At 46.6% G+C, this 72089-nt stretch overlaps 4 protein-coding genes across 4 annotated transcripts; 1 reads left to right on the forward strand and 3 right to left on the reverse strand.

Moving 5' to 3' along the window:
- Positions 1 to 2996: 2996 nt before the first annotated feature.
- Positions 2997 to 4996, reverse strand: camk2n1b (calcium/calmodulin-dependent protein kinase II inhibitor 1b). Its single transcript, XM_052039251.1, has 2 exons — positions 4391 to 4996; positions 2997 to 4077 (listed from the first exon to the last, which is right to left on the reverse strand). Exons 1-2 carry the CDS (start codon positions 4557 to 4559, stop codon positions 4007 to 4009), a joined length of 240 nt encoding a protein of 79 aa, XP_051895211.1. The 5' UTR covers positions 4560 to 4996; the 3' UTR covers positions 2997 to 4006.
- An 18577-nt stretch (positions 4997 to 23573) lies between these two features.
- mul1b (mitochondrial E3 ubiquitin protein ligase 1b) lies at positions 23574 to 34880 on the reverse strand. The gene is made up of 4 exons (XM_052039243.1): positions 34766 to 34880; positions 31229 to 31316; positions 26534 to 26654; positions 23574 to 24842 (listed from the first exon to the last, which is right to left on the reverse strand). The coding sequence occupies exons 1-4, from the start codon at positions 34853 to 34855 to the stop codon at positions 24113 to 24115; spliced, it is 1029 nt and encodes a 342-aa protein (XP_051895203.1). The 5' UTR covers positions 34856 to 34880; the 3' UTR covers positions 23574 to 24112.
- A 92-nt stretch (positions 34881 to 34972) lies between these two features.
- Positions 34973 to 35392, reverse strand: LOC127583242 (uncharacterized). The gene has a single exon (XM_052039011.1). It carries the CDS (start codon positions 35390 to 35392, stop codon positions 34973 to 34975), a length of 420 nt encoding a protein of 139 aa, XP_051894971.1.
- A 23775-nt stretch (positions 35393 to 59167) lies between these two features.
- Positions 59168 to 60047, forward strand: fam43b (family with sequence similarity 43 member B). The gene has a single exon (XM_052039012.1). It carries the CDS (start codon positions 59172 to 59174, stop codon positions 60045 to 60047), a length of 876 nt encoding a protein of 291 aa, XP_051894972.1. The 5' UTR covers positions 59168 to 59171.
- Positions 60048 to 72089: the final 12042 nt, after the last annotated feature.

Genomic DNA, 72089 nt, shown 5'->3' on the forward strand with positions numbered 1-72089 from the left:
GCTGTCCTTGAGCCTGGCAGTACGTACTCTCAAGCTTCTGTATCTTCTGCCTGATGGGAGGAGGGAGAAGAGAGAATGACCGGGGTGGGAGGGGTCCTTGATTATGTCGGCTGCTCTCCCGAGGCAGCGGGATGTGTAGACGGAGTGAGTGGAGGGGAGGCTGGTTGTGTGATTTATCTTTATTAAGAGGAGTGTACTTGCTCTAACAACTTACTCCCTGGCCAACAACAGTCTGTGAGCACCTTCACCACATGGGTGTCAGCCAGAAGGTGGCTCCCCCCCACCTTCTCAAGGGCAATTAAGGATGGGCAATAAATGCTGGTCTGGTCAGACACGACTTCTTTAAATGTCGCAAAGGTAGGTTACAGGATGAGAATACAATTAAAGCCCAATATTGGTCACTCTGCAAAGACTAGACTGCATTACACAAAATATTCACTTGGAATCCCTTCTATAAAATATGGACACAGTTGTTATTTGGGCTGGAATATGACATAACAGCCAATGACATCCACCAGGTATACTCATAACTTTTAGTCCCACTTTAAACACATGGAAGTATGATGTATAACCAAGTGAGGCTGAGGTAAGGTTGGAATCTTAGCATAACGTGGAACATTACAACTATCCTAACGCATACCATCCTGAAGAATCCTTCTGGACAACAATAAATTAAGAACTGTGTACAATTTTGGTCACCCTGTTATAGGAAACTGGAAAGAGTGCAGAGGAAATCTACGAGAATGTTACCAAGACTGGAGGGCCTGAGTTACAGGGAGAGGTTGGCCAGGCTGGGACTTTATTCCTTGGAACGTAGGAGACTGAGGGGTGACCTTATGGAGGTGTATAAAATCATGAGGGACACAGATAGGGTGAATGCACACAGTCTTTTTCCCAGGGAAAGGGTACCAAAAACTGGAGGCCACAGGTTTGAAGTGGGAGGGGAAAGACTTAAAAGTGACCTGAGGGGCAACTTCTTCACGCAGAGGGTGGTGGGTACATGGAAGGAGCTGCCAGAGGAAGTGTTTGGGGCAGGTACAATAATGACATTTAAAAGACATTTGGACAGGTACGTGGATCGGAAAGGTTCAGAGGGATATGGGCCAAATGCAGGCAAATGGGACAAGCTTGGGTGGGCACCTTGGTCAGCATGGCTGAGTTGGGCCGAAGGGCCTGTTTCCATGCTGCATTACTCTAAGTTTCCAAAAATCTGGCATCAACTCCTTCTCAGTCTTAGGGGACATCCTGTCTCCTATTCTTCAGCCATGTTACGAACTGTCAGGTTCCTGTGAATGGCAGAGGTTGGACTCTGAGCAGTTGTAAATACAGTTAATAAAATCAGGCTGCATCCCCTCTCCCCTCTCCCATAGATACATGCAGCAGGTATAATTCAGGATTCACTGCCAAAGTTTAGCACTCTGTTCAAAAAGTAACAGCGTTGATGCCTTGCTCCTACAGAGAATGATTCACCTCACAATTTTTGTGCATTTAGCAATTCTTGGCAGTTCTGACCTTCCAGGTCACAGGCAATATGAAACGGACAAAAGAGATTGCGCTGACTTGGTTAGTGACAGAGGTTTAAGGGGGTTCTTTAATTTGTTAATATGCACATTTTTATCTCTAGATGGGAAGACTTTAATTACATTCATTGCTTCCAGTATTCCCGACCTAACTTTGAAAGAAAGTGGGTTTGATCAGACCTTTTATGGAGTGGTTTTCCTTCAAGCTTCAGCGTTAACTGTCCTCAGTAACGCAGAGATGGCAGGAAGGGCCCGAGGGACAGAGACCGGCTCTAGGGGAATGCAGTTGTGAGAAAGTCACTCTTGTCGCTTTGGAAATGCATTCCCTTCCCTCTCTGACACAAATGGGAGGGCGAGGGACACACACACACACACATGCAGAGGCATACAGATGCACACACACACATACACATGCAGAGGCATACAGATGCACACACACACATACAAACACAGACACACAAACAGAAATGCACACATGGACACATGCATACACACATACACACACACACACAGACATAGATATATACAAGCAAAGACACACACTCACAGATACACACACACCCAGATACACACCCAGAGAGATACACATTCACACATACTCACACATCACACCACACACACACAAACACATCTCTCTCTCACACACACGCATCTCTTTCTCTCTCACACACACGCATCTCTCACTCTCTCTCTCTCTCTCACACACACACACACACACAAGTACGCATTGTTAAATCTGAGAATTAACTAAACAGTTTATCAGCCGCCACACACACTCATCAATTCACTGTTCAGGGACCCTCACCATCCAGCTGATGGGGCGGTGGAGAAGGAATTACCGCAGTGTACATCAACTACCCGTCTCAGATCTCGGGACTACCCAACGGATTAATTTATTCCACAAAATCACTCGTTGAGATTATATTTAAATTATGCCACAGAATTTATTTCAAGAAGATATAGAGAAATGAATTACGATTCAATTAACGGTTGCTGGAATGTCCGGGGAATGTCCCTCAGGATTCCTGGACATTGGAAAGCTGTCCTGCTGGTCTGTAAGTAGTTTATTATATTCCACAGTCCAGCTGGTCTGGCGTCAGTATTTCGCATGTTTGATGCTACAATTTCTATATCATCAAACCAAGGTGTACAAATGTGCCGTGGTCGTGTACTCTGCAGTATATGGGTGTCCGGTCATTACAGCCGAATCCGCCTCACACACTCACACTTTGTATAAGTTCACCCGATACTCCACATTACTGGTAGTAAACCAATTGCAAGAAACATTCCAGAGTTTAAAATGGTTAACACCAGCAACGACAATCCTATTCACACACACACTCAGACACACACACACACTCAGACACACACACACACACACACACTCACAGACACACACACACACACACACACTCACAGACACACACACACACACACACACACACACACACACACACATAGGCATAGTTTACATTTTATTGTACTTTGTAGTATAGCCCTGTAGAGAGAGATGCAACATTATATATTTCAAATAAGGAAAAAATAATATTGAGGTCTATCATTCAAAGTTGCAAACAAGATCGACAGTGAAGTACTGAATCCTCGCACGAGGCGTTTTACACAGGTTCATGCAGCGCAATCATTTTACCGATAAGAAAGGAAATTAGTCTTTTAACATAAAAAGTGGCAGCCAGGTAGCATTACTTTGTACATTCACCAAGAGCACAGAGAAACTGGTTGCCAAATGTTGGCATTCTCGAGATATTTGGCACTGTTGTGATGGCGTTTCATACATTCTAGAAAGTAGATGTCTGCACGAGAACAAAGGTACTCTATGATCACACGGTAGGATATCGTTTATAAATCCTAATATATAAAATATGCTTTTTCACTTTAAATTCAGCAGGCTGCATTATAGCAACGGGGCAAAAATCAAGCTACACCGGAGTCTTAAATGAAAAAGAAACAGTGATTCTTTTTCATTCCTATAAAATATTTTTTCAACATTCCTCAACGCTGCAATAAAGGGGAATAAAAGTAAGATTTTACATCCAAGGTGCACGGAATTACAGTATTCGCAAGGTAAAGAATGTAAACACAGTGCTCCATTCATGATACAGCCAGGTAGCAACACAATACAAAGGTTTGATTGATGTACAATACAGTGATGTGCTTGCTACATTCTCCCGTCCCGATGCTTGGCTGTACGCTGGCTTCTGCCAGTCCGCAAGAGACAAGCTTTAACGCGGGGTTAAAACAATGTCCGTGGAGACAAGAGTTGGAGACCAACGGTCCCTGACAATGGAAGCCTCACCTCATACCTGATCCTCTTCCCCCGCCCCTCCTCGTGTCTAAGCGTGAAATACAATAGCTGTTTTAGTAACACGGCTCACAGCTTTTTTTGTTTAAAGTGTCTCAAACTGCTTGCATTAACCAAGGGACTTGCTTAAAGGTTTCATGTCGAGCGCATCGCGGAGTCTTTTTGTTTAAACGCCAGAAGGTGATTTCTCTGCCATATTTTTCAACACGTCGTCAATTCTGTCATCTTCAATGACAACTGCAACGCAGAGAAACGATGAATTAAACGAACCCTCGCCGGGCTATAACGACCGAGGCACGGCGAGTGATTGCGAGCCGGCACAATGGCCCGACCGGGGGTCGGGAGGGCCATCCGGAGTTGGCGGGCCAGCGGGAAGTTTCACGTTGCATTACTAAACCACCCCAGCCGAAATATTCCCCCCCCCCCTTCCCTCCCTCCCGAAACTTACACGACCCCCTGCCCCCCAAACATTACCCCTGGGAAGTGCATGGCGTTAGCGGGAGGGGGACGTTTCCAGCGCGGAGTCCCGCCAGCGGGTCCGGTCACCTACCACGCTTGCTCCTGCCGATCTGGCCCAGTTTGGGCGCCCTCTTGTTCTGAGCGGGTCCGAAGAAATTGCTGGTGTCCTGGAGGCGGCAGGTGAACGGGGGTTGCCCCACCTCCGCCGCGTCGCCATAGTGCGCAATCTTTTCCTCGCTGTAAGGCATAACCTGGGACATGGCGCTGTCTCCGACTGTCGGGGCAGAGGGCAGGCAGTTGGAGAGCGCCGGCGAGGTGTAGACAGCAGCAATGCAGACACGCTCTGCACAGTCATTCAGCGCGCTCCTACCCACTCACATCCTCCAGGACTCCCGACCGCTCGCAGCGTCCCGGTAGCTTCCTGGCGTTTTGTTTTTTTGTTTAATTGGTTTACGGTTTGTTGCCGCCTATCTGTGGTTGGCGGTGACCCGGTGTCGATTGACTGCAGACGGAGCGGGCAGTCGGTGGGCTGATTCCAGAAGCGCGCAGCGCAAGTACATCACTCGCCGCCTCTCGCTGGGCTGGAGGTCCGCTCTTTGCATCTCTCAGCCTCTCTCTCTCTCTCTCTCTCTCTCTCTCTGCCCGGGTCTCCGGGGATGGAGTTACCTCCCCTCCCCTCCCGCACATGCTCACTCGGCGAAACTCAGCCAGGAGCTGGCACTCGCATTGATACCAAGGCTCCACCGTGCCCGGCGAGTTGGCAACTCCCGCAGCCCCAAGCGCGCACAGGGGGAGAGGGGAGGAGAGGGAGGGGGAGAGAGAGGGAGGGGAGAGGGGAGGGAGGGGGAGGGGAGGGGAGAGGGGAGGGAGGGGGAGGAGAGGGGAGGGAGGAGAGGGGAGAGGGAGGGAGGGGGAGTGAGAGGGGAGGGAGAGGGAGGGGAGGGAGAGGGAGGAGAGGGGAGAGGGAGGGAGGGGGAGTGAGAGGGGAGGGAGAGGGAGGGAGGGGGAGGGAGGGAGAGGGGAGGGTTCGACCGACCGCAGAGATTAACCAGAGCGGAGGGGAGCAGGGGGAGACAGGGACCGGGACCCGCAGGGCGAGGCGGCCCCGTCACCCCCAAACACCAAGAGGCGGCGAAGACAGAGCGGGGAGTCCCTCCACTCGCCTGCGGGCGGTCTCCGCAGTCTGTTGCATCGACCTTTCTGCTGACCCAGGGCATTCTGGCGAGAGTTTCTGTGCTGCCAGATGCTGCCCATGGGTTTACACACTGCACGGGGCAGCTAACGCGGATATTGTTAAATCTCGGTGCCAACAATAAAGGACGTTTCTTGTAATTGTCTTTGGGAAATTGTTGGACACGGTTTCTAGGAAGCCAACGGAGAGAAGGGATTCAGATGAGTTTATTGTCAGATACACCAGGGTACAATGGAATTCCCTGCTCGCCCGCAGCTCACAGAGTAAACAGTGGACATAGTGATAACGAATACAATAATCACAGCGACCAGCGCCAAAACAATGTACACTGGTGCACGTTGAAGTGCTGAAGTAACGAAAGTGGATGTCCCGTTCACTGCTGTGGGCAGCGTCCGGGCTCAGAGCAGCTTCACCCCTCCACGGGACACGGGGGCACTTCTCACCCGTCCCTGGTTGGGAAGCTGGTGTGAGTTTTGACGTTAGAGTATTGGTTTATTATTGTCACATGTACCGAAGTCCAGTGAAAAACTTTGTTTTGCATGCCATCCATACAGATCATTTCATTACACAGTGCCGAGGTAGAACAAGGGAAAACAATAACAGAATGTAGAATAAAGTGTTACAGTTACAGAGAAAGTGCAGGCAGACAATAAGGCACAAGGTCATAACGAGGTAGATTGTGAGGTCAGGAGTCCATTTTAGCAATACTAGGGGACCATTCAATAATTTTATAACAGTGGGATAGAAGCTGTCCTTGAGCCTGGGGGTACCTGCTTTCAGGCTTTTGTATCTTCTGCCCGGTGGGAGGGGGGAGAAGAGAGAATGTAAGATATCTTTATTAGTCACATGTACATCGAAACACACAGTAAAATGCATTTTTGCAGAGAGTGTTCTGGGGGTGGGGTCTTTGATTATGTTGGCAGCTTTACCGAGGCAGCGAGAGGTGTAGACAGGGTCCATGGAGGGGAGGCTGGTGTCCGTGATGTGCTGAGCTGCATCCACAACTCTGCAGTTTCTTGTGGTCCCGGGCAGTGGAATGCTCAATGTTAGGAAAGGCAAACTGGATTCAACAGTCGGGATAAGAATTTAAAAATATTGAGTGGTCAGATCCGATGAAACATCATCGATCTGAAACACTAGCTCTGTTTCTCCCTCCACAGGCGCTGCCCGACCTGCCGAGTGTTTCCGATATTTGTTTATTAAGAAAAACTAGTTCAGGAGAAAAGTTTGGGGTTGGAGATGTGTGAGGGAGGTGTGAGGCTGCTCTTCTTCACACAGGATATCAAGTCTAGACACAGGCCATTTGACACTACTAGCCAATGGTAGTTCCCCCTCTGCATTTAAATCTCTCAGTGTGACTTTCTGACCTTTTTCCCTCATATGAACATAGAACAATGCAGCACAGGAACAGGAGCTTTGGCCCACAGTGTCTGTGCTGAGCATGATGCCCATCCAAACTAACCCCACCTACTGCATATGCTCTGTATCCCTCCATTCCCTGCCTGTTCATGTGTCTGTCTAAATGCTTCTTAAACACCACTATCCTATCTACTTCCACACCTCTGCTGGCAGTGCGTTCCAGCACTCACCACGCTCACTTTAAATCTATGCTCTATTATTTGACATTTTCATCCTGGGAAAAAGACTCTGTCCACCCTATCTCTGCCTCTCATAGTTTTATAAACTTCTATCAAGTCTCCCCTCAGCCTCTGCTGCTCCAGAGAAAACAACCCAAGTTTGTCCAACCTCTCCTTACAACTAATACTCTCTAATCCAGGCAGCATCCTGGTGAACTTCTTCTGCACCCTCTCCAAAGCCTCCGCATCCTTCTTGTAACGCGGTGACCAGAAGTGCACACAGTACTCCAAGTGCAGCCTGACCAAAGTTTTATACAGCTGCAACAGGACTTCCCGACTTTTGTACTTGTCCATTTTCCCATTACATGATTCTGGATATCTGTCTCCACCATTCCCTATGGGAGTGAGTTCCACATTCTCACTGCTTTGTGGGAGAGCTGTGTGCTTGTGGGAAGTGAGTGAGTGAGTGAGTGAGTGAGTGAGTGAATGAGTGAGTGTGTGTGTGTGAGAGTGTGCGTGAGAGTGTGCGTGAGAGTGTGCGAGAGAGTGTGCGAGAGTGTGCATGAGAGTGTGCGTGTGTGCATGAGAGTGTGTGTGTGTGCGCGCACACAGAGGGATGGGTGCATGTAGAAGGAATACGTTTGTGTGGAAGGGTGTGTGTGTACATGTGTGTGGGGGTGGAATTCTTTACACGTGGAGGGGTGTGTGTGTGTGTGTGTGTGTGTGTGTGTGTGTGTGTGTGTGTGTGTGTACACACATGTAGAATGGGTATATATAATGGAAAAACACATGGAACAGGAGGACGAGGGCATCTGGCCCTTCGAGCTTGCCCTCCTGTTCATCGAGATCATGGCTAATCAACCTCAGCTCCATTTCCTGGTACTATCCCCACATCCCCTTAATGTCCAGAGGTTGATCAATGTCTGTGTTGAATGAACTCAGTGTTTGAGTCTCCACAGCCCTCTGGGACAGAGAATTCCAATGATTGACCACCCCGAGTGAAGGAATTGCTAAAACTCTGTAAAGGCACTGGCTCCATTACCAAGTCCCAACAGAGCTAATCACTCACTGCAGGTAATAGCAGCGCCAGGCACACCCATTCCCTCTGCTCTTTATAAAGCTGCAAAGGGCAATGACTCCATGCCTCTCTGTCAGACTCAGTGCGGCACTGTTACAAATGCATTGACTTTGCCCAGTAGTGGGGTTGGAAAACACTTATTCACACTCACAACTGTGTGGCCTGATTCTGCTCTAACTCCATCTACAAGTTTGCCAATGATACCACCATAGTGGGCTGCATCTCAAATAACGATGAGTCGGAGTACAGGAGGGATATAGAGAGCTCAGTGATACGGTGTCATGACAACAACCTTTCCCTCAATGTCAACAAAAGAGCTGGTCATCGACTTCAGGAATGGGGGGCAGTGTACAGGCTCCTGTCTACATCAATGGTGCTGAGGTTGAGAGGGTTGAGAGCTTCAAGTTCCTAGGAGTGAAATTCACCAAAAGCCTGTCCTGGTCCAACCATGTAGATGCCACAGCCAACGTGTCTCACCAGTACCTCTACTTCCTCAGGAGGCTAAAGAAATTTGGCAAGTCCCTATTGATCCTCACCAATTTTTATCACTGCACGATAGAAAGCACCTTATCTGGATGCATCATGGTTTGGTACAGCAACTGCTCTTCTGGGACCGCAAGAAACTGCAGAGTTGTGGACACAGCTCAGTAAATCATGGAAACCAGCCTCCCTTCGGTGGACTTTGTCTACACATCTCGCTGCCTTGGTAGAGCAGGCAGCATAATCAAAGACCCCACCCACCCTGGACATTCTCTCTTCTCCCCTCTCCCATCAGGCAGAAGATACAAAAGCCTGAAAGAACGTACCAGGCTCAAAGTTCCCTGGTACAATAAGATAGACTCTTAACCTCACAATCTACCTCGTCATAACCTTGCATCTTATTGTCTGCCTGCACTGCACTTTCTCTGTAACTGTAACACTATATTCTGCATTGTTGTTGTTTTACCTTGTACTACCTCGATCCACTGTGAAATTAATTGCTCTGAACGGTAGGCAAGCTTTTCACTGTACCTCGGTACAGGTGACAATAATAAACCAATTCTAATTCCATCTCACGGCCCTGTCTGAACAGCTGTCTCTGGCTACCCAAGACCCAAGGGATGGGGGTGATGGGGTCGTGAGATGGTGTTGGTCGTTTCTCTCACCTGGAGGTCCCTGACCAGTGGTGTTCCACAGGGATCAGTGCTGAGACCTTTGCTGTTTATAAATGATTTGGATGAAAAGGTTGATGGGTTGATTAGTAAGTTTGCAGATGACACAAAAATTGGTGGGGCTGTGGATAGTCAGTAAGGTTGTCAGAGGATACAGCAGGATATAGATCAGTTGGAGATATGGTCAGAGAAATGGCAGATGGAGTTTAATCCAGACAATTGTGAGTTTGTGGCACTTTGGAAGGTCAAATGTAAACTGAAATTATACAGTAAAAAACCTACCAAATATTGAAAGGCCTGGACAGAGTGGATAAGGAGAGAATGTTTCAGTTAGCAGGAAAGTCGAGGATCCGAGTGCACAGCCTCAGAACAAAGGGATATCCCTTCAGAACTGAGATGAGGAGGAATTTCTTCAGCCAGAGGGTGGTGAATCTGCGGAATTCGTTGCCACAGACGGCTGTGGAGGTCAAGTCACTGGGTGTATTTAAGGCAGAGATTGATAGGTTCTTGATTGGTAAGGGGGTTAAGGGTTACGGGGAGAAGGCGTGAGAATGGGGTTGTGGAAACAAACATCAGCCATGATTGAATGGCAGAGCAGACCTGATGGGCTGAATGGTCTAGTTCTGCTCCTGTATCTTATGGTGTTATGATCCAAATGGCAAGACCCTTAGGAGCACTGATGTAGAGGGATCTTGGGCTGCAAGTCCATAGCTCCCTGAAAATGGCAACACAAGTAGACAGGATGGTAAAGGTGTACGGCACGCTTGCCTTCATCGGTCAGGGTGCTGAGTATAAAAGTCAGGAAGTCACGTTGCAGCTGTATAAAACTTTGGTTAGACCACATTTGGAGTATTGTGTGCAGTTCTGGTCGCCTCATTACAGGAAGGGTGTGGAGGCTTCTGAGAGGGTGCAGAAGAGCTTCACTAGGATGTTGCCTGAACAAGAGAGTATTAGCTAAAAGTACAGGATGGACAAACTTGGAAACACAGGTGCTGAAACATGGAGCAACAAACAATCTGCTGGAGGAACTCAGCGGGTCGAGCAGCATCTGTGGGAGGAAAGGAATTGTCGACGTTTTGGGTCAAAACCCTGCGTCGAGTCCTGATGCAGGCTTTCGATCCAAAGCGTCGACAATTCATGGTTGGCATGGACATCATAGTCCCAAGGACCTGTTCCTCTGCTGTACTGTTCTTTGTCCTATGGCAGCTGGGGAACTTAAATTCAAGCAATTAAATAAATCTAGAGTTTAAAAAAAAATGTTAGTCTCAATTTCAGCGAGCACGAATACTGGCTAGTTGTAAGTATCCGCCTGGATCATTAATATCTTTCACAAAGGGCAGCTGGCCAGCCTTACCCTGTCGGGTCTACAGGTGATTTCAGACCCAGAAACATGGTCGACCTTAAACAGTCTCCTCAGTTCAGGGCTAATTTTGGATGGGTAAAAAATGCTGGCATTGCCAGTGACATCTACACCCCATGAATGAATTTTAAGATACGTGCATTCATATACCTTCTTCAACATAATAAAACATCCCACATGCAATTGCACGAGTCCCCTGCCCGAAGGTGGCCTCAGCTGCCCAACTGAACAGCAATGCTCAAAGTAGTAACAGATGGGACCTGTGCAGAACAGCAGACCACCAACTCCCTCATCGGTGGAGGGAGAAGTGAAAGTTTGCCCTGCGCTCTGCCTCTGTTTTGGGTTGTTTCTCTTCCTCTCTTACCTCACACGTGGTATTGTTTGCGGGGCTGACCACCCTCTTCACCTCTCCAGGACAGCACACTGATTAGGCTACAAAGCCACATGGCACCCGTATGGTCCACTGACCATTGGATTGGCCTTGATGTAGCTCCAACCGAGGGATGTCTCCTGAACTTGGTGTGGGGCAAAACAGGGCAGGAGAGTAGATACTCCACTGCAGCAATGGTGGGTGGTGGTCTTACTGGATATCGCACCTGGAAACCTCTTTTACGCACGAGGTGAAACACTTGCTGCCAGAAAACACTCAGTTCCTCCAGTTTATGAGTAAACCTTTTGGGGACAATGGAGAGTAAAATCAGTTTCCGCTTCTGACTGTGAATGAGTAGCAGAAGTGGACCACTCCACTCCCTATGCCTGCTCCACCATTAGATGACCTTGCCCAATCTGGATTAACTTCAAAGCCACACATTCCCACCTATCACGAGTACTTTTCCAACATCTCTCTCAGCAAGAAGCAATCGACATCTGCCTTAAAGAAGATGAAAGATTCTACATCCATCACCCTTTGAGGAAGAGAGTTCCAAAGAGTGACAACCCTATGGGGAGAAACAAATCACCTCATCTCTGTTGCCAGTTGGATGCAGGTTCGGGTTCCTGCCCCTACCTTTCCCCTATATGAATGACGTGTGGATTTTTACATTACCTTTTCTATGTTTGAAACCTTCATAACATTGGACTAAGAACCACACAACCCAATAGACATCAAGTGTTGCTAAGCAACAGGGAATTCAGATTAAAGTTCTTTAGCAGCAAATGTTTCAATCAGCAACTTATATGATCAGGAAGAAGGTACGGGGGGGGGGGGGGATGTCAGAGGTAAGTTCTTTTGACACAGAGAGTGATGGGTGTGTGGAACGCACTGCCAGCCGAGGTGGTGGAGGCAGATATATTAGGGACATTTAAGAGACTCTTAGATAGGTACATGAATGATAGAGAAATGGAGGGCTATGTGGGAGGGAAGGGTTAGATAGATCTTACAGCAGGATAAAATGTCAGCACAACGTTGTGGGCCAAAGGGCCTGTACTGTGCTGTAGTGTTCTATGCTCAATACCTCTCTCAGTGATACACACAAAATCCTGGAGGAACTCAGCAGGTCAGGCAGCATCTATGGAGGGAAATAAACAGTCAACGTTTTGGGTCAAGACCCTTCATCAGGACTGGAAAGGAAGAGGGCAGAAGTCAAAATAAAAAGGTTGGAGGAGGGGGAGGAGCATGAGCTGGCAGGTGACAGGTGAGTCCAGGTGAGGGGGGGAAGGTAGGTGGGTGGGGGAGGGGGATGAAAGGGAGTGAGGTGAGAAGCTGCGAGGTGATAGGTAGAAGAGGTAAAGGGCTGAGGAGGAAGGAATCTGGTAGGAGTGGACAGTAGACCATGGAATAAAGGGAAGTGGGAAATAGGAGAGGTAGTGGGTAGGACGAGGGCAGAGAAGGGGAAAGAGGAGGTGAGGGAAGCCACAGGAATGAGGGAAAACAAAAGGGGAGGAAGGGGGAAAAAGAGGGGAGGGGTTACCAGAAGTTAGAGAAATTGATGTTGATGCCCTTCTGTCCCGAGTCTCCGGCCTCAATCCCACCTACCAGATTTGAAAGGAGCTGGAGCATCTCCCCCACTGGCAGTCAATTTGAGTATCCACTGGTCGATCACCCAAAACAGGCCCCAGTTTGGCGACGAGAACTGAGGAGAGGTTTGGGTTACATGCAGCCATTCGGGTAGAATGGAGACACAAGAGACTGCACCTGCTGGAATCTGGAGCAAAAAAAACAAACCGTTGGGAATCTAGGTGAAGGATCTCGACCTGCACATCGACTGTCCATTTCCCTCCACCGATGCTGCCTTACTCACTGAGTTCCTCCAGCAGGTTTTTTTTTACATTTGGGTAGGATATTAGATGGGGGCCAGTGCCGGGAGAAATGCTCTTCACATCAGAACTTCAGGTGAATGAATAAATTATTTTGCATTTGACGACTTTTGGCACAATTTTATCTGAAATAGAAAATATTCAAGTTACGATGTGATTCCCAGTCTTCCTGAATATGATGTTGCAGTGTCTTAAGAATATTGAAATAATAGCTGTGTTCACATCTGCACACACCTGTGAAAGGTAACAACTTCATACCCATTAACAAAAAAAGTTAATTCATGCATTAAATAATTATATTGTTGATAAAAGTGGCATGGATCTTTTTTTTTCTTATTCACAACCTGAAGATGTTCAGTATTTGATAACACATTTGCAAACCAACAGTTTTTGATGTTTTACTCTAAGGTTTCCACAAGATGGCAATCAAAGGCTTTGCATGTTGTAACATAAAGTTGTAACCAAGAGTGTGAATTTTGTTCAAGTGCCATTGAAGTGTGTGTTATAGAGTGTGAGATAACTACATGCTCCCAGTGGCACCTGGCCATCACCTCTATGAAGACCCACAAAATACAGTTGAGCCACGAGTTACACATAGATACCTTCCTGAAAAACACTGTTCAAGATGGAATGGTGTAACAAGGCATGAAGTCTGTGGGAAATAGGGGAATCGGGAATTGGTAAATTGGTTTATTATTGTCACATGTACCGAGGTACAGTGAAAAACTTGTGCATGCCATCCATACAGATCATTTCATTACAACAGTGCATTGAGGTAGTACAAGGGAAAACAATAACAATGCAGAATAAAGTGTTACAGTTATAGAGAAATTGCAGGCAGACAATAAGGTGCAAGGCCATAATGAGGTAGATTGTGAGGTCAAGAGTCAAAAGACTATCTCAATATACCAGGGGACAGTTCAAGTCTTACAACAGCAGGATAGAAGCTGTCCTTGAGCCTGGTGGTATGTGCTTTCAGGCTTTTGTATCTTCTGCCTGAGGGAAGGGGGGAGAAGAGAGAATGTACGGGCTGGGTGGGGTCTTTGATTCTGCTGGCTGCTTTACCGAGGCAGTGAGAAGTGTAGACAGAGTCCATGGAGGCTGGTTTCTGTGATGTGCTGAGCTGTGTCCACAACTCTCTGCAGTTTCTTGTGGTCATGGGCAGAGCAGTTGCCACACCAAACTGTGATGCATCCGGATAGGATGCTTTCTGTGGTGCATCGATAAGAATTAGTGAGGGTCAAAGGGGACATGCCAAATTTCTTTAGCCTGCTGAATACATTTAAACAGAAAATAGTGGAATTAAGAGCCTTACTGAAGCTTTTATTTACAAATTACAATTGTAGTTCAACTGAAGAGGTTTTAAAAAGTTGATCTGCTGCTTCACATTTATGGTCAGTTCCTTGAAAACTGAAAGGAGGCGGTCAAGGCTCTTCCTGCCAAGATCCACAATCTCTTCACGCAAGCTGAGCCCGAAACTGAAATCATCAAATGGCTGTAGATGAGAGGGCTGGCTTTGCAGGACTTTACTCTCTCTTCTCTCCACTGTTGCTGCTGGATGCAACAAACTACTCAAGGTCCTCATTGTTTTTGGTTGGTGGGAATCGATCAGCTTGACCACCTCCCCGTCCTCAGTGTCTCCAGCCTCACAATATCAGTGACCTCACCGCTGATGGCGAGGAAGCCTCTAATGTCACTGACAAGTTTGGGCCAATAGGCGTTCAAAGTTGACCTCCTCCCAGACCTCCTGGCTGATGCGCAAACTGTCCAAAAAGTTGTATTACCTCCAAACCTGCATGAGATTTTCCAACCTCCTTTCATCTTTAATAACTCCTAGGTGCATCGTTTGTAAAAATTGATGTTGTTCTGGGAAAGAAAAGTGTAACATGTTATCAAAAGGCACAACGACACCAATGGATGACCTGGTGTATTGCCCAGTGAGAAGCATGCCGAATGCGAGCTTTTGTGCTAGGAATTTCTTGTCTTCTGGGGCAAATGAGTTCAGCAGTCAGTTCTCAGAAACAACATCAGTGTCCCAGGCCTTTTGCTGGAACACCACACTATCAGCAAATTTTTCTTTAAGTCATACAGCATAGAAACGGGCCCTTTGGCCCAACTCATCCACTCTGAGCTAGTCCCATCTACCTGTGTTTGGCCCAGAGCCCTCTAAACCTCTCCTTTCCATGTACTTATCTAGATGGCTTTTAAATGCTGCTAATGTGCCCGCCTTTCTGGCAGCTTGTTCCAAATACACGCCACCCTGTGTGTGAAGAAGCTGCCCCTGATGTCCCTTTTAAATCTCTCACCTCTGATCTTAAACCTATGCCCTCTTGTCTTTAGCACCCCCTCCCTGCCTTCACCCTGTCTTTGCCCCTCATGATCTTGTTTACCTCTTGCTCTCACCTTTTACCACACATGGATTTCTGAGCTGGTACATTAAAAAAAATAGGTTTGCACAAAAGGGTTAATACATCTGGAAATGCCTTAAAAAGACTGGCCACACTTTGTTCCAACACACAAAGCGCTGGAGGAACTCAGCAGGTCGGGCAGCTTTTGTGGAGGGAAATGGACAGTCGACATTTCGGGTCGAGACCCTTCATCTGGACAGAGATGTGTCTTGCTTCAGATTCCAGCATCTGCAGTCTCTTGTGTGGCAACACTTTGTTGTTTTGTTAAGTCCTGTGGCCCATTTTCTTGTAAAAAAAAAGCCCTGCTTCATCACAGTTACAAACTTGAGCTGGTTCATAGCCTTTACCTGCAATAAATTCTATATTGCTCGCACCATCAACAGAGGTCATAGTCATAGAGTTGTACAGCAGAGACAAAGGCCCTTCAGCCCACGTGCCCATGCTGACCAATATGCATATTCAAGCTAATCCCATTTACAAGCACTTCGCCCATATCCCTCTAAACGCTTGTCATCTATTTACCTGTCTACATACTTCTTAAATATATCTAATGTACCTGCCTCAACCACTTCCTCTGGCAGCTGGTTCCAATATATCTACCACACAGTGTTTAAAAAAAAAGTTGCCCCTCAGGTTCTTATTAAACCTTTCACCTCTAACCTTAGTTCTAACCTCTGCTGGCAGTGCGTTCCACGCACCCACCACTCTTTGTGTAAAAAGCTTGCCTCTGACATCCCCCTTGTACCTTCCTCCAATCACCTTAAAATTATGTCCCCTCATGTTAGCCATTTTCGCCCTGGGAAAAAGTCTCTGACTGTCCACTCGACCTGTGCCTCATCATCTTGTACACCTCTACCAGGTCACCTCTCATCCTCCTCCTCTCCAAAGAGAAAAGCCCGAGCTCGCTCAACCTATCCTCATAAGCCATGCTCTCCAATCCAGGCAGCATCCTGGTAAATCTCCTCTGCACCCTCTCTAAAGCTTCCACATCCTTCCTATAATGAGGTGACCAGAACTGAACACAATACTCTGTGCGGTCTAACCAGAGTTGCATCAACAACTGTTTTCTGAACTGAATGTGTTTGTTGTACGATAGGTTGTTTGAGCCTAGAACTGCACAATGCCATCTCCAATTGTTGAAAGCCATTAATGGCTGCATATACTAAAAATGCTATTGCCAAGTAGTGAGCTGATTGGGCAATTCAAAAGCAAAACTGGGTCAATTCCCCATAAATCAAGCTTGCTGACCACCCAAATGTACAAGGTTAATTTTACATCTTAATTTAATTTTAACTACTCACTGCATTTTCTTGAAAAATCGGGCTGCTTCTATTGGGAATTGTTGTAGTTTGCTTCCTTTGGTCTTTAAGTAGATTGTCTTCTGAGTAAATAAGTTTTGCTTGCTGGGCAATACACCTAACTGTGAGTTGTAAGGCCCCTCCCCAGCTCTGCCTCATTGGCTGGTGCAGTCACAGTCATACAGCATAGAAACAGGTCCTTCAATACACCATGCCAAGTATCCACATATACTAATCCCATTTACCAACACTTGGTCCATGCCTTCTATGCCTTGGCAATTCAACTGTGAAAATATTCATGTCCACCACCCACTCAGTTCGTGCATTCCAGTTTCCAATCATCCTCTGGGTGAACAGGTTCTTCCTCAGATCCCTTCTAAACCTCATGCCCTTACTCTACATTATGGTTTTAGACTCCTCTCCTATGGGGAAAATTTTCCTACTATTTACCCTCTATCAACACCCCTCATCGTTTTGTAAACCTCTACCAGGTCCCTCGTCAACCTCGTCCATTCCAGGCAGAACAAACCCAGCTTATCCAATCTTTCCTCATGACTGAGACACTCCACCTCGGGCAACACCCTGATTAATCTCCTACATCCTTTTAAGAAATACTCTCATGCACAGAAAACCAGTGCCAGAAGCTGTAAAGTTACATCTCTTGAAGGATAACAAGGAAATACCAACACATTTATCGGTAAGGTTCTTTACAACTACTTCTATTGTGTCAGGCAATCCTGTGTTCCAATATTTCAGTCTAGCCCAACGTTAAATATTTCATTACATATTTATTTTTTGTTCAAACAGGACTACATATTACTGGATAATTGATGCTACATGTTAACTTAGCTTTTGATCTACTGATATATTCTTTGGGAAGCATGAGAGTGAATGAGAGATAAGGCTGGTGGTCCAGCTTGCTGTTTCACTTTATCCGGAGTCACTATTAATTCTGTTAGTCATGTCTTCCCACTCATTTAATCATATTTTCCTGAGAGCAGCTATGACTTGTTATTATTCTCCAGTTACTCCTCTGACCTTTTGTAGGAGGCAAGAATTTTAACTTTGGTCCAATTTCTTTGATTAACACCACAAGTTCAAAGGGAGGATTTTTGATGTCTGAGAAGACCATCAATGCTTTCCTAAGGGTCCAGTACCATCCAACTGAGGTTTTCTTCAAACAAGATGTGCATGGCATGAAGCACACAGCAGACTTGCACTAATATCGATTGACATGCTTCCCTTACATAAGCAAATTAATTCAAGTCTACATAGATTTAAGCAGGATCTGTGTACGGGAATGAAGTTAACCACAGATCTGAAAAGGTTTTTAAATTCTTTACAAATATAACAATACAGTACAGCAAGTAACAGTATTGAATAACAATATTCCAGTACCATAACTTGATCTACTCCCAAAAACATACCTCTCGTTAATATTACACAATCAAAATCACATGTTTTTAGGTTGAGGTTACTTGCCCCTCAACAACACACAAAGTGCTGGAGGAACTCAGGTCAGGCAGCATCTATGGAGGGAAAAAGACAGTCGATGTTTCGGGTTGAGACCCTTCATCAGGACCCCCGACCTGAACCGTCAACTGTCCGTTCCCCTCCACAGATGCTGCCTGACTCACTGAGTTCCTCCAGCGCTTTGTGTGTAGCTCCAGATTTACAGCACCTGTAGTCTCCCTTGCATCTCCCACCTGCCCCTCACCCTGTTCCACCATTTAACAGGATTAGGGTTGATCTGACTGTAATCTTAAATCAGAATTACTTTCCACCAACGATAACCTCTCATCCCTTCCTTACTGAGTTACCTATTTACCTCTGCCTTAAGAATATTCAAAAAACTTTGCTTCCATCTCCACTTGCAGTAGAGGGTTCCTACGGCAATCAACCTCAGAGATTAAAAAATGTTTCATTTTTGCCTTAACTGGGCAGTTCCTTATTCTTAAACAACATTCCTCTATTCCTAGATTCTCCTGTAGGAGGATTCATCCTCTCCAGATGCACCCTATCGAGACCCCTCAGGATCTCATGTTTCAGTCAAGTCCCCACTAGTTCAATCCATCACAGAAACCAGGCTCCCCCCCCCCCCCCCCCCCCCCCCCGGAGACTGTCTACACTTCTTGTTGCCTCTGAAAAGCAGCCAGCATCATCAAAGACCCCTCCCACCCCAGACATTCCATCCTCCCCCTTCCACCAAGCCGAAGATACAGAAGCATGAAAACATGCACCACCAGGCTCAAGGACAGCTTCTATCTCAGTTATAGGCCTCTTGAACAGACCTCTTATATGTTAAAGATGAAATCTTGACCTCACAATCTACCTCGTCATGACCTTGCACCTTATTGTCTGCATGCACTGCACTTTCTCTGTAACTGTAACACTTTATTCTGCATTCTGTTATTGCTTTTCCCTTGTACTACCTCAATGTACTTGTATTTTAAAATGATCTGTATGGATGGCTTTCAAAACTAAGTTTTTCAGTGCATCTCGGTACATGTGACAATAATAAACCAATCCCAATTCCAAGATCCCAGTAGGGACACTGAGCGACTGTGGTTATGGAACCAGAAACTGGTCTAGTGTTAGGATACTGGGAAGTAACTGGATCAATGGAGGAGAGAGGGAGGAAGGTAACCATGTTGATTGACGAGAAAATAACTGTGAGGACTTGGTAACTAGCACACTGGGGAGAGGATAACCAATTCATCAGGAGGGGGGAAGGCAGAGGAAAACGACTCTCTCAGTAACCAAAGACACAAACTGCCTCAGCTAGGAAGGGTAGAGGTAATAAGTGAGTTTGCTTAGACAGGATAGTTGCTGAGGAACAACCACAGGGAGAACATGGTGCTTGTGGGATGCTTCCAGCCATAGCTGAGGGGCAGATAACCAAGTTCCTCTGTTCCACACAGGCTATCTGAGCAAAGAATGCTGAGAAACAATGTGTGTAGGGAAGGGGTGGGGGGGGGGGGTCAGGAAATAGGCTTAATGGCGCACTGGGAGAACAAGAAAGTTGTGCAATGTGGGTGAAGTCCATGAGTGGAAAAGGATGAGGGAGGTAATCAGTCCACATCAGATTAGCTTAGATGGGAATCTTGGTCGGCATGGATCAGTTGGGCCAAAGGGCCTGTTTCCGTGCTGTATGACTTTATGACTTAATCAGTCCAAGATGCAAAAGCAGGGAATAGGAAAATATTGAAACTTATGGTCCAGACTTGGGGCAGGGGAACTGATGCAGTGATAATGATAGATACAAGGGGGAAGATCTTCTCTGAGGGTGAGGAATTTTGAACTTCTCTACCCCAAAGACTTCTGGAAGCTGTGTCATTGACTATAAACAGGGTTTTGGACTATGAAGGAGCTGAGATGTACAGCAGAGGTGAAGGCCAGATCACTCATGCTCTTTTTGAGTGATGGAGTAGATTCCAATTTAACCCTGCTCCTGTTTCTTAAGGTGACTGGAGAGGGAGGAATGATTTTAAAGGTTTCTTTCACAGTGTACATTTTCTCCAGATGAGAGGATGTCACTTTTTTGTTTATGACTACCTGCACTGGACCCAATCCCAACACAATCTCTTTTGAGATAAGCATGCTGATGTAATGGACAATAGTGTTTGCCAGTTAATAAAATAATAAAAAAAATTACAGATGCTGGAAATCCAAAATTAAAAACAAACAGAAAATGCTCGAAACACTCAGGTCAGGCAGCATCTGTAGAAAGGGAAACAGAGTTAATACTTCAAGTGCAGGTTGGACTCAAAGCATTAAATCTGTTTCTCCTTCCACGTAGTGTTCCAGAAATTGGCAAAGTTTAGCTATCAAAATCCCCAAGCACAGCATCATCCAACAAGCAAAAATATTTCAGGCAAAGTGTAAAGCAAAATAAATACATTCTCGAGGGTAGGAAATCTATTGTCCTTGGGCAATCCAGTTCAGGCAGGATTTCATCAAGGTTGATACTCAACCAACTTCTGACCTGCATTCATGTCAAAGGCAATACGGGATGGGTAATAAATTCCTGCATGCCCACAACCCCGAGAAATAATAAAAAACATGCTCATTAAAGTTCCTGCCTCCATCCACCTGAGGAAAACAACTTTCTAGTAATAATTTCTGAACGATTACTTTGAACATGATGGTTACTTTCATAACCTGTTCTATTTGCACATGAAATTAGAATAAGACAACACCAAGGATGCATCAGTTGCCATTCTTTCCCAGATCTCGCAAGCCGATCGTTATGTGGTTCCCAACCAATGCAATTGGCAGGATATGTTGTGTGGGTTGTTTAATGCAATGCACCTCAAATTAGCAGTATATTTTAAACCCTACAACAACTTGCATTTACAAAGCTCCTTTAACACCGTTAAAACTTACAAGCACTTCAGAGCACCAACGTCAGACAAAATCTGACACCATCCCACACAAGAATTTCAAGGGTGGTGACCAACAAATGGTTAAAGCAAATTCTCAGGAACATCTTAGAGGGGCTGTCAGGTGCAGAAGCATTGTGCTGAGGGAGTGATTAGGGCCTTGGCAGCTGAAAGCACAGCCACCAGTGGTGATTAAATTTGGGATGCTCAGAAACTAGAGAAGTGCAGATATTACAGTGAGTTGCAAGGCTGAAGGGGATTGAATTAGGTGGTTTCAAAGTCAATGTCTTGCACTGTGACATGGACATTTTTCAGTTATTAATCTTTATGTCAATAGTAGTTAAGACCAAAATTAGGATTTCTAATCTGGCAAGTCTCAGATCTAAATATATAGCATACATCAAGACCCCTCAATTCAAAACTCTTAACTAAATATACACTGGGGCCTTCAACTTTTAAACACTTTTCTTGACAGTTTAGGGTGATGCTACATTGACCACATATTGCACCTTTGGTCCAAAAGCTGTATTTAGCCATTGTGCCTTAAAAAAATTATAATTTCTTCATATTTTTAATGTGCACAATGAAGTCTGTATCAATTATCAATTCATTTCTGTACAAGTAATTCGATATTATAAGAAACATAATAAGTTCAATGAAAAGGTTGGAAGGAGAAATACCTACAAGAGCAGAAGGTTAAAAAATACATGAAAGTCACCTTAGACTGGAGAGGGTGCCATTTTGGGGAATGCCTTCAAGTATTGAAGGGTACCAAAAGCTCTCACATGGGGTGAGCCTGCTCTACACCATTACACTGCTTAGAACAAGCAGGAAATTTCACTGCCAGAATCAGTATCAGGTTAGTTGTGCTTTAGGTCAATCGCGGGGCTGAAAATCAGGATCAATAAAGCAACCTTATTTCCACCAATTGTCTTAAAATTGATCCTTAACTTCAGGATTATATTAGAGGAGGGTGAAGGTTAGGACACCATAATAAATGACTGTAAAGTACATAATTTAAAATAGACCCAAGAGAATAAAGGCAACAGTAAAGAGCGATCATGGGTTAATTAACAGGAAGCAGAATCATTCTGGGTAGAGCACTGGTGGAAGCGGTTTGAGAGCTCCCAACAGTCATGATATTGTGAGTGTTAATTGGTCAGGGTGGAGGTAATCATGAAGGTCTTTTATCTTTGTATAGATTGGACAAATTAATTTGGCAAAGCTGATTGGAAAGACACATTGATTCAATGCATCCAAGACAGATTCAGTGTACATGCTCCTGTTTACATCAACAATGCTGAGGTCAAGAGGGTTGACAACTTCAAGTTCCTAGGAGGGAATATCACCAATAGTCTGTCCTGATCCAGCCATGTTGACGCCACAGCCTAGAAAGCTCACCAGTGCCTCTTCTTCCTCAGGAGACTGAAGAAATTTGGCATGTCCCCTTTGACACTCACCAAATTTTATCAATCCACAATAAAAGTATTCTATCCGGATGCATTATGGGTTGGTACAGCAACTGCTCTGCCCATGATTGCAAGAAACCGCAGAGAGTTGTAGACACAGCTCAGCACATCATGGAAACCAGTCTTCCCTCCATGTCTACACTTCTCACTGCCTCAGTACAGCAGCCAATATAATAAAAGACCAAGTAGATAGGGCTGTAAAGAGTGCCAAATCTATCACAGGTAGGTAGGGTCGTAAAGAAAGCTTTCGACACTTTGGCCTTCATAAATCAGGGCATTGAGTATAGGAGTTGGGGTGTTATGTTGAAGTTGTACAAGACGTTGGTGAGGCTGAATTTGGATTATTGTGTGCAGTTCTGGTCACCTACCTACAGGAAAGATATCTATAAGCTTGAAAGAGTGCAGAGAAAATTTACAAGGATGTTGCTGGGACTTGAGGACCTGAGTTATAGGGAAAGGTTGAATAGGTTAGGACTTTATTCCCTGGAGCGCAGGAGAATGAGAGAAGACCTTAGAGGTATACAAAATTATGAGAGGTATACATAGGGTTAATGCATACATGCTTTCCCCCCCAAGATTGAGTGAGACCAGAACTAGCGGATATAGGTTTAGGGTGAAAGGTGAAATATTTAAGGGGAATCTGAGGGGGAACCACTCAGAGGGCGGTGCGAGTGTGGAACGAGCTGCCAACAGAAGTGGTAGATGCGAGTTCAATTGTAACATTTAGGAGAGGTTTGGACAGGTACATAGATGGGAGGGGTTTGTTGGGATATGGTCCAGGTGCAGGTAGATGGGACTAGGCAGGATTAGGTCAGCATGGACTAGATGGGCTGAAGGGCCTGCTTCTGTGCTGTAGTGCTCTGTGACCCCACCTATCCCGGACATTCTCTCTTCTCCCCTCTCCCATCAGGGAGAAGATACAAAAGCCTGAAAGCACATACCACCAGGCTCAAGGACAGCTTCTATCCCACTGTTATAAGACCTTTGAACAGTTCCCTAGTACAATAAGATGGACTCTTGACCCCACGATCTACCTCCTTACGACCTTGTACCTTATTGTCTGCCTGCACTGCACTTTCTGTGTCCTTAACACTTTATTCTGCGTCCTTAACACTTTATTCTGCACTCTTTTGTTTTACCTTGTACTACCTCAATGCTCTGTTGTAATGAACTGATCTGTATGAACAATATGCAAGACAAGTTCTTCACTGTACCTCAGTATGTGTGACAATAATAGACCAATTTACCAATCTCATGGCACCAACTTGGAACCAGGGTATTTTAGAACATCACAGGAACAGGCCCTTCAGCCCACAAATTTTATACAATGTCTTAAGTTCTGAGACAGGTCTGATTAGTAATCTTACACTAAGGGGCTAGGAAAAGTGATCACAGTATTTTAGAATCTGACATTGAGTTCAACCATGACTCACACTGAAAAAATCCCTTTTTTTGATGAAGGGAACCCATTGTACAAGGGGCACAATGGCCAAGGTATGTGGGGAAGTTGGATTAAAAAGGTCTGCGAATGGCAAGAAATATTTCCTTATCCTCAATAAATATATATATTCCTTTGTAAAACAAGCTCCGCAGGAAAAGTGATACATCCACAGCTAGGAACAGAGATCAAGGAGGTGAATATTTAACTATTGTACAACAGGACTATTCTGGAGACAGGATCCCTACAAATGGGGCATGTTTTTGGAATAGGTAAAGCCTCATAACAATGATCGCATGAACAGATGTGTCCGCATTGCAGGAACACACAGTTCCGGTCCCTGATCAGGCAGATGGCACATGCATTTTGAGGGACCTCGTCTTCCATTAAGCCAAGCTCCTGCATACATTGTTTCTTCATTGCCAGCTTCTCTTCTTGCTGCCTTGTCTGTTCCTGTTTCATTTTGCGGTGTTTATATTGCTGCCATAGTATGTAAAATATGGCAGCACAGGTTGCAATTCCAAACGTAACAGTCAGGACTTTCCATTGCTTTACCTTGGACTCGTGCTTTTGAACTAGGGACTTGAAGTTGAGCCTGCAAAAGTAGTACTGCAGCCCTTGTTTTGGAGGCTGAAGTTTTATAAGATTATTGTCCAAAACAAGCTCGCCAACCCCGGTTACCACATCTCCAGCTCTTAGCATTTGTTCCACCTCCGTGATCCCCTTTGGCCGTTCACCACTAATATAATGAACAACGATGTTAGGAAGTGTCTGCACTACAGGGTGGAACTTCTCATACACAGTTTCCAGGTCCAGTTTGGATGACTCCAAGGGTTTCGTCACCCTCACTGTTATGTTAAGGTTGCCATCAGTCAGCAGAAGGTCAAAGGGTACAGAATTAGTCCTCTGATGAATAATCTTTTCACAGTCGTTCCTATCGAAAGCAAACAGTCAAATCGGCAGGTGAAGGAATACAAGCAGCAACTCTTGTTCATGCAAAACCTCTCCTCAGTGAACACAACAGTTTACTTAATTTATTTAATGCATTCCCACTGGTTCCAAGGAGAAAATACCGATTTCCCAACTGAATATTTTGCCTTGTTTTTCCAAACTGCATTACTAACATGGAGATAATTAAATGAGGTTATTCTCTTTAATGGCTCAGTAGCAAATTAAGGGTTGATGAGTGCAAGTCTGAGCAGTTCTCTGGAACAGTATCAGGTCAGAAAGCAGACAACCCTACTCTTTGCTACGGAGCTGTGCTGTAATGTACGGGTCACCCTGAGCAATTCACCTTCAGCAGCAAGTGCTCCAAAAGGTACCAATACTTGATGACACCTCAATATCTTGTTTCATTGAATATTGAACCAAACGTTATTCCTTCTTTCTTCGATTTTATGGCTCATTTTGATATTGGAAAGCAAATGCTAATTTTACAGAACTAAAGCTATTCAAATGTTAAAATGGACTTTATTACATGAATATTCTTAATAAACAATTAATCCAACTTTAAAATATGAAAACTATATCTTCTCGCCTTTCACCACTCTCCTCCGTTACACAGCTGAACTTAATCTACTCGAGCAAGTAGCAAACTTTGAAACTACTCGCACGCTTTATTCACATTTCCAAACACCAATTTCAGAGGGGGATGTATTATCTAAACAGGTTATCTATCACACACTTATACTGTTTAAAAAAAGACCAGATTTTCAATAATTTATGTTGCAATTTATCCATGAATTAAGTAACCTGTACCTGACAGTTAGGGTGTGCCATTTAACCAGCAAGCCCATGTATATAGAATATATATTGAAAGCCTGAATGTCCAGACTTAAGAACAGCTTCTTCCCCACTGCTTTCAGGCTCCTGAACTATTCATCGCTTTCACAGCCCCTTCCCAATGGTGCTGCCATGTTCTTGGACTCTTAACTCTGCCTCTCTCAGTTATTCCATTATTTTCTTTAGTTCTATTTTGCAGTACATCAGATTGCACTACAATCGTTGCACCATTCTGCTGTTTTGTAGTTATTAGTATCATGTATACTGTTTACTCTCTGAGCTTCATGCGAACAAGGAATTTCATTGCACATGGTTTATATGACAATAAACTAGTCTAATCATAACAGATTAAATGTGAAGTTTGCAAATATATTCATGCACCAAGGACTATGGATAGTTCACACTAGGACAACATACACTGAATTGCAAATGTTATCCACCTCAACTGAATTCATTTTATGATCATTCTTCTATATGTTCCTTAAAAGCAGCTTTGAGGAGCATAGCTGGAAGCTGATTTTTTTCCCTGCAATAATAATAATTAAGTCCCGTTAACTTTTTCATTTTATCTCAGCAAGTTTATTCCTACATATCTGGTAAATTAAAATATGTAATACTTTATTTTTAATCAAAACGTAAAGTTGTGATTTGCAGTTCCAAGTAGCAGAGCAACAATAAAATTGAATCTAAAGCAAGATACTGCAGATGATGCCTCTGGAATTAAAAATAAAAAAATCACTGAATTGCTCAGCAGATCAGGCAGCACCTGTGGACAGACAATGCTTCAGACTGACACTTCTTCTGTCAGATATGATCGACCCTCTGTTCACAGTACAAACTTACCAAAGGTGCGTGGTCCGATTCCAAACTGCATTATGCTCTTTTAAAACCAACCGGTGTATTACCCCTTTGCAACCATCCACAAACTGGCTATTCAGGGTCTCATTGACAGGGATAACCGAACCTAAAGCAAAAAAAAGACTGTAAGTCCAATACCAATTACCAGCTATCCGCACAGATGGCTTCTCTGTAATGTGAGCACACACCAACTCTGCACAACAAATCATAGCAATGTCTCCCGCTAATGAATGGTTAAATGTGGAACTCGAAATGTTACTGAGGTCCATTACTCCTCAGGCTGCTATTATCACCTACACTCTCATCAAAGTCATCAATGTAATACTGTGAACTCCAGAATTTGCTTGGTAGTCTGTTTGAAAAAGGGCAGGTGCATGAAAAGACCAATTTTTAAGAAGCTTGATGAGTGATAAATATTAAAGGGCCTCTCTGAATGTGAGGAATTAAGTTTACAAACATGGAGGCTAATTCCCTAACTAAATAAATGTTGTAAATCTTTTAAAATATTTGTACATTGTGTACAGATACATTTCCATACTCTCTCTCAATCCCACCTGCATCCTTCAATCATTTTGTTTTCTGAACTTGGTTTTAATCTATTTTCCTCTTTGTCCTTCCTTGGACTCTGTACCTCAGTGTGAATTCCCTAGTGTGATGGGTTGAAAAGCCTCTCTGTTTCTTGGCCTGTTCACAGAGGACACCACCCTGGTGTCGACATGAGATTAGAGGAACTGTCCAGCAACCCAAACTTACATATATTACATACCGTTCTCTACAGAAAGTTACTACTGAATCGGCTGCCGTTGCCCTTTCAGCTAATGCACTAATAGTTATAATCCAGTGTAATAATTTCTCCTTAGATCCCATTCTGTCCATGGAATCCATAACCTGTGTGGCATCCACATTGCCTAGCTGAAAACGAAATAAAAATGCTCTTTTTGGAGCTGCTTCACAGAAGACCATATTGGGAGCTGTTACGAACCAGCAACAAAAGAAACACACTGAGTCATGATTCAGTGTTAAAAACTATTTTATTAATCACTACTTATAATAATACGAAAAATAGAAGTAAAAATGTTAAACCTTGAACATTAACCCCAAAAACTAAACTCTTTGTGTGTGTGTGGCAAAGTCCCAAACTCCAAGTCCAGGAATGGTTCTTAAAGTTCAGTTCCGCAAGCCATAAGGTGAAACATGAGCAAAGGTTTCTTCAACAACCACTGTTGACTGAAGATAAGACGTAGATGTAGAGAACATAGGGAGAGTAATTACGAAATCCAAATGTTCCACGATGGAACCCAAACAACACCTCAGTGTTTACTCGGTAGTGACTTCCTCACCCCGAAAAGCATCCAAATTGTGGCCGTCCACACAAATACCTGTTTCCTTCTACAGGTCAGCAACAAAGTGAACTCCACCGGATTACTTCCAATTCCCATACATGGATTTCAATGGCAGACACAGTTATCGTTTCTCATCCATCGATAGAGAAACTAGCAGGCTGGTGTCTCTCTCCCTTTTCTCTCTCTCTCTTCGACTGACGTCTTCAACAACGTCATTATGTCCTTTATCTTCTATTGACGTAAGCACGCCACACACACACACACACACACAACTAACTTTATCTTAAAGGGACATTCACTGAGTCCGTAACAGAGCTACATCAACATCTTAGCAGTGTGGTTCTCTCGTAGGTCTTCACATAGTCCCAGAATGAATAAGAGCTTCAGGTTGACACTTTCTTTTTGACAAAGGCAATGTATTTCAAACTGATTCAACATGACGGTGCCATTCCAAAATGATGCAAAAACTGCGAGCATTTATAAGTCAGAACACGGTGAGATGGGAAGTACAATAAATGTCAATGCTTCAGGGAGATAGTCAACATAGCAGCAACTGTTGCTGAAAACCCTGCGTCAGACACAATCCCTGCTGGTTCAGTCCTCACGCAATGAATCATGCTGCCCATCACAGAGTGAATGGTGACAAAAGTCACGTGGTTTTACCGTAACGTGAGCATTCACCAAAAGTCACGAGTTGGGTTAAAGTGTGCAGCTCTGACTGTATGTGTGGTTGGGAAGTAGCAGCTCACAAAAGAGTAGATCGTCAGGTGTGCCACCAAGTCAGAGTTATACAGAATGGAAATAGGCCCTTCAGCCTAACTCATCCATGCCAACCAAGTTGTCGACCTGAACTAGTCTCATTTGCCTCTGTTTGGCCCCTATCCCTCTAAACCTTTCCATGTACCTGTCCAAATGTCTTTTAAACATTGTTATTGTACCCGCCTCTGCATCCTTCCTCTGGCAGCTCGTTCCACATCATCACCACCACCCTGTGTGAAAAACTTGCTCCTCAGGTCTCTTTTAAATCGTTCCCTTCTCACCTTAAATCCATGCCCTCTAGTCTTAGACCCCCCCTACCCTGGGAAAAAGACTGTAACCATTCACCTTATCTACATCCGTCATGATTTTATAAACTTCTGTAAGGTCACCCCTCAGACTCCCACATTCCAGGAAAAGAAGTCCCAGCTTATCCAGCCTCTCCTTGTAACTCAGGCCATCCAGTCCTGGTAACATACTTATGAATCCTTTCTGCTCAATGACATCCTGCCTATAGCTGAGTGACCAGAACTGCACAGTACTCCAAGTGTGGTCTCATCGACTTGTACATTTGTAACATGACATCCCAACTCCTGTACTCCATGCCCTGACCGACGAAGGCAAGCATGCCAAACACCACTTTCACCACCCCATCTACCCATGTCTCCACTTTCAGGGAACTACGTACCTGTAACCCTTGGTCTCTCTATTCTACAACACTCTCCAGGGCCCTCCCATTTACAGTGCAAGTCCTGCCCTGGCTTAACTTACCAAAGTGCAACACCTCGCACTTATCCAAGTTACGTTCCCTCTGCCACTCTTTGGTCCACTTTCCCAGTTGATCTAGATCCCATTGTAATCTTATAAAACCTCTTCACTGTCCACTATACCCACCAATTTTGGTGTCATCTGAATACTTACTAACCATGTCAATGATATTTTCATCCAAATCATGAATACAGATAACAGTGGACCCAGCACCGACCCCTCAGCACACCACTGGTCACAGGCCTCCAATCTGAAAGACAACCCTCCATTCCCACCCTCCAACTCCTTCCACCAAGCCAACTTCCTTTTATTAAATTGACTAGTTCACCCTGGATCCCATGTAATCTAATCTTCTGGACTAGCCTACCATGCAGGATCTTGTCAAAGGCCTTGCTAAAGTCCACATAGACAACTTCTACTGTTCTGCCCTCATCAATCCTCTTCTGGCTGAAGTGAAAAGAAGCAATGCTTGGAGTTTAAGAGATACATGAAGGGAGGGAGGGAGGTAAGTAACTGGTGAAAGAAGCACTGTGGAATAAGGGGGATAAAACGGGTAGTAGGAAGACATGCATGAACTCAAGCCTACAGAAAAGAGCATTTCTCCACTAATGCAATTATTCCAACCCCAGAACATCACTGCAGTTCACAGCAATGCCTGGTGCTACACTATCTACATCTGTTTCATCAATGGTCTTCCTTCCACCTTAAGGCCAGAACTAGGATGTTCACTGATGATTGCACAATGTTCAATACCATTTACAACTCTTCAGCCAATGAAGCAGTCCATGATGCACGCAATATATATGCAACATATAGGCACGGCCTAATAAGTGACAAGTGACACTTGTGCCACAATGGCCATCTCCCAGAAAGGTCCACCTATTCTTGATAGTGTGGTATTAACATCGCCAAATCTCACAACATCAACACCTTCTAGTCACCGTCAGAGAGATTAGTAGACTGGGACTGCGCTCTACAGAATTTACGAGAGGAGATCCCTTCAAAACTTGCTCTATTCTTAAAGAGCTTAACAGGTTGGATACAGGAAGACTATCATTTTAAGATGAGGAGTCTTGGAGACAATTTCAGAACAAAAACATAGGCAGTTTAGGGCCAAGATGAGAAAAAAAACGTCTTCACTCAACAAGGGTGGTGAATCTTGGAATTTTCTACCCAACACAGTTGTCATGGTCATTTAAAACAGAGTCCATAGAATGGTGATATATAATTCAAAAAGGCCTACTACTGCTCCTGTTTCTAATATCTTTATCAACCAGAAACTCAACTGGACCATCTACATAAATACTATGGCTACAACAGCATCCCAAAGGCATTCCATCATCTAAAGCAGCATGTTGGAAAACTCTCCACTTGCCTGGATGAGCACAGCTCAAATACTCAGGACGGTTAACACACATGCACTGCAGTTACTCATTCAGTCTACTCCAACAAGATCTCACAAACCCCAAACCTCTAACACTGAGGGTAATAGCAGCAAGCACACGGGCATTGCAACGCCAGCGGGTTCCCCTGCAGGTCACACATCACCCTGATCTGGAAATATATCACTGGTCCTTCGCTGCAACTTACTCTAATTCCTAGAGCAACTTACCAAACAGCACAGTGGGAGTATCTTTACCAGAAGGACTGCAGTAGTTCAAGGCAGTGATTACCCACCACTTTCTCAAGGGCAATCAGGGATGGGAAATAAATGCTGGTCTTGTTAGTGACACCCAGATCCCCAAGAACAAGCAAGTAAAATATAGATAATCCATGTAGTGAAGCAGTCATAAATAACACTAATACATTGTACCTTCTACCACAGCATATGGAAGGCATTTCCCTGGTGCATTGAGCAGAACGGACTTGAGGTCTTGATCCAATGGAAATTTTGGTGCTTCCTAAAAAATTAACACATATATATGGTAAAACATCTTCCCAGACTGCAGCGATTTAAATGATTCTGCTTCAGAATCAGAGACTACCAGCTGTACAGAGGAAAACCAAACAATCCTTAAGCACAGGCTGTAATTAAGAAGGTGTGATGAAGTGAATCAAAAAGTAATTTGGGACTTGGTCTGATGATGAATCTGCAGAGCAAAAGCTTATTACATCCTAAGGAACAGACCCAAGGGAATGATTTGTCGACTGCATTTCCTATGTTGCATGCGTTCCCGCAGACATGCAATGCTCCACTGACAAACCCAACCTTAATGTTGGGTAACAGCCAATTGGAATTGTTTCTTAGATGCCTTGCAACTTTTTGAATTGAATTTTCAATATTAGTGCAGTGTTATTGGCTCTGTGCCAGCTCCAGAACATAAGAAATAGGAGGAAACCACTTGCCATTCATGCCTGCTCCTCCATTTAATAAAATCATGGCTGATATTTTATTTCAGCACCATTTCCCTGAACTAACCCCATGTCCCAATTCCCTTAACAACTAAAACATGAATCACTCCCTGTCTTCAATATAAACAGCAACAGCTTCCACAACCCCCTTGGACAGAGTATTCCAAAGATTCACGCACCTCTAGGTGAAGAAACTTCTCGTGTCTGAGCTAAATGGGCAAACCTTTAAGTTGACACCCCAACCAGGACAAACATCAACTCCGCATCTAACCTGTCATGGCTTTAAGAATGTTGTACACTTCAATGACGTCACCTATTTTTCTTCTCAACTCCAGCTGAAGGCCTGGTCTGCTGAATCTCTTCTCATGTGACAAATCTGCCATCCAAGGGATTGATCAGGTGAACATTTGCTGCACTCGTGTCCTCAGTACATCCTTCGTTAAGAAGGGAGACTTGCACACAATATTGCAGATGGAGTCTCAACAGGGCTCTGTATAATTACAGCAAGTCTTCCCTACTCCTGTACTCAAATCCTCTTGCAATAAAGGTTAACATACCAATTTTATCCCTAATTGCTTGCTGCACCTGCAGGACACAAAACACAAAGTTAACAAGGACTCCCAGGTCCCTCTGAACCTTTCAGTCTCTCACCACTCCAAAAAACCCATTCTTTCTCAAGTCTTCTACCAAAGAAGATACTCTCAATTTTTCCTCTCATCACATTCATTTGCTATTTCTTTGCCCATTCACTTGTCTACATCTCCCTGAAGCCTCTCTGCATTCTCCTAACAGCTCACACTGCCACCTAGCTCTATATCAGCAGCAGATTCAGATATATTATTTATACAGTTCCCTCATCCAGGAGTCCTGAAGAAGGGTCCTGACCCGAAACGCTGACCGCCTGCTTTTCTCCAATGGATGCTGCCTGGCCTGCTGAGTTCCTCCAGCATCATCGTGTTTTTCATCCCTCATCCATATCACTGATTTTAGACGGCAAATAGCTGGAGCCCCATCACCAATCCGCTAGTCAACCTGTCCCAACCACAAAACGATGTTTATTTCCACTCTGTTTACCGTCCATTTTGTCCTCAATCTATGTCAGTCGATTACCCCTAAGAGAGTATGCTCTAATTTTGTCCAATACCTCTTTCATGGCACCTTACTGAAAGCCGTCTGAAAGTCCAAATATCACCCAGTTACAACCCCAAAAAATTCCAAATGATCTGTCAAATGTGATTTTCCTTTCATAAATCCATGCTGACTCTGCCCAATCCTATAACTTCACAAGTGCCGTAACACCAGTTCCTGAAAAGATTCCTGCAATTTCCCTGTCTGTAGCTCCCCTTTTCCCCTCACTCTCCTTCCTTCAATAGCGGTGTTACATTTACTACCATTTAATTTGTGGAAACAGCCCTAATATTGGTGGAATTTTGGAGGATGAAAACCAATTCATCCACCATCTCCAAAGCTGCCTCCTTCAAAACTCCCAGGGTGCACGATCTCAGGTCGAAAGGATTTATTGCCTTGTGGTCTCATTAATTTTTCCAATGTTTTATGTTTAAACAAGTGCTCCATTCTTTGAGATCCTCATTTACTTTAAGCTGCTGCAGCTTTCGCACACTGAACGTTTAAATGCTGCCAAGCCTACAGCCTCACTGAAAGTTGAAACTTGGGAGCTGTGGGCCCAGCTATCTCGCAGTATATCGTAGACCCTCTCCGCACCTCCACCCACCGGGTTCAGCACTGGGTTAGCTGCCCTGACGTGAACCTGAAGCAGTGCAGGGTGACGACGAACCCACTGCACGGTCAACAGCAGCAGAGATCAGAAACTGACCTTGTCTTCCACCGATGGAAACTGTCAGCAGCCAGCCCGGCACTGCTCAATGGGACAATCCCAATCCCCGGGGGACAACCACATCCACCCCGCCCCCCCAATTCTCCCCTCCCAAACCTGGATGCAAACCCCCAATTCCCAGGGCACCACTCCACCCCTCTTCAGGGGACTGTCTCCCTGGGCAACCACTCTCCAGGGACACCCCCCACCCTACAGGGCAACTCTCCCCATACAGCTCAGTCTCCCTTCTGGGGTCGTCACCTCACCCTCACCCCCACTCCCACCCCCCTTGGGTTACCATCATAACACACCTCCCCCCCCCAGGATCATCACCTCAACCCCCTCCCCAGAGGTCATCTCACCCCCACCCCATCCCCAGGGTCATCACCTTACCCTTAACCTCCAAGGTGATCACCTCACCCCCCCCTTCGGTCACCAGCACAATCATCCCCCCCCCGGGGTCGTCACCTCAACACCACCCCCCCACCCCCACCCCCCCAGGTCACCTCACCTCCACCCCTCTTGGGTTACCACCATAACCTCCCCCCAGGGTCAGCATGTCAACCTCCCCTGGGGTCATCTCACCCCCACCCCACCCCCAAGGTCATCACCTTACCCCTAACCTCTGGGGTCATCACCTCACCACCCCCCCTGGGGTCATCACCTCACCCCCCCTTGGCTCACCAGCACAATCCTCCCCCCCCCAGGGTCGTCACCTCAACCTCCCCAGGGGTCACCTCAACACCACATCCCCCCGGTCACCTCACCCCCGCCCCTCTTGGGTTACCACCATAACCCCCCCCCCCGGGGTCGTCATGTCAACCTCCCCTGGGGTCATCTCACCCCCATCCCAGTGTCATCACCTTACCCCTAACCTCCGGGGTCATCACCTCTCCCCCCTTGGGTCACCAGCACAATCCTCCCCCCGGGGTCGTCACCTCAACCTCCCCAGGGGTCACCACCCTCACCCCCCCCCCGGGGTCACCTCACCCCCACCCCAGGCTGCGCGCTCCCCCCAGGGGGGACGGGACGGGGGGGGGGACAGGACGGGGGGGGGGAGACAGGACGGGGGGGGGACAGGACGGGGGGGGGGGGACGGGACGGGGGGGGGGGGACGGGACGGGGGGGGGACAGGACGGGGGGGGGGACGGCCCGGGTGCTGACCTGCAGGCGGCGGGCGGCGGCGCGGGCCCGGCGGAGCCTCCAGTAACAGAGGCCGAGCGCCGCCGCCCCGGCCCCCGCCAGCAGCGCCATCGCCCCGCTCCCGGCTCAAACCCCGCCCCTTCCGCCGGTTGTCCCGCCCCTTCCGTCCGTCATCCCGCCTCCTGGACGTGGCCCCGCCCCCTGGCCCGGTGGCTCTGCCCCCTCCTATTACCCCGCCTCCTGGCCCAATGGCCCCGCCCCCCCATTGCCCTGCCCCTTCCCTGAGGTCCCGCCCCTTCTGCCCATCTCCTGGACGTGGCCCCGCCCCTCCCATTGCCCCGCCTCCTGGCCCAGTGGCCCCGCCCCCCCATTGCCCTGCCCCTTCCCTGAGGTCCCGCCCCTTCTGCCCGTCTCCTGGACGTGGCCCCGCCCCTCCCATTGCCCCGCCTCCTGGCCCAGTGGCCCCGCCCCCCCATTGCCCTGCCCCTTCCCTGAGGTCCCGCCCCTTCTGCCCGTCTCCTGGACGTGGCCCCGCCCCTCCCATTGCCCCGCCTCCTGGCCCAGTGGCCCCGCCCCCCCATTGCCCTGCCCCTTCCCTGAGGTCCCGCCCTTCTGCCCGTCTCCTGGACGTGGCCCCGCCCCTCCCATTACTCCGCCCCCTGGCCCAGTGGCCGCACCCCTTGCTGTCTAACCTGAACCCGAACCTGACCATGACCTTGCTATGACCCTGACCCCAGGTCGCCATCTAACCTTAACCATGACCTTCACCCTGATGTGCCCGTTACTGGACCTTGACCTCGATAGATGTTCATGTGGTGAATATCCAGATCCAAGGTCATTCCTGGCAGGAGGCATCACGGGCAAGGTGGCCTTGACCGTCCCAGCCTGACCCTGCCTCAGTTCTGGGCCATTTCAAAGGGCAGCTCAGCATCGACTGCACCGTTGGGTCGGGACTTTGGGCTACAGTTGTGGGATCAAAGGTTTGTGATCTGGTGTTAAAAAAGCAGAGAATACTGGAAGTATTCAGGAGACCAAAGCAGTTATGGAAGGCAGATTTTCTTCCCAGCGGGATATAAGTAAACCAGATGGGTTTTGCGACAAGTTGTGGGTTTCATGATTGTCATCAGCTTTGAATTTAAATTTCTTGATCCTGTGGTGAGGCTCACATTGATCATCCAGCTCATTGGTTTATAAATCCAGTAACCTAATGACTGCTCCATTGCTTCTTACTGTACTCAACCATAAAGGCTGATTTGAAGGTTTCTGAGAGACTTTATCCTCGTTCACTCTATCCATCCTTCTAATTCTTTCAGAATTGTCATATTGGATGACAATTGTCAGGTTGCCTTCTATTTAAAGGAACACAAAAAGATAAGATATCTTTGTTGGTCACGTGTGTGACGGACATCCCATGTCCCAGCACCAGACACACCAGGCAATGTCCCAAGACTGGGAGTGAGTTTCCCAGCATTTCCTGAACCTGTTTCAGATTTCCACTGTCCAAAGTATTTTGCTCTTCTCATTTGCCATGTCCGGAATGATCAGCCTCTAGCACAACTTGCTCCAAAGGATTCGTGTGTACATATCAGGCTTCGAGGTGACTGGGTTGGAGTAGCATATAGGAAAATGTAACGTAAATACTTCACACACTAATATAAATAATCCCTGTTTAACATTTTGGTTGCTGTGTTAATATCTCTCTGACATTTTTTTTTCCTAACAAAGGTGCTAAACTCGTAGTGGAAAAGCTCGTGCCAGCCTCAGCGAAGGGGTTATCCTTCAATGGATCAGTCTGAGCATGCAGCATTTGACTATTCCTCAAGGAGAGACACAGCTGGGGGAGTGGTGGCACACTGGCAGTGCTGCTGGATTAGGGTCCGGAGACCTGGACTATTGATCTGGGGGCTGGAGTTTAAATGCAACAATGGTTGTTAAAGGCAAATAATTAATATATCTAATTTTCTAAAAATTAATCCAAGAATGGTGACCATTAAACTACCAGACTGTTGTAAAAAAAAATCTGGCTCATTGACACCCTTTGGGAAAGCAAATCCAGAGTTCTCACCAAATTTGGCTTTTGTGTAACCCCAGGCTATTAACCAGCCTCTGAAGTGGACCAGCAAGACATTTATTTCAGAGCCAAGTGGGCTAAGACATTTAGTAGCTTGTTGCATGAGCAATAAATTTAAAATTAAGGCCATGCTTTGTGGACCCTCACTGAAGGTCAAAGATAGAAGTCAAAGGGAGAATACATCAGGGTTATATGGTAGATGTAATATATTTGGACTACTTTTGAGAAGGCATTTGCTGAGATATTTCCTTACTAAAAGCAACTAAAATAGTTTAATTACTCAGGCATAGAGGGGGAGTTTGGTATTGGTATTGGTATTGGTTTATTATTGTCACTTGTACCAAGGTACAGTGAAAAACTTGTCTTGCATACCAATTGTGCAGCTACAGGAAAGTGCAATGAAGGTAGAGTTTGTTTGACCAGGAGAAGGATCATGCGGTAGTTATATCGGATTACCATACACCACCTCATCAAAGTGAGAATTTTTTGAACTACGCACTGTTCTTTATTATATTTGCAGTTTCAAAATATTTCTCCATTAAATAAGGAGAAAGTGGACAGGCTGGGACAATTTTCCCCAGAGAGGAGGAGGCTGAGGGGTGACCTTCTAGAGGTTTATAACGTTATGCAGGCCTTAGATAAGGTAGATGGTCATGGTCTTTTTCCCAGGGTGGGGAAGTTTAAAACTGGAGGGCACAGGTTTAAGATGAGAGGGGGCAGGTTTTTCACACAGAAGGTGGTGGGTCTCTGGAACAAGCTTCCAGAGGAGGTGGTAGAGGCAGGTATGATAACAACATTTAGAACATAGAACATAGAACAGTACAGCAAAGAACAGGCTCTTCAGCCCACAATGTTGTGCTGGCATAGCTATTCCCTCCTACCTACGGAATGCCCATATCCCTCTATTTTCCTCTCATTCATGTGCCCATCCAAGCCGCTCTTAAAAGCCCCCAATGAGTTTGCCTCCACCACCCTATCAGGCAACGCATTCCAGGCATCCCCCACTCTCTCAGTGAAAAACATACCCCTCATGTCTGTTCTGAACCTACCCCCTCTCACTTCAAATCATGCCCTCTGGTATTGGATCGCTCAATAATGGAAAAAAGATATAGCTTGTCCACCCTATCTATGCCCCTCATAATTTTATACACCTCCAACAGATCACCCCTCAGCCTCTGCTGCGCCAGAGAAAAAAACCTGAGTTTGTCCAGCCTCTCCTGATAGCACATGCCCTCTAATCCAGGCAGCATCCTAGTAAACCTCCTCTGCACCCTCTCTAAAATCTCGACATCCTTCTTGTAGTGAGGTGACCAGAACTGCATGCAATACTCTAAATGCGGCCTAACCAGTGGTCTATAGAGATGCATCATAACTTCTTGACTCCTGTACTCAATACCCCGATTAATGAAAGCAAGCATTCCATAAACCTTCTTAACCACCCTGTCTACCTGTGTAGCCACTTTCAGTGAGTTATGGACTTGCACCCAAAGGTCTCTCTGCTCTTCAACACTGTTAAGGGTCTTGCCTTTAAGAGTGTACTCCCTCTTGACATTAGTTCTACTTAGGAGCAACACCTCACATTTATCCGGGTTACACTCCATCCGCCAGTTCTCTGCCCACACCTGCAGCTGATCTCTATCACGCTGTATCCATCGCCAGTCTTCTACACTATTCACAACTCCACCAAAAGATACTTAAAAGACATTTGTACAGATTCGTGGATAGGAAAAGTTTGTAGGGATATGGGCCAAATGCAGGCAAATGGGATTAGCATAGATATGCATCCTGGTTGGCCCAAACAAATTGTACTGAAGGGCCTGTTTACATGCTATATAACTCTATGGGTCTAAATCTATGAATCTATAATATCTTCCAGGTCAAATATCTCCAATAAGTCAACGTACATTCATTACAGTCTGGGACTGAACCACCAATGGCTGGCAAGAGTCCACCTAGGGATCTACTAAATGATAACAAAACAATGTAACATATTTAGTGATGATCCAGCTTTGAGTTGAGTTGACGATAGAATTTCTGTCTGGACGACTTCCTTCTGGTCTTCCCTCAAAGTTACCAGTTCAAGCACGCATATTCTCCACCTTTCAGGTAGGTGCTCCACCACTGATCCTATGACATGCATCCTCCGGTACCTGATCAGGTCGCCTCTTCCTGACTACTGTGTGTTCGTAGCAGAGAGTTTGTTATTTTTAAGGTCAAACTCTACTGACTATCACAGTTCCTTTATGTTCTCCTCTCTTATCCACAGGCTATAAATTTTGCCTGTTGATTCCAAAGCCTCTAGACCACCTGCCTTGAATTCAGCTTGAACTATTTTATCTTGTACAATCTACAAACAACAAACAGAGACTCAGTGGGTCGAGCAGCATCTGTGGGGGAAAAGAATTGTCGACGTTTCAGATTGGGACTCTGCATCAGGACTGGTCGATGTTTCGGGTCGAAGTCCTGGACTTTTTCCGGTCTTTCTCATCGCTATTTTATCACGTATATTTGTCAGCCTCACATTTCTCTTGGAATAATTCAGTGGACCAAAGACCTACAACTAAGTTCTTCATGTGATAAATACATTGGATTGCTCAAGATGTCTTTCTACACACAACCCATTTAATTACTTCTCCCACACCTCTTTGATTTATGTGCTGTTTATTTGTAATGTCCACAAACTGGTTGATTTAATGAATGTGAACCAGTCTCTTGTCATCAAGGAGATGTCATTCTTTTTATCAAGCGAGAGAGAATAGGTTACAGGGAAGTTGGGGGAAAGGGATCACTGAGAGCTGGCATTGACTTGATGGGTGGAGTGGCTCCCTACCATGTTGTAAGAAAATATGAAAAAATATAAAATACGAGGTGTTTTGACAGAGAACATTCCAGATTTGTTGGTGTTTTAAAGGGCTGATGAATGTGTTTCACTCCAACAATGATCTGAGCATTAACATTTCCATTTTTGGAATGGAGCCAAACTTGGTAGAGTTAAGATTGCTATTTATCTGTGGATTGCTAATTCTTGTGGACATCAGACCACAGGGGATGAGAGAAAGCAATGCTAAGCTTCTATCCCTAATCGCTTTCTGCCTCTCTATGGATAGCTGCTCTTGAATTTCCTCCTGCTGACAACCTATTTTAAATGTTCATTAAAATGACCCCTTCATGGCTTGGTGAGCTATGATGCCTGATCAATTTTTATGTGTATCACGCCACAACTGCCTTCACAGTACAATCTAGAGACACAACCCTCCCTGCCTTTCATGTTGATTTAGTTTGATTTTAATGTGTTCTTGCTTTTATTAAGAACCTTATTATCTTTCCTACCACCAATGTTCACCTCATTGGTCTAGAACTCTCATGAAGTGTTCCAGTTTTGGCCTGCCCAAATTTTTTTGGTCTTCCGACACAACAAGATGTCTGCAAGTGAATGCTGTCAATTGGCACATTCCAGGGTGCAGCAGGATGTGCTGAGGGACGTGCTGGAGCTCGGTGCAGCCAACGCAACAGCTCCATGGAGAAGGACTGCAGTCTAAGGTCCTGTCACCTGTAAAACAGTCTCTCAAACATTTTATCTTTGTATGTTTAAGGGTGAAACATCTGTGACGTTAACACATTGTAAGGGAACATAGTGAATTGCTTGGTTCCATAAATGTAGATAATGGCATATCCCAATTGTATTCATGGGCACAACCCTCCTCACCATGCAAGAGGCAGTGCCTCATGAAGGCGGCATCCATCACTAAGGACCCTCACCATCCAGGACATGCCCTCTTCTCATTACTACCATCAGGGAGGAGGTACAGGAGCCTGAAGACCCACACTCAACGATTCAGGAACAGTTTCTTCCCCTCTGCCATCAGATTTCTGAACGGTCCATGAACCCATGAACACTACCTTGTTATTCCTTCTTTTTGCACTACTTATTTATTTTTGTAATTTATAGTAACTTTATGTCTTTGCACTGTACTGCTGCTGCAAAACAACAAATTTCACATCATATAAGTCAGTGATAATAAACCTGATTCTGATTCTGATCCTACATTATGCCTAAAGTATATTCTTGGAAAAAATTTTGTAGGCATTCATAGGAGGAAGATTAAAATTAAAATTAAAAGTCTTTCATCACAGTAGTTTTATTTGAATAGTCTCGGATGCTCCTATGACACCTTGTTAATGTGTAACTCTTACACCTCTGCACAGCGGATGGAGTATGCTTTGAGATTATGTTGACCACGGCTTAATTTCCATTTGGCTAAACAGCACAAAACGAATAATGACAACAGTGACACAATTCACGATTCAATTTGTCACTGAAACACTTATATCTGAGAAGTTTATGAATTGTTATGTATAAAGAAGACAGAAATTTTAAGTAAATAATCTAAAATGATACACAGGACACTATCCAACCTATTTCCAATGCCTCGAACTCCTCTTCCTTGAACAATGAGGCTCTTTCTGTGATGCTTTGTACATTCATCTTGATTGCAAGGCAATTAAGAAGCAGCACGGAGGACTCTATTTTATTTGGCAATGATGTGTGCATCTAATCACAAATATAGTGGCTAAAATCTTCTATCGGTAATTCACACTTCAGGATCAGTAGATACACAACATGAACAAACAGGTATCAGCCACCTCTTCAAAGGATGTTGTTCAAATGATAACCCTCTGTTCCACTGATTTGCTAGAGAAATATCAGCAATAATATCACTCCCTCACACTGGATTGGTGGGAGAAGCGGGACTAAGAAACGAAACATGGATACATGTTGCAGCTAAATATCAGGACTCCAATTTATTTTGACATCTGAAATTGAAGTTCCCCAGGTCATGACTGACAAATATTCCAGCTTCAACATTTATGTATGAGAAAGATCATGGAACATAGAACATCACAGCACAGTACAGGCCCTTTGGCCCATGATGTTGTGCCGACGTTTTATCCTGCTCTAAGATCTATCTAACCCTTCCCTCCCACATTTTTCCATCATACATGTGGCTATCTAAGAGTCTCTTAAATGTACCTAATGTATCTGCCCCCACAACCTCTGCCGGCAGTGCGTTCCATGCACCCACCACTCTCTGTGTATAAAACGTACCCCTGACATCCCCCCTATACCTTCCTCCGATCACCTTAGAATTATGCCCCCTCGTGTTAGCCATTTTTGCCCTGGGAAATGTCGTGGATTACCGAGATTCGAGAATGACCAGGAGACGCAGAAGATTCTTCAAGAAGTTAAACCTTTATTTGCAAACAAAAGCTGTGACGGTCAGAGAACTAGTCACTAATCACCCACTGACCACTCACTGACCGCCCCCGAGTACAGCTCGCGGCTCTCCTTTATAGTACAAGAGTACATGACTTCAAGCATCCGAGCACAAATAGCAGAAATTAAAAAACAGAACCAAATGGCCGCACGAGGTAACATTAGATGCCTACCGGACAAAACGTAAGATCTCACCATATCGACAGACATCACCCCATCACCATATACGGATAGCCCTTAGTTATCGACAGAACACTACCATATACGGTATCAACAGAACCTTAGTTACCCAGAAGAACATTCTCAATTAGCCTTCACCCTCCTTCATCTTGTACAGAACATTTATCTTGTACAAAACAGATTATTACAAAGCGACATGTGTGTACAGCCTTTGACAAACTTTATTTTCCTTCTATAGAAACAGTCTCCGACTGTCCACTCGATCTATGCCTCTTATCATCTTGTACACCTCTGTCAATTCATCTCTCATCCTCCTTCCCTCCAAAGAGAAAAGCCCTAGCTCCCTCAACCTATCCTCATAAGACATGCTCTCCAATCCAGGCAACATCCTGGTAAATCTCCTCTACACCCTCTCTAAAGCTTCCACATCCTTCCGATAATAAGGCGACCAGAACTGAACACAATACTCCAAGTGTGGTCTGACCAGAGTTCTCAGTTCTTTATATTTTTAGACTTGATGAGTGGTTATTAGCCTCTGTGCAGTGATGGTGTGCAGCTTCATTATATAAAAGCAAAGAACAAAATAAGCAACACAGCACTAATGCAAGGTGGTACTGAGGAGTGTGTCTGCAGAGGAAGTATTCAGAAGATACAATGCATGTAACATAAGAGAAAGAAAAAGGCTTTTAATACCAAACTTGTAATAGACACCTGCTTTATATAACTTCACTGGTGATTCACTGGGAAAGCAACCACATGATATGATGCTGAGTTTTGGCAGACAGCAGCTTTGACCAGTGGTTTGGACTGAGCCCACCAATCTCTGGAGCTACAGCACTGGAGTAGCTGTTAATTGATTTCCATATCACCTACGGCAGGGATAGAAACTCATTCAGTCTCAGTACCCGTCATTATCCAGTGAATGTTCATGGAAATGGACGAGGGTGATGCCCTACGTAGTTAAATAGCCCATCAATACTTGCTCTCCAAGGTTATTGTGTAGGCTTATAGAGGAATAATAACCACTTTTCTGTGATATAAAAGTCTGTTATCATCTATTAAGTCCTGGCTGAAACTAATCACAGTCTGTGAGAAGGAGTGTGGGGCAAGAAAATTAGAACTATGGAGTCACACAGCATGGAAACAGGGCCTTCCATGCTGTGTGACACTAAGTTCATGCTGACCAGCAAGAACCGATTCACACTAGGCCACGACAACAGCTCTACTTTATTAGGACTTTGAGGAGATTCAGTACATCACCGAAGACTTGCAAATTTCTACAGATGTACAGTGGAGAGCATTCTGACTGGTTGCATCACTGCCTGGTACAGAGGCTCCAATGCACAGGATTGCAAGAGGCTGTGGAGGGTCGTAGACTCAGCCAGCTCCATCACAGGCACAACCCTCCCCACCATCGAGGACATCTTCAAGAGGCGGTGCCTCAAGAAGGCGGCATCCGTCACTGAGGACCCTCACCACCAGGGACATGCCCTCTTCACGTTACTACCATCAGGGAGGAGGTACAGGAGCCTGAAGACCCAAACTCAATGGTTCAGGAACAGCTTCTTCCCCTCCACCACCAGATTTCTGAACGGTCCATGAAGCCATGAACACTACCTCACTATTCCTCTTTCTGCACTATTTATTTATTTTTGTAACTTATAGTAATTTTTATGTCTTTATGTCTTGCACTGTACTGCTGCCACAAAACAACAAATTTCATGACATATGTCAGTGATAATAAACCTGATTCTGATTCTGATTCCACTTTAATTTTGTGCAAATCCTCTCTATTCTCCCCACATTCCCCTCAACTTCCCCCAGATTCTACCACTCACCTACACACTGGGGACAACTTACAGTAGTCAATTAATGTACCAACCTTCATGTCTTTGGGATGCAGGAGGAAACCGGAGGAAACCCACATGGTCACAGGGAGAGTGTGCAAACTCTACACAGACAGCACCCGAGGTCAGGATTGAACCTGGGTCACTGGAGCTGTGAGGCAGCAGCTATACCAGCTGTGTCATTGTGGCACCCTTTATTTGGAGAAAGGGATCATTCAAATGAAAAGAAAAAGCTTCAAATACACCACTGGCATTGCATTCTCTGTGATAGGCAAAGGACGATTGAATTTGTGTCAGATGAATAAATGACTGAAAACTCTTCCCTGCTAAGGAGTTAATGGTACCCATTAGCTCAAACATATAATCAGTTGTTTGCTTTATTGTACGTATCAGGAACTAATCTTCAGAACTAATGGGAAGCTGTTCAACCTGTGGTACCAAGGTCACCCAAGCCTCTGTAATCGAGCTGCAGTATACAGATGACGCCTGTATTCATGCTTGCTGAGAGATAAAGTTCCAAGCTACCATCGACTTCACTGAAGCATAAGACAGGATGGGCCTCATACTCAACAGTCACAAGACAAAGACTCTTCACTAACCTGCTCTTGCTGCATTACACTCCTCTCTGACAACAAAGGCTCACAGTGACAGCCTGGAAAACATGCATCACTTCCATTACCTCAGAGCCACCTCTCATTGAAGGTAGACCTCGATGAGGTTTTCCTTGAGAAAAAGAGTATTAACACCTGATGCAAAATTTGTGGTCTATCAGACAACGGTGGTCCCTGTCCTTCCGCTGAGACCTGGACAATCTGCAACTGGTACTGAAAAAATACCACCACATTGTCCTGGAACCTTGGTTGGCATGGACGAGAAAGGCCTCCTTCCGTGCTGTGCTACTCGATGCCTCTGTAAGTGAATCAACATCAGTGCACTCTGCCAGGACAACATCCCCAGCACTGAGGCACCAATTACACTCATCAGCTATGCTGGGTGGGTCAAGTCACTCACGTGCCCAACGTAAGATTCCTGAAACACTCAGGCTTGGGAAGTGATTACTAAGCACACTGAGGTAAAGATTCAAGGTGCTCAAAGTCTCCCTGAAGAAATGTAATATCCCCACTGACTCTTGGGAATCCCAGGCCCATGACCACTCAAAGTGGAGAAGGAGCATTCGGGATGGAACTGAGAACCATGAGGCCATACATTCGGAGCACACAGAAACCCAACATAAGTGGCCAAAGGAGTGGTCCACTTCATACACTACCCACCCATCCCATCAGGTACCTCTTGCCCCATCTGTAGAAGAGTCCTTAGTTCCCACATTAGCCTCATCGGTCACCTCAGAAAGCACAGAAGTGGAATGGAAGCAAGTTTACGGTAGTGTAGTGGTTTGTGTAATGGTATTACAGCACCAGCGACCCGAGTTCAATTCCAGCCACTGTCTGTAAGCAGTTTGTACGTTCTCCCTGTGTCTGCGTGGGTTTCCTCTGGGTGCTCCGATTTCCTCCCACATTCCAAAGACATACGGGTTAGGAAGTTGTGGGCGTGCTACGTTGGCACCGGAAGTGTGGCGACACTTGCGGGCTGCCCCCAGAACACTCTATGCAAAAGAGGTATTTCACTGTGTGTTTCGATGTATATGTGACTAATAAAAAAATCTTATCTTATCTTATCTTATCTTATCTTATCACCCTCGACCCCAAGACTTGGCCACAGTATGCTAAACATCAGTGAAACAAATATTTGTATTATACCAAAAGAACTACGCACAGTCTGTCTTTTATTTCAATTGGTTTTGCTTTATTTGATAATACCCAGAATATGGTTCACGCCTACACTTTAACAAAATTTTCTTTGATCACAGAAATTGTTGTTAACCGTGTCTACAGAAGCATGGATTCATTTTTAAAAGGCTATATTTAAGTCACCTGGAGGCACTAGCTGAACTTACAAAGGCCGGAGTAGTAGAAATCATGTCAACAAATGGATTAGATTTTTGCCTAGAGATATCAGGAAGGGGATTACTGCAGCAAAGGCAAAAGAATGTGTGTTACCAATTAAAAATTGTTTTACAATGTGAAAAATACATATTGGCGGTGTTGCCTGATGGGTTAGAATAGTTCACAAGAGCTTCTGCAGACGCTGGGATCTGGAGCAACACACACAAGATGCTGGAGGAACTCAGCGGGTCAGGCAGCATCTGTAGAGGGAAATGAACAGTTGACATTTCAGGTCGAGACCCTTCATCAGGACTGGAAAGGAAGAGGGAAGAACCCAGAATAAAAGGGGAAGGGGAGGGGGAGAAGCGCAAGCTGGCAGGCGACAGGTGAGTCCAGGTGAGGGGGGGGACGGTAGGTGGGTGGGGGACGGGAGACGAAAGGGAGTGATGCAAGAAGCTGAGAGGTGGTGGGTAGAAGAGGCCAAGGGCTGAAGAAGGAGGAATCTGGTAGGAGAGGGCAGTGGACCATGGAATAAAGGGAAGGTGGGAATAGGAGGGAGGTGACGGGCAGGTCATGGGGGTGGGGCAGGTGAAAGAGAAGGAGTGAGGAGGCCACAGGAATGAGGGAAAACAAGAGAGGGGGAAGGGGGGGAAAGGGGGAGAAACAGAGGGGGGAGAGTTGGAGAAATCGATGTTGATGCCATCAGGTTGGAGACTCCCAAGGCGGAATATGTGGTGTTGCTCCTCCAACCTGCGTCTGGCCTCAATGTGGCAGTAGAGGAGGCCGTGGATAGACATGTCAGTGCGGGAATGGGAAGTGGAATTGAAGTGGCCGGCCATCGGGAGACCCTCACTTCTGTGGAGGATGGAGTGAAGGTGCTCAACGAAGCGGTCACCCAATCTGCGTCGGGTCTCGCCGCAGCGGGAGCACCGGATGCAATAAATGACACCCTCGGATCCACAGGTGAAGCGCTGCCTCACCTGGAAGGACTGTCTGGGGACCTGGACGGTGGTGAGGGAGGAGGTGTAGGGACAGGTGTAGCACTTTGTATGGTGGCAGGGATAAGTGCCAAGAGGGTCATCAATGGGGAGGGACAAGTGGACAAGGGAGTCACGGAGAGAGCGACCCCTGCAGAAAGCACAGGGGAGGGGGGAGGGAGGGGCAGATGTGCCTGGTGGTGGGATCCCATTGGAGGTGACGGAAGTTGCAGAGAATGATGTGTTGGATGCGGAGACTCGTGGCGTGGTAGGTGAGGACAAGTGGAACTCTGTCCCTGTTATGTTGGGAGGGGGGGGAGGGCTGAGAGCAGACGTGCGGGAAATGGAGGAGATGCGGCTGAGGGCAGCATTGATGGTGGTGGAAGGGAAACCCCGGTTACTGAAAAAAGAGGACATCTCGGATGTCCTGGAATGGAAAGCTGCATCGTGGGAAGATGCGGCGGAGGCGGAGGGACTGGGAGAAGGGGACAGCGTCCTTACAAGTGACAGGGTGGGAAGAGGTGTCGTCAAGGTAACTGTGGGAGTCAGTGGGTTTGTAAAAGATGTCCATGGTTAAGCTGTCTCCGGAGATGGAGACAGAGAGATGCAGAAAGGGGAGAGAGGTGTTGCACCAAGTGAATCTGAGGGCAGGGTGGAAGTTGGAGGCAAAGTTGATGAAATTGCCAAGCTCAGCACGGGTGCAGGAAGCAGCACCAATGCAGTCGCCAATGCAGCAGAGAAAAAGTTGGGGAGCGTTACCGGTTTAGGCTTGGAACATGGATTGTTCCACGTAGCCGACGAAAAGGCCGGCATAGCTGGGGCCCGTGCAAGTGCCCACGGCTACACCTTTGGTGGGAGGAGCCAAAAGAGAAGTTGTTGAGGGTGAGTCCCAGTTCAGGCAGACAGAGGAGGGTGGTGGTGGAGGGGAACTGGTGGGGTCTGTTGTCGAGAAAGGAGCGGAGAGCCTTAAGGCCTTCCTGATGGATAGTTGGTGGGATTTCGAGTCAGGGTTTGCCAAATTCTTCTGGCATGGGTGGAAGAAAATAAGACGATTAAACGATACACCCTCTATGGTAGTTGGTGGTAGAATTGAAAGAGGTTTCCACTCACACTTTCTATTCCAGCCAGGGGGACGTGGCAAGAGTGTCAACATAAAGGAGCAAGACATCATTGTGTCTACGTTTATGGAAAATAATTTCTGTGTGATTAACCACGTGATAAAAATGTATTAAGTTTTTGGCTCTTTACTTGGGATTTAAGCTCCTCAGGTGTTAAACACGACAAATATTGGTGTTGGTTTTGCAAGGTCATTAGTCAACACCCGCAGTAAGATGTCAGTGAGCAGACTTTGATGTGTTAGAGCAGGCATCCTGCACTTTGGTGGCTTGGTTTGGTGGCTAGTGTGTCCCTGGTAATTTAGGTCTGGTTGCTGGTAATTGGCTTTGTAGGCCCAGGGCTCAGATTGGCGAGCACTGCGTAACTTAGCTGAGAGAAGACGCTCGTTTTTTTCACCCGAGACGTGGTTGGCTGGCAGTTGAACATCAGGGCACTTCACTCATCTTCCGGACACTGTAATAAGGGGAGTGAATTATACCATCACAGGCAAGTAACAGCACATAAGCAGGCCATTTGGACCATTAAGCCTGTACCAGCTCTCTCTAAGGGCAATCTAGCTCTTCCTACTCCTCCACCTTCTCATGTGGCCACATACTTGAGTCCTGATGCAGGGTCTCAACTATCCCTCTGCCTCCATGGATGCTGCCTGACCCGTGTTCGTTTTTTTTAATAATAAACGTTTATTCACTAAAAGCACTACAAAAGACAACCAGTGTCAATACACGACATCTAATACAGAAAAGAAGAAACTACACAACGACATACTACGGTAGAGAATGCAAACTAATACTAACGAAACACACACGCGATGCTACACCCGTCAACGCAACACGCACCCCTGTGTTCCTCCAGCAACTTGTGTTTCGGCCGCATATTCCTTCTTTTCACATCCTTACACTCAACGTTCCACTTGAGATGCCACAATTGAACCTGCATCCACTTCTACCCCTGACGGCGTATTCCAGACCCAACACTCACTCTGCAAAACAAGTTTTTCCTTTCTTTTGGTCCTTTCACAAATCACCTTCATTCTAAGTCTGCTAGTACTTGACCCCTTCAACATTGGGAACACTTTCGCTCTGCCCCCTCTGTCTTCACCTTTTATGATTTTAACTACCTTTATCAGATCTCCTTATAAGCTTCAAGTTCCCAGGAGTGAACATCACCAATAGCATGTCCTGGTCCAACCATGTAGACACCATGGCCAAGAAAGCTCACCAGCGCCTCTACTTCCTCAGGAAGCTAAAGAAATTTGGCATGTCCCCTTTGACCTTCACCAACTTTTACAGATGCAGCATAGAAAACATCCTATCTGGGTGCATCACGGCTTGGTATGACAACCTCTCTGCCCAAGACCTCAAGAAAGTGCAGAGAGTTGTGGACACAGCTCAGCACATCACGGAAACCAGTCTCCCCTCCATGGACTCTGTCTATACTTCTCGCTGCCTCGGTAAAGCAGCCAACATAATCAAAGACCCCACCCACCCCGGACATTCTCTCTTCTCCCCCCTCCCATTGGGCAGAGGATACAAAAGCCTGAAAGCACGTACCACCAGGCTCAAGGACAGCTTCTACCCCAGCTATAAGACAATTGAATGGTGCCCTATTACAATAAGACTTCATAATCTACCTCATCGTGATCTTGCACCTTATTGTCTGCCTGCACTACACTTTATCTGTAGCTGTAACACTTTATTCTACATTCTGTTATTGTTTTCCCTTGTACTACCTCAATGCACTCTTGTAATGAAATGATCTGTAATGGATGGTAGGCAAAAAAAAATTTTCTCTGTACCTCAGTACATGTGACAATTATAAACCAATATACCAACTTACCAATGTACAAACTCCCCTGTTCTGAAGAGAACAACACTGGATTATTCACAGAACTGCCACACCCTCATCCCGGGGATCATTTTAAGAGATCTCTTTTGCACCCTCTCCAAAACTTTTACATCTTTCCCAAGGTATGGTACAATATTCCAGTTGAAGCCTAGCGTGTATGTAATGTGGGGACCCTGTCCTCTTTACAATATAAGTTGAGGTACCATTTGTAGGATAGCAACGTCATTCAGTGCACGGTGCAGAACTTTCACTGTGCAAACTCTTTCCAACTGTAAAAGGATTAAGTGGATTGATCAAAGTTCCTTGAAGGGATTAGTGAAGGAAACTCAACCAATGGGTCCAGGAACTGACGGGTTCTTTTTTCCAGGATCCATGATGAGTGGGAGTGCTGTACTTCCGTATAAAGAAGACCTTCCAGGCTTGGCCCAATGACCAAAGGCATGAGCTCAAATCCCACCTGTGATGATACTGGGTGTACCGTCCAAGAGCTCTAAACTTAAGTCAAGACTTTAAGTTCTATCTGGCATAAGTATCTACAAGTACCCTCACTATAGGGAGATTATACTGAATCAACACATTTAATTCTAATAAGTTAATTCTTAACAATGACTTGTGACTCACAAAGGATTCCCAGACACAAGTACAATTCTCACAAGGTAAAAAGTCAGACCAACAAGTTGCAGAGGAACAAGTTGTCCGTCGCAAAAACCAAAGGCTGAGGAATGAATTCTAGGCCTTCTTTCTGTAACCCTGTCTCTCTGTCATTCCCCCTCCCCTGACTGTTTTCTAACATTTATACTGTTTTTTCACTGAGTTGACATCATTGGCCTGTGATGATTTTTCAACCACATTTTCAGCTCAGGTGACTGGAGGGTTGAATTCAGTAAACGTGGACCCCGTTGTTCTCCTGTTTATGTTAAGAGGCTGAGCAGGGAATATTGGTGAGAAGTTTAACTTAGCAAACAACAAACGTCTTGAGCCTTGGACCATTTCTGCCGTTTTTGCAAAAGGGATTTTAGCCGAATGAGCAACCACTTCTCGACCTTTGGACAGGTCATACTGCTGCGCTAAAAAGCTGAGGTCAGCAATAAACCTTTGTGGGGCCAGGAAAGTGAATATCCCTCACAACCATGGTAGCTGGGGAACTTACATTTAGTTATTGAGTAAATCTGGAATTAAGAAGTCTAGTTTCAGTTATGGTAATCACAAAATTGCCTGACTGACCGCAAGAAATTGCAGAGAGTTGCGAAGACAGCCCAGTCCATCACCCCCTTGCCACTCACTCTGCCTACACTTCTCTCTGCCTCAGGAAAACAGCCAACCTAATCAAGGACCCCACCCACCCGGTCATTCTCTCTTCTTCCCTCTCCCATCAGGCAGAAGATACAAAAGCCCGAGAGCACGTACCACCAGGCTCAAGGACAGCTTCTATCCCGCTGTTATCAGACTCTTGAACGGACCTCTCATACACTAAAGGTGAACTCTTGATCTCCCAATCTACCTCATCGTTGTCCTTGTGCTTTATTTATTTACCTGCACTGCACTTTGTTTGCAGCTGCAACACCATATTCTGCATTTTGTTTCTCCCATCTGTACTACCTCGATGTACTTATGTTTGCAATGATCTGTCTGGATGGCGCACAAACTGCATCTCACGGTATCTCGGTACATGTGACAATAATAAACCAACACCAATACCTGCTGTAAAAACCCACCTGGCTCACTCACTAATATCGATTAGCCCATCCCTGGTCTGGCCTGCACGTGACTCCAGACTCACTCTCCACACCTGTATCAAACCATATCATCACAACATGATCAGTATAGCACTAGAGTGTCAGCTTAGATTACACCTTAAACCCATAATGGTTTAAACCTACAACCTTGGGCTCAGAGAAATCTATGATTCCTGGTGCAAGATAAAATGATTGATACTGCTCAAGATATAAACTGAATCCTTGGAAATATTTTACTTGGCGGCAAAAGCAGATGCAATTCTCAGGCTGTGAATAATTGGTAGATCTATCGACAGTTTAAGGAAGTGCTGAGGCAAACACAAATTCCAATCACTTCGTAAACCTAGGGAAAATATTTATGTTGTTATGACAATTCAGCTGCACATATAAAAATAAATTAAGAACAAAACCAATATTGAGAGTGAGTAAAGCTCGACAACTGTAGTGAATGATGTTGTGCAGTTAATGAATCGTGAGCATTGTTCCAGGAGTGCTGCCATATTTTGCAGGGTTATTAGCAATAACTCAACAAATACTGTCCAGTGGTTGCATTAACTCCTGCTGCCTTGGTTTATTAGTTTAGGCTTGAGGGATTCAGACCATAAGTCCTGAGGTTTATCATTCAATCTACTTTGAGCAGTAGACTGAGAAACGTCAGAGACCTGAGTGTCCTTGCACCAGCATCTCATTGAGGCCGACACAGACATAACAGCACAGGAACAGGCCCTTCAGCCCATTGTGTCTGTACAGATCATGATGCCAATCTAAACTAATCCCATCTACCTGTACATGGTCTCTATCCCTCCATTCCGTGCCTGTTCGTGTGACTGTCTAAATGTCTCATAAGCACCACTCTCATACCTTCTTCTACCACCTCTCCTGGGAGCACATTCCAGGCACCTACCACCCTCTGTGCAAAAGAAACATCTCCCTTAAACTTTCCCTCTTTCACCTTAAACTTCTGTCCTCCAGCATTTGACATTCCCTCCTTGGGTAACCGACTCTGCCTGTCTACCTTATCGATGCCTCTCAAGAGTTGTACAGCACTAAAGCAGGCCGTTGGCCACCTTGTCCATGCTGACCGATGTATTTAGTTGTACTAATCCCATGTGTCTGTAGCCTTCTACACCTTGGTGATTCAAGCGCTTGTCTAGATGCTGCTTAACTGTTGTGAGAGTCTCTGCCTCCACCACCCCCTCAGACAGTGCGTTCCAGAGTCCAACCCCCCCAACCCCCAGGTGAAAAATTCCTCCTCACATCCCCTTTAAACTTCCTCCCTCTCCCCTTACACCTGTACCCTCTTGCTCTAGACACCACCACCAAGGGAAAAAGATTCTTACCCTCTACTCTATTTCTCCCCCTCATAAATTTTGTATATGTCCATCCGGTCACCTCTCAGCCTCCTCCGCTCCAGGGAAAACAAACCCAGATGATCCAGTCTCTCCTTGCAACTGAAATGCTCCAATATCATTACCATTATTCCCCAATCCCTCCATCCCACCACTTTTCGCCCCCCTCCCCCACCGACCAAGCTAACAGCCCATTGAACACAGCCTGGATGAAGGCCATTCGGCCCATTGAGTCTACGTCAACACTCTCTTCTACTTTTCAATGATTTTTCTTTTCCTTGCTAACATTTTCTATTTTCCCTTCCAAACAGTTTTGCTCCTTTTCCCTAGCCAACAATATGTTACTATTTCTCACCAACTATTTCTCTTCCTGCCCAGTCATATCTGAGATCGTTGCTCCATCTGTCAACGTTTCCAGTGTAAAGAGTCAGCATTTCTGTCGTTGCAACTAGAGTCATAGAATCACACAGCACAGAAGCAGGCCCTTCAGCCCAACTGGTCCATGCCAACCAAGATCCAAGCTAACCCCATTTTTCCACATCTAGCCCATATCCTTCTAAACCTTTCCTATCCATGGACCTGTCCAAGTGTCTTTTAAGAGTTGTTATTGTACCTGCCTCAACCACTTCCTCTGGCAGCTTGTTCCATATACTGACCACCCTCTGTGTGAAAAAGTTGCCCCTCCAGTTCCTATTAAATCCCTCCCTCTCACCTTAAACCGATGCCCTCTAGTTCTTGATTCCCCAACCCTGGGAAAAAGACAGTGCGCATTCACTCTATCTATACCTCTCATGATTTTATACACCTCTATAAGATCACCTCTCAGTCTCCTACGTTCCAAGGAAAGAAGTCCTAACTTGTCCAACCTCTCCCGATAACTCTTGCAACATCCTTGTAAATCTTTTCTGCACAATTTCCAGTTTAATAACGTCTTTCCTATAGCAGGCTGACCAAAACTGGATGCAATATTCCAAGTGCGGCCTCACCAGCATCTCCTACAACTAGTAGGAATAGTTCTCACCTACAGTGCCCAACAGATGACAATCCCTGCCATCGTCACTGGGAAACATTGATTGCAGGAGAGAGGCTCGGAACTGGCTGTTGGACTTAAAGTCAAGTAAACACAGAAAGCAAGCATGCCAATTGACCACTTTTGAAACGTTCTCACTGTCTAACTTGGACTCAAGGCTGAAGAGGAGTCACATGAGTAGAATTAGGACCATGTGCTTGAAAAGATCAACTCACGGATTTACGTCAGCCAATTGGGACAGGCTGACCATTGCCCGAAAACATTAAAAGTCAGTACAATGTTCTGATGGACAATTCTGGGAAGTCAGAGATGTTGGTCTGAATGGATAAGAGAATTGAGAGACAGAATAGTTTAGGGAGTGAAGTGCAGAGTATTTAATTTAGCTGAAGCACAAACGGCAATGATCATAGATTCATGGAATCATAATTGTAAATAGCACCAAAGGAGGCCATTCAGTCCTTTCTGTCTGTGCCAGCTCTCTGTAACAGCAGTACACCTACGTCCAGTCCCCTGCCCTTTCAAGACTTCAAGGTGTTTTAGACAGATTGAACAAATGGGTGAAGACGTGGCAGATGTTGTGTAACATGGATAAATGTGAGGTTATCCATTCTGGTGGAAAAACAAAAAGGCAGCGTATTATTTAATTGGTGCTACTTTGGAAAGTGTTGATGTAAGAAAGAAACTCGGGTGTCTGCGTACTCCAGTCACTGAAAGCAAACACGCAGGTGCAGCAAGTAGCTAAGAAGGCAAATGGAGTCCTGATTTAAAGATCTTGACTCAAAACATAGAACATTACAGCACAGTGCAAGCCCTTCGGCCCACAATGTTGTGCCGACATTTTATCCTGCTCTAACCCTTCCCTCCCACATAGCCCTCCATTTCTCTATCATTCATGCGTCTATCTAAGAGTATCTTAAATGTCCCTAATGTATCTGCCCCCACCACCTCTGCCGGCAGTGCGTTCCATGCACCCACCACTCTACGTAAAAAACTTACCCCTGACATCCCCTTATACCTTCCTCCAATCACCTTAAAATTATGCCCCCTCATGTTAGCCACTTTCGCCCTGAGAAAAAGTCTCTGACTGTCCACTCGATCTATGCCTCTTATCATCTTGTACACCTCTATCAAGTCACCTCTCATCCTCCTTCTCTCCAAAGAGAAAAGCCCTAGCTTGCTCAACCTATCCTCATAAAACATGCTCTCCAATCCAGGCAGCATCCTGGTAAATCTCCTCTGCACCCTCTCTAAAGCTTCCACGTCCTTCCTATAATGAGGCGACCAGAACTGAACACAACACCCCAAGTGCGGTCTAACCAGAGTTCTATAGAGCTGCAACATCACCTCATGGCTCTTGAACTCAATACCCCGACTAATGAAGGCCAACACACCATACGCCTTCTTAACAACCCTATCGACCTGCGCAACAACCTTGAGGGATCTATGGACGTGGACCCCAAGATCCCTCTGCTCCTCCACACTGCTAAGAGTCCTGCCATTGACCTTGTATTCTGCCTTCAAATTCAATCTCCTGAAGTGTATCACTTCACATTTTTCCAGGTTGAACTCCGCTGTCCATTTCCCTCCACAGATGCTGCCTGACCTGTTGAGTTCCTCCAGCTTTTTGTGTGTTGCTGAATATAAGCAAGCATCTTCCCAGAAGGGTCTTGGCTGTGATTGGATCCACTATATTGTATCTGTCATCAAAAGCTGTGGAATAGGCTCCCCCAGTTTACCCTTAACTGGATCTTCTGCCAAGTGAATCATTTCTTATTTATAAAGCCCAGAATACCAATATTTATTTCAGCTTGCGAGAAAGAACTCATTGCAGCTTTGGAACATCCCAATGCACTTTATAGCCAGTAATATATACTGGAGATTACTTACCACTGCGGTGCAAGAATTGAAGCAACAAATTTGCATACAGCAAAGTTCAGAAAGTGCAATGAAGTAAAAAAGGACATGATCTTAAAACTGGAACCAAGCCGTTTAGAGAAGATATACAGATACTCTTCGTCACCCGAAGAGCAGTGGAAATTTGGACCTCTCTCTCTATCTCGCTCTGAAAGAGTGGAATCAGTTGACATTTTCAAACCCAAGCCAGAAAGATTGTTTTCAGATGAACATATCAAAGGGTAGCAAAGAGAATTACGTTACAGATCAGCTGTAATCTAATTTAAGTGAGAGGTGCAGGGGGAGGGGACGGGGGGGGGGGTAGAAATACTGAATAACCTCCTTCTCTTGCTGTTCAAATCTTTTCACTGCAATACCCAATCAGCATTATTTATTTGCCATATCTTAATGGCTGAGTCTGAGGTGATGGTTTGTAATTAATGTGCATAAAATGTACATCCAATCTGCAGGCAGTAGTACTAATAAAGGAAACGATTGACTGGCATTAGGACAACGGTAATTCATTAAACTTCATCCAAACACAAATCTATACATTGCCTCAGACTTGCAGTGAAAAATATCTTTTGATTAACGTAATGTATTCTGGGAATGATAAGGGTCTTAGAAAGAAGACAATCTTTTTCCAGAATTCATCAAGTGGAGTGTATTTAAGTCACCCATTTAAGGAAGGAAATCTTCTCGCCATCTTCTCGCAGCTACCATTGGGCAGGAGGTACAGAAGCCTGAAGTCCCACACCACCAGGTTCAGGAACAGCTACTTCCCTTCAACCATTCGGTTCTTGAACCAACCGCCACAACCCTAATCGCTACAGTTCAGCAACACTATGACCACTTTGATCACTTTGCACTAAAATGGTCTTTGTTCTTTTTGTTCTAATTGTGTTCTTGTAAAAATTGTGTATAATTTATGGTTAATTTATAGTTCTCTATGACGCTTATCTGATGCTCTGTGCCTGTGATGCTGCTGCAAGTAAGTTTTTCATTGCACCTGTGCACACATGGACTTGTGCATGTGGCAATCAACTCGATTTGACTTTGACTTTGAATAAACAGATGAACATTGGATTAAAGGTTTCTGGTGAAGCACACATGTATGAACCCCTGAACTATTTGTGGTTGTTAATAATCTCAAAAGCTCTTCTTCATTAATGATCTGTAATGTTTGAAACACACGACTATAATCAGGGAAAGAATAATTAGCAACATTGATATATTTAGCACATTACATAGTGCTCTTGAATCACGAGGTTTCAGAGAGACACCTTTCTCATACTTACACCGTCAACATCAAAATTACTTTTCCGCACCAAAACGACATTCCACATTCTTGCTTGTTTTCTAAGTTATGCTATTGTGTCAACCATTCTGCCCACACAGGGCAAAGTTCACACATCCACAACGAGAGGTTGGACAAACTTGGATTGTTTTCTCTGGGGCGGCGGATGCTTAGGGGAGACCTGATAGAGGTTTATGAAATTATGACAGGCATAGATAGACGGTCAGAATCTTTTTCCCAGGATAGAAATATCAAATACTAGAGGACATGCATTTACAGTGAGAAGGGCTAAGTTCAAAGGAGATGTGCAGGCGAGTTTTTTACACAGAGATGGGCTGGGTGCCTGGGACGGGCTGCCAGGGGTGGGGGTGGAGGCAGATACGATAGTGGTGTGTAAGAGGCTGTTAGACAGACACATGAATCTGCAGGGGATGGAGGGACGTGGATCACGTGCAGGCAGAAGAGATTTAGTTTAATTCGGCATCGTGTTCGGCACAGACATCATGGGCCGTAGGCGCTGTTCTATGTAATGTTCTATATAATGACATGCACTTCCCCTCACAGACACAGACACACGCACATGTACACATCCCACACTTACAGCAGGTGCATAAACTTCCACACAGAGCAAAACACACTCCTCATTCAAACACTGACATTCTTCCCTTCCTACACACACACACGTGCACACCCACATACAAATGCAAACACCCACCCTCATACCCGTTTGTGCCCACACACACACCCCGCACACAAACACACACAGCCACACACACAGCCACACCCAATCACACCTACACACACCCACACCCACCCACCCAGGCACACACATACACACTGCCACCCACACACCCACCCACACACACACACACCCACACACAACCACACACACACGCACACATGCACACACACACCCACACACACACAGACAGACACAGACATCCACACACACACCTACACACACAGACATCCACACACACAGACATACACTACACACATACACACACCCCCCACACACACCCGCACACACACACCCCACACACAACACCCCACACAGATACACACACACCCACACACACACACACACCACGGACACACACACAGACACCCCCCCCCCCCCACACACACACACACACACACCCACACACACCAGTTACAGGTAAACTCAACCCTTTCCCCGTCCCTCACCACTCCCGGAGAGCGGACACCAGAACACACGATGAACAGCCTTTCCCCGGGACCGCAGCCCGTGCACAGGGCAGCGTTTCACCGGGATCGGGTGTCAGGACAATAGCTCAGCTCAAGGGTTGATTTGACACGGACCTCAGCACGAACTGACGCCGATCGAATTACAAACATCGCACCGACCCGGAGCGAAGAGCAGGCTGCCAGCGCGCATCTCACCAGACGGGACAGAAGTTCAACAAATCACGGCGTTAACTTTCCCTCCGCACGGCGACCCCGCCGCCCGGAGCTGAGGGACCGTCCGGCTACAGACCCGCCGGGAGAAAGAGCAACGGAGCCCCAGGGCTCAGCCCGGGAGGGTGCCCGTGTTCCCGGCGCGTTTGCAATCCCTTCCCGGCCGTGGGCGAGGTCGGTCGCCGGCACTGGAAGCTGCAGCGACTGCAACCTCCAGTCGTTCGGAACCCCGGGGAGGGATGGTGCCGGCGCCGCTGAAACTTGGGCGAGTCCCGGGCGTGATCGGCGCCACCCTCCCGGGCTCGGTGCTGGTTTAGGATCGGTGGGGGGGGGGGGGGGGTTGCAGGCGGGGGTTTAAGCCACACCTCCCTGTGAGGGGCGGAGTAGCGGGGCTGGGGGTGTCTGTGGACAGGCAGCCGGCACTGGGCGGCTGCAGCCAGTCACCCACCATGCTGCCGTGGCGGAGGAGCAAGGCGGTGCTGGTAGAGGAGGAGCAGGAGAACCGGCGCAAGGCGAAGGCTTGGCCGCCCTACCGCTCGCTGCTGGCCTCGTTGGCCCGGGCTTGCCCCGGCTTCTGGCCCGACTGCCCTCTCCGGCGGCTGGGCGGCGTGTTCAGGTGCCGGCGGCGCAAGGTGCAGCTGAGCCGGGAGCAGCCGAGCCACAGCGTGCGGTACCTGGGCAACGTGGTCACCCTGCGCTCCCGGGGCGACGGCTGCACAGACGACGTGGTGGACAAGATCTGGAGCCGGAGCGAGCAGGGCACGGTCGGTGCCAGGATGCAGCTGAGCATCAGCCCCCATGGGATCCGCCTGTGCCCCGCCGACGGCCACTCGGGCCATCTCTACCTGCTGCGCCGGATCACCCACTGCGGAGCCGACGCCCAGCGCCCCAAGGTGTTCGCCTGGGTCTACCGGCATCAGCTGAGGAACAAGGCGGTGCTGCTCCGGTGCCACGCCGTGCGGCTCAGCAAGGCGGCCAAAGCCCGGGACATCGCCCTGCTCCTGCTGCGCACCTCCAGCTCGGCCTTCAACGACTTCAAGCGGCTCAAGAGGCTGGAGGACGCGCGGCACCGCCGGCAGCAGCGGCTGGGCTCCCTGGCGCTGCCCCTGGTGCCGCTTCGGCGGCTGCTCAACTCTGAGTGCCCGTACCGGGGCTGGCGGGGGCCGCCGGGGCTCGGAGTCATCGCCGAGGACGTGGCGGGCGAGCAGGAGGACGGCGAGGCCGACGTGGGCGGCATCTCCCGGAGGGTCGGTTCCTGCACCCTCGCCGACGAGGCGCCGTCCCCGGCCGCTTGCTCCAACGGGTCCTCGCCGGCTTCCAACTGAGCCGGGGGGAGGTGCTCCCCCCTCCAGCTCCCGCTCCCTCTCTTGTTTCCCACCCCCGTCCCCCTCCCACCTCCCCGTCTCCACCTCCCCTCACCTCCCCTGCTCCCTCCCCTATCTCCCCCTCCCCAATCCCCTCCCCATCTCCCCCTCCCCAATCCCCTCCCCATCTCCCCCTCCACCTCCCCTCACCTCCCCTCTCCACCTCCCCTACCCCCCTCCCCCTCCCCAATCCCCTCCCCATCTCCCCCTCCACCTCCCCTCACCTCCCCTCTCCACCTCCCCTACCCCCCTTCCCACCTCCCCCTCCCCAATCCCCTCCCCATCTCCCCCTCCACCTCCCCTCACCTCCCCTCTCCACCTCCCCTACCCCCCTCCCCTATCTCCCCCTCCCCACCTCCCCCTCCCCAATCCCCTCCCCATCTCCCCCTCCACCTCCCCTCACCTCCCCTCTCCACCTCCCCTACCCCCCTCCCCTATCTCCCCCTCCCCACCTCCCCCTCCCCAATCCTCTCCCCATCTCCCCCTCCTCTTCTCCACCTCCCCTCACCTCCCCTCCACCTCCCCTACCCCCCTATCTCCCCCTCCCCTATCTCCCCCTCCCCAATCTCCCCCTCCCCAATCTCCCCCTCCCCATCTCCCCCTCCACCTCCCCCTCCTCACCTCCCCTCCACCTCCCCCTCTCCACCTCCCCCTCACCTCCACCTCCCCTATCCCCCCTCCCTACCTCCCCCTCTCCACCTACCCTATCGCCCCTCCCCATCTCCCCTCCACCTCCCCTATCTCCCCTCCTCTATCTCCCCCCACCACCTTCTCCAGCCCATCTCCCCCTCCCACTTCACTGCCCCCTCCCCTCCCTCCCCACCCTCCTCTTCACTACCCTCTTCACCCCCTCCACTCCCACCCCAACCTCCTCTCCACCTCCTCCAACCCTCCCTCTCCATCCCCCTCGCCCTCCAATCCCACCCAGATTCCTCCCCCCGCCCTCTCTCTATCCCCGCTCCCCATTTAAACCCCTCCGTTCCTGGCTCCGACTCCTTGGGGCAATCCGACCCGGGCTGAACGGGGTGACCACGGACAGAGTCAGCAAACTGCCGGTGGCCGGTGGCGCGTTCCAAACGAACCGACAGAGCCCGGCCGATCAGAGCAACGCCGCTGAATCCGGGGGGTACCGACCGCGGGCAGAGGCAGGGTCGCTGCTAACAATCGGCGCGGTGGTAGAGCATCAAGGAACCAAGAGTGGCCAATGCATATCTCTAGCTATCATTCCACTGAGGTTTTTATCCGATTACATTCCAATGTGGATATATTTGGGAGTATGGGCTGTTACAATTCAAACGGGTTAATTCTTGGAGTAAATGAATGGGTTCTTGACTGGTTACTGGACACGGAGCTGCCGCTTGGACTAATTCACTCGTCCGAAGGATGAAATTGCCACGCATTCTTATCTGACAGACGAGGGTCAGCGGGAGATGGAGCTGGTCGCTGGCTGCAGTGTGTGGAGACACAGGAGACTTCAGCTGCCAGAATTGGGGGCAACTTACAAAAAAGCTGGAGGAACTCAGCGGGTCGGGTAGCGTCTGTGGAGGGAGGTGGACACAGTCAACGTTTCGGGTCGGGACCCATTTCCCTCCACAGACGCTGCCTGACTCGTTGGGTTCTTCTACTTTATTTGTGTGTTGCGCTTTCTGGAGTGTGCCGGGCTTTACGCAGGTCTTGCAGTCCCGAGGAAGGGTCTGGACCCGAAATGTCGACTGTCCCCCCACAGACGCTGCCCGACCAGCTGAGTCCTCCAGCAGTTTGTGAGTTGCTCCAGAGTCCAGCGTCTACAGCCTCCCGTGTCTCCTTTACGCAGTTATTGTCATATCAATATTTTTACAGGCTGATTTATATGTAAAAGCTCGTTTGTGGGGATTTTTCCCTTGGGTGTAAAGGTACCGCCAGGAGAAAGGCGGATGCATGGCACTCGCTCCGGGCGTTTGCAAGCGACCTGCCTGTGGCTATGACCGCGACTGTGTCCCCATCCTGTTCACGCCCAGAGTCAAACGCGACCCGCATCTCTTCTGGTCTACGAACTACAAGTCTCGTTCTTTCTTACACTTAGACTAAGTCCGTGTACTTGTGCTGGGAAATGTAGTATATTCCTCTGCCGTAGCTCTGTGTTCTGATTTACACTGCTGGCTCCAAGTGTCACTTGGAGGTTCACCCACACCGCCTACACGGCGCACTCGGTTCCTTGCACTAGTCTCGCCCCCAAACATGTTTAAGTATTTGTTGGATATATAATACTCCTTAAACTTTGCATGTCATCACACAACAAGACGTAGAGGCACCTGACCCTTGTGCGCAGCGCACGTTAAAAGGGAGTTTTCCTTTCAGAGCGTTAAGGAATTGTCTAGCAGGAGTGTTTTAACTCTCATGGCAGATATGTGTAAATATACAAGACTATTGAACTGAAATGCATTATAAATAAAATTGTTAATTGTTGGCTAACCTTTGTAAATGTCCTGTCAGACTATTAATTAATGGGTATTACATGCACAGTCGGTCTCTCCAGCTCAGTCACCAGCGAGCCAGCAAGGTGCGTCTGTGTAAACTTGGCATTGCCAATTCGTGAAGACGGTGGTGTGAACCCTGTCTCTCTCTCTCACCACCAGTGCTGGCCGTTCGGATGTTATTGGTAGTTGGTACTCGTTTATTATTGTCACATGTACCAAGATACGGTGAAAAACTTCATGTTGTCTGCAAACCATACAGATCATTTCATCACATCAGTACCTCGAGGGAGTACAAGGGAAAAGATATACAGATATATATTTATTAGTCACATGTACATGGAAACACACAGTGAAATGCGTCTTTTTGCGTTACTGAGAATGTGCTGGGGGCAGCCCTCAAGTGTCACCACTCTTCCAGCGCCAACATAGCATGCCCACAGCTCCTAACCCCTGCCTCTTTGGAATGTGGGAGGAAACGGGAGCACCTAGAGGAAACCCACGCAGACACGGAAGAACGTACAAACAATAACAGAATGCAGAATAAAGTGTTAAAGTTACAGAGAAAGTGCAGGCAGACAATAAGATGCAAGGACATAACAAGGTAGATTGTGAGGTCAAGAGTCCATCTTATTGTACTAGGGAACCATTCACTAGTCTTATAACAGCGGGATAGAAGCTGTCCTTGATCCTGGTGGTACGTGCTTTCAGGCTTTTGTACCTTCTGCCCGATGGGAGGGGGGGAGAAGAGAGAATGTTCGGGGTGGGTGGGGTCTTTGATTATATTGGCTGCAAGAAGTGTAGAGTCCATGGAGGGGAGGCTGGTTTCCATGATGCGCTGATCTGTGTCCACAACTCTCTGCAGTTTCTTGCAGTCCTGGGCAGAGCAGTTGCCGTACCAAGCCGTTATCACAACATTATTCTGGTTTTGGTCAGAAGTCCTTTCTGACATCAATTTGGATCTATTTAATGTAAAATGAAAACAAAAACTGCAGATGTTGGAAATCTGAAATAAAAACAGAAAACACTGGGAACGCTCGGCAGGTCAGGGAGCATCTGTGGAGAGAGAAGCAGTCAATGTTTCAGGTGGAAGGCTCTTCATCAGAGCTGAGAAAGAGAGGATGCAAAAGAGAGGGAGAGGAGAGAACGAGGGAGAGAGAAATAGTGGGAGAGAGAGAAAGAGAGAGAGAGAGAGAACAAAAGATGACAGGTCTTTTACCTGAAACGTTGACCGTTCCTCTCTCCACAGATGCTGCCTGACCGGCTGAGTTTTTCCACATTTTCTGCATTTATATATTTCTTGGGAGGGCAGGAGGAAAGGCATTGAGCAAAAGTGATACAAATATTAAAACTGGCTATTGAGTTTCACTCTCCATTGAATGGTAACAGAAGAAACACAGGAACTCAGAGAACAGGAGCAGGAGGGGGCCAATCAGCCCTTCGACCCCTCCCTACTATTCACTGCTATGTCCCCGCACTCTCCAGCTGCTTGGCTCATAGTGAGTGCTCCGCCAGTGGTTATCTCATGAACAAGTTGCACATTGAAAATGAGCAGATTCATTCGCAACTTGTGAAGGGATTTATCGCATCCACTGGCCATTGTTCAAACGCTCTTTGGAGCAAGGTTGGAATTCTGCGCAGGTTACCACTGGGATGTCCCACCTGGAGAGAGGGGTCCCGTCATCGTTGGTCTGGGATGTTGCAGCTCATTCTGCTCCCTCCCTATCCACCAGATGCCTTGTTGGAACAACAGGACTGACTCATGGAGACACAAGAGACTGCAGATGCTAGGATCTAAGGCCAAAGAACAAACTGCTGGAAGAACTGTAAGGGTCAGGCAGCATCTGTGGAGGACTGTCTCACTGTCATCCCAGAAAGGCTGCCTTCGCCTGCACACAACTGATATTCAGGGTTCTGATGTAGGGGAGGACCTGGGATCTCAGTTGCACCTCACCAGGAGAGTGCGGGCGTTAAATTATCTGATTATCTCACTCAACATTGACATGTCTATCATAGAGTTCTACAGCACAGAAACAGGCCCTTCAGCCCAAATTATCCATGCTAACCAAGGTGCCTATTTGAGTTAGATATCAGTGAATTTTGTATCTGGCATGTAGTATAGAACAAATGGAGACAACAAGTGCACTGGGTTCTTCTGCTAAACCATTGAGTCCTCACAGTGAGTGATCCATCAGAGAAGTGTTGGTATCTAATCTCATGTAGAATCACTGCCCTGGCAACCTGCCATTGCTTGAAGTTGGGTTACTATAGAACAATACAGCACAGGAACAGGCCCTTCGGCCCACAATGTTGTGCTGAATTAATTAAGCTAATGACACCTAATCCCTTCTGCCTGCACAAGGTCCATCTCCCTCCATTCTCTGCACATTCATGTGCCTATCTAACAGCCTCTTAAACACCACTATCATATCTGCCTCCACCCCCACCCCTGGCAGCCCATTCCAGGCACCCACCACTCTCTGTGTAAAAAACATGCCCCGCACATCTCCTTTGAACTTTCCCCCTCTCACCTTCAATGCATGCCCCCTGGTATTAGACATTTTGACCCTGGAAAAAGATACCAGCTGTCCCTCCACGTCTCTCATAATCTTATAAACTTCTCTCAGGTCTCCCTTCAGCTTCTGCCACTCCAGAGAAAACAACCCAAGTTTGTCCAACCTCTCCTTGTAGCACATATCATGTTATTGGTTTGGGACCTCTGTAATCAGTCTGAGGGCATTTTCTGCGACAACCTGTGGCCGGCAGAGTTTACCCAGGGAGAGCCATTTCAGTGCTGGCCATGGTGTGAGGAGGTAGTGAATGTGGGGAGGGGAGTGTGTGTGGTGATAGATACACAACAGGACACTGGTCATAAATGGGAAGTTCAACCAGAAGCCTCTCTCCAATGGCTGCCTACTGATTCCAGTGGATAGGCCAAGGACATTGAAGGAGAATTCAGCAGGCTTCACTTGGAGTATTGTGTTCAGTTCTGGTCACCCTGTTATAGGAAAGATGCCATTAAGCTGGAAAGTGTGCACAAAAGATTTACCAAGATGTTGCCAGGACTCGAGGGACTGAGTTATAGAGAGAGGTTGAGCAGGTTGGGACTTTATTCCTTTGAACGTAGGAAAATGAGGGGTGATCTTATAGAGGTGTATAAAATCATGAGGCACGCAGTCTTTTTCCCAGGGCTGGGGAATCAAGAACTAGAGGGCATAGGTTTAAGGTGAGAGGGGAGAGATTTAATAGGAACCTGAGGGGTAACCTCTTCACCCAGAAGGTGGTCTTTATGTGGAATGAGCTGCCAGAGGAAGCAACTGAGCTGGGTACAATAACAATATTTAAAAGACATTTGGACAGGTGTGTGGATGGGAAAGGGTTAGAGGGATACGGATTGAATGCAGGCAAATGCGACCAGCTTAGATGGGCATCTTGGTTGACATGGACGAGTTGGGCCGAAGGGTCTGTTTCTGTGGTATATGACTTATGACTAGAGGAATGAACTCAAGAGGAATAGATATCCTGCCTCAAAGCCATCACAGGGAGGCTGGATTCACAACACCAGCACAACCCTTGTTGGGGTGTTGTAGACGAGACTCCCAGTGTGGAGTGACAATGCTTTCTGCTGGGAAACCTCACTCTTGGCCAGGGATCTGATTTACACATGGCACTGATTTCATGAGGACTCACTTGTAGTGAGGGGCACACTGTACCAGTAGAGGGAATTTAGGTTTCTAATTCACCGTCCTGCCACCGAGGCTTTGCATTGGTAAAATCACCCTTTATAATTTGCAAACTGTCTACCACTGTACAGCACATCCGATAAACAGAGTGTAGAACTCCCTGCACAATGAAGTGAAGCCATTTCATGTTCAAAATTACTGAATTCATAAAGCTTTCAAAATTCTGATGAATACATTCAATTTCCAAAACAAATTGCTGGAGGAACTCAATGGGTCAGGCAGCATCTGTGGAGGGAAACAGACAGTCAGTGTTTCAGGTCAAGACCCTTCATCAGGACTGAAAGATAGAGGGGAGATAGCTGATATAAATAGGTGAGGGGATGGGGTGGCAAATGGTAAGTGGATCCAATTTCTAAACCAATTGTCAATGATGGTAGTATTTGGACTACTGAAGAAGCAGGTCTAAAGTATGCCTCCTGTCAGAAACCAGTTCATTGTGAATTAATCGGACCTCAAACAATTCCTGAATGATGATGTTCAAAGGGCAGTAATTGGTTGTGCTGAGCCGGGAGAAGCCTCCACCTGTACACTGGAGGTGGCGGTGAATTTCATCAGCAGATTCTGCCTTTGCAGAGAGGTTGCTCCCGAGATATGGAAAGAAATCGCTACGTTCCAGGACCTGTTGCTGGACTTTATGGAGTGGTTGAGGTGGGGTTATGAATTGGGGACAGGTTGGTAAGGTGTTTTGATTGTGGACACTAAGTATAAACCCCATCCTCTCATGCACTTGAGTGAGCCAGTCAGAGATGACTAGGAGTGCAACCTGAAAGAGCTACAACACAAGTGTCATAGAGTCATAGATAGATACAGCACAGAAACAGGCCCTTCAGCCCACCAAATCCTCACCGACCATCATAAGACCATAAGACATAGGAGCAGAATTAGGCCATTTGGCCCATCAAGTCTGCTCTGCCATTTGATCATGGCTGATTTACTTTTCCCTCTCAACCCCATTCTCCTGCCTTCTCCCCGTAACCTTTGACGCCCTCACTAATCAAGAACCTATCAACCTCCACTCTAAATATACCCAATGACTTAGCCTCCACAGCCATCTGCGGCAATTAATTCCACAGATTCACCACCCTCTGGGGCTAAAAAACTTTCTCCGTATCTCTTTTCTTGAGGGACATCCTTTCATTCTGGGGTTGTGCCTTCTGGTCCTAGACTCTGCCACTACTGGAAACATCTTCTCCGCGTCCACTCTATCCAGGCCTTTCAGTATTCTGTAGGTTTCAATGAGATCCCCCCCTCATCCTTCTAAACTCCATCGAGTACAGGCCCAGAGATGTCAAACACTCCTCATGCATTAACCCTTTCATTCCTGGGATCATTCTTGTGAACTTCCACTGGACCCTCTCCAATGCCAGCACATCCTTCCTTAGATATGGGGCCCAAAACTGCTCACAATACTCCAAATGCAGTCTGACCAATGCCTTATAAAGCCTCAGCATTACATCCTTGCTTTTATATTCTGCATCAACCACCCATTTACACTAATCCTAGATTAATCCCATTTTGTTCTCCCCACATTCTCATCAACCCACCCCACCCTTTTACCAATCACCCATACATCAGGGGCAATTAACCTACTGACCTGCACGTCTTTGGGATGTGGCAGGAAACTAGAGCACCTGGGGGAAACCCACCTGCTAACAGGGAGAACCTGCAAACTCCACAGAGTCAACACCCAAGGTTAAGATCAAATCTGGGTCTCAGGTGGTGTGAGGCAGCTGCTCTACCACTGTTATCTGCTTATTAAAGCTCGATGACTGAAGTTGGGGTGCGCTTGGTTCTAGAGTGGAGGGAATGCAGGATGAACAACTTCCCATACACCCTGCAGAGTAGCTCCACTCAAGTGGGGAAGAGTGTTGGAGCCTTGCCTGAACCCAGCCTGCTGTGGGATTGGTTAGAATCACCACGTGCATGTGGCAGATATAGAATGGAGATAAAGTTCTGAGGGCAGCTAAGGTTCTGAAGGATTTGTCACTGTCCTTCTGGACTGATGGAGTCAAAGGATTTCCTTTGATCAGATTAGGCTACATACAGCGTCTGACGCTTCCCCCTGCATTTTTGTGATGTTCCATATTTTCTTATGACATAGAAGGCCATTCAGCCCATTGAAGTGATACTGGGCCCCTGAACAATCCCATTCCCCCACCAATTTCCCATGCAACCTTTTCTCCCCACATTCCCATCAGTTGACACATGGTCAAAATAATGTGCACAGTGCCTCTGAATTGATGATGCCCACACTATGACTCAGGGAGTGACTCTTTGGCCACTGGAAGGAGTCAGTTGGGGAGAAGCAGGTGATGCCGTTCCCTTTGGCTAACAGCAGGGAGACCTCTGTAGTTACTGCATTCAGATTTGTCTCCATTCTGGAAGGTGACCACAACCCAGTAGCTCCATCACCACCACTACTGGTTCTGTAGAGTTACACAGCAAGGAAACAGGCCCTTCGTCCCAGTTGGTCCAAGATGCCTATGTAAACTAATCGCATTGGCCTGCGTCTGGCCCATATCCCTCTAAACCTTCCCTGTCCACACATCTGTCTCAACGTTTTTTAAACCGTTGTGATCGTACCCACCTCTATCAAGATTTTGCAGGAACAGTGTTGGTGCTACCTCACAAGTGGCATGTTTTAGGTTACTGATGTCTCTGAAGCATACAGGAGAGCAGGGATCACTGCTGCCAGGTAGACCCTGGGCTTTGTGCTGGGTTTGAGGTTTTGATCTTTGAACATCCTTTTTCCTTGGTCAGTGGGAGACTAAACTGGAACACTGGAGCGCTCTTGAGTTTCATCATCAACATCTGCCTTTGCCGAGAAGTGGATCTCAGGATGTGGAAAGTGACCAATGTTTCCCTGGATCTTGATCATTAGAAAGCAACGTTATGCGGCAGGGCAGATTGCTAGAGGATGTTTAGCTCCCAGTTATGTGTAAGGCCTATTCTTGTATACTTTAGGGAAGGTATTGATGGTACCTTGGAATGAGAGTGCACATACACAAATGTTGTCTGCATAGTGTTGTTTGATGACTGAGGCTGGAGTGCTCTTGGTTCTGGTGATGAAGGTTTGACCAGTTTGTCCTACAGATTAGCTCAACTCTACTGGGGAATTGGTTGGAGGTTATTCCCAGACAGATAAATGGGTAATGGATTTAATCCATGCACAAAGAACACACTAGTTGACTGAAACAAATAGGGAAAGGTTTGGGAATCACATTTCATCAATTCCTCATTGACTAGAATGGGTTTAAACTGCAGTTAGTTGTTCCAGTTTGTTGCACCTTATTTTACTCATGATAGGAGGGTATGACTAAGGGTCAGGCAGGTGTGGGATCCAGGATGTAGTGATGAAGGAGCCTCAACCCTTGAATTTATCCAATAGGAATGAGACTCCTGAAGCCTCTGGATGAGGGCAAGGAAAGCATGAACAACTTCACCACAGCATCGTGGGTTGGGGTGGGCAAGAAGCAATGTGGCAGTAGTCGGGACAATGAAGCAGTGTGTGTGAATGTTGGAGGCTGTGCCTGGTTGAGGATTTCCCTCTAGGCTGGACAGGAACTTTGGGAGGAGGTGGTTCTGGTTGTTGTGGTCCACGTGGGCATCTGGAACATGGGTAGAACCATTAGAGATTGTGGTAAGAATATGAGGGGCTAGAGTCTAATTAACAAGGAGAACCAGAAAAGTAACAAGTCTGGATTACAACCTGAGCTATGTGCAAATTGGCATCAGGTGAAACAGACTGAAGAGTTGAATATATGATTCAAAGTGTGGGACCAGGTGAAAGGGCTTTTGATTCCATTAGCTGATTTCTCCAGAAATGTCCCTCTTCTGTAGTAACCCACATTGTACTGCTCTATGTACATTTGCTAGAATTTCAAATATTCACCCTAACACTCCCCATTGTTAAACAGATGGGATGCATACTGGAACCAGTCATTAACAAACACCACCCAACATTTTGTAAGATAACTTATTAGTCACATGTACATCAAAACACACAGTGAAATACCTCTTTTGTGTAGTGTTCTGGGGGCAGCCTGCAAGTGTCGCCATGCTTCTGGTGCCAACATAGCATGCCCAAAACTTCCTAACCTGTATGTCTTTGGATTGTGGGAGGAGACTGGAGCACCCAGAGGAAACCCACAGACACGGTGAGAACGTACAAACTCCTTACAGACAGCAGCCGGAATTGAATCCTGGTCACTGGCCCTGTAATGGCGTTATGCTAACTGCAACACTACTGTGCTGCCATTACTACTATCTTAAGAATTGCTTTAAAAATATTGGGGAGAATTTGAGTAAAGTTGGATTTCTGTAAGTCAGGTCATCCTTGCATGTTTATTACACCCAACTTTAGCCTTTGCAGCTATTTATCAGGGTGCATCAGTGTTGTGGATAAGTTACAAACTAGCACCTGGAGGCTAGGATATTGATTTAGAGATGTTAGCCTGACCATGGCAGCTGAGAGTACAATTTCAAGTTATTAATAAATTGAGAATTTAAAAAAAACTAGTCTTGTAGCAGTAAGCATGAAACTATTGCTTGTTCTTAAATTCATTCAGTTCACCAAGATCCTCAGGGATACTCATCTGCTACTTACATCTGTCCTGGTCCAGAGGTAATGTCAGGCCTGCTGCTGTGGTTCACAACATGTTACATGCATGATGAACTTTCAAATGATGAAGACCATCACAGCAAGCAGGGACACAAGTAAGTTTACTGTCATGTGCAAAGTATGGTGAGGTACAGGTACAATGAAAAATGTGCTTGCAGCAGCATCTCCCTGCTTCAATCTTAGGTTCCCTCCTGTTTTAAGAAGACCACTATCATCCTGGTACTAAGGAAAAGCAAGGTAACACACCTCAATGACTATTGACTAGTGGCTCTGACAGCCACCATCATGAAGTGCTTTGAGAGGCTGGTCATGGCTCGCATCAACTCCAGCCTCCCAGGCAACCTGGACCCATTGCAATTCACCTATCACCAAAACAGGTCTACAGCGGATGCCATCTCCCTGGCCCTTCTCAGCTCTGGAGCATCTGGACAGTAAGGACACTTACGTTAGAGTATTGTTTACTGACTACAGCTCTGCCTTCAATACAATAATCCCAAGCAAGCTTGTCACCAAACTCAGACCTGGGACTCAACACCTCCCTCTGTAACTGGATCCTTGACTTTAACAAACAGACCGTAGTCAGTGAGGATAGGCAGCAATACCTCCGGCACGATTATTCTCAACACTGGGGCACGTCAAGACTGTCCTCAGCCCTCTACTCTACTCCCTACACACTCATGACTGCGTGGCCAGATTCTGCTCTAACTCCATCTACAAGTTTGCAGATGATACCAGCATTGTAGGTTGCATCTCAAACAGCGATGCGTCGGAGTACAGGAAGGAGATAGAGAACTTAGTGGAATGGTGTCATGACAACAACCTTTCCCTCAATGTCAACAAAACTAAAGAGCTGGTTATTGACTTCAGGAAAGGGGGCGGTATACATGCACCTGTCTACATCAATGGTGCTGAGGTCGAGAGGGTTGATAGCTTCAAGTTCCTGGGAGTGAATATTACCAACAACCTGTCCTGGACAAACCACGTGGATGCCATGGCCAAGAAAGCTCACCAGCGCCTCTACTTCCTCAGGACGCTAAAGAAATTCGGTTTGTCCCCTTTGACTCTCACCAACTTTTACCAATGCACCATAGAAAGCATCCTATCAGGATGTATCACAGCTTGGTATGGCAACTGCTCTGCCCAAGATAGCAAGAAGCTGCAGAGAGTTGTGGACACAGCCCAGTGC

Source organism: Pristis pectinata, chromosome 26 (assembly GCF_009764475.1).
Source record: "Pristis pectinata isolate sPriPec2 chromosome 26, sPriPec2.1.pri, whole genome shotgun sequence".
Taxonomy (NCBI): Eukaryota; Metazoa; Chordata; class Chondrichthyes; order Rhinopristiformes; family Pristidae; genus Pristis; species Pristis pectinata.

Bases quoted from the DNA above. Each gene is read 5' to 3' on its own strand.
- mul1b (XM_052039243.1), bottom strand. From the start codon at position 34,855: ATGGCGCTGCTGGCGGGGGCCGGGGCGGCGGCGCTCGGCCTCTGTTAC. The intron at 26,655-31,228 runs GTACAATGTATT...TTTTTGCTTTAG, and splicing joins TCCATATGCTGTGGTAGAAG to GTTCGGTTATCCCTGTCAAT. The intron at 24,843-26,533 runs GTAAGTTTGTAC...TGCTTTCGATAG, and splicing joins AATCGGACCACGCACCTTTG to GAACGACTGTGAAAAGATTA.
- camk2n1b (XM_052039251.1), bottom strand. From the start codon at position 4,559: ATGTCCCAGGTTATGCCTTACAGCGAGGAAAAGATTGCGCACTATGGC. The intron at 4,078-4,390 runs GTAGGTGACCGG...TCTGCGTTGCAG, and splicing joins GATCGGCAGGAGCAAGCGTG to TTGTCATTGAAGATGACAGA.
- fam43b (XM_052039012.1), top strand. From the start codon at position 59,172: ATGCTGCCGTGGCGGAGGAGCAAGGCGGTGCTGGTAGAGGAGGAGCAG.
- LOC127583242 (XM_052039011.1), bottom strand. From the start codon at position 35,392: ATGGGAGGGGCGGGGCCACGTCCAGGAGACGGGCAGAAGGGCGGGACC.